This window comes from Lactuca virosa, chromosome 1, assembly GCF_052849685.1.
Source record: "Lactuca virosa cultivar CGN04683 chromosome 1, Lactuca_virosa_CGN04683_v6, whole genome shotgun sequence".
Lineage (NCBI taxonomy): Eukaryota > Viridiplantae > Streptophyta > Magnoliopsida > Asterales > Asteraceae > Lactuca > Lactuca virosa.
In genome coordinates this window covers 211,274,887-211,335,834 of record NC_136426.1, presented here as the reverse complement: position 1 = coordinate 211,335,834, position 60,948 = coordinate 211,274,887, and the positions used below count along the sequence as shown (strand labels likewise).

The following is a 60,948-nucleotide window of genomic DNA, read 5'->3' as shown; positions in this document are numbered from 1 at the left end:
TAGTAATTAGCCTTAAGTTTATTGTTAGCTTAATTCATTTACAGGGAGATGCAGGAGATTGAATAAACATTCTTACGCTTAGTTTTGCAGAACAAGTGAATGTGAAGTTTTTATGTCAAAAGATTTATATAGGCGTATGTTTGTAAGTAGATGAATATCCTTTAAATAAATTCAAGAGGCCTCCAATGAAAGTTGGATATCCTCGTTATCATGCACCCAAGAATTTTGCTCAGTAGGTGACTCCTATTACAACATGCAGAAGTTGTTACTTGTTCATTTATTAATTTATTTTCAAGGAAGTAAATTATTATACCAACACAAAGGGTAACATTCCGCTTTCCAGTATTTATTTTTTTCATACAAAAGAAATTAATATCTATTAGTAAATTTCGAGAACAAGATCAGTTTATTAAGACAATCAAATCTGTTATGCAATAGGTTGTTTGATGGAGGAGATAAATATGTATAAACAGAATACATCAAACCCAGTATTATATAGCTTTTGAGCATGAAAACTTGGAAGATCCAACTCTTTGGGACAGCAAAACACTAAAACAAAAAGCACCTTCATTCTCATTACATGACAAAAATGCACACCTAAAAAAATACTTGCTTAGAATAGCAGAGCTGTAGATATGAGCAAAGGTCGGTGAACCAAAAGTGTACGTCTTTCGAGTGACAAAGCGTAGCCTTCACTGCCACCTGGCAACATATTTATTCATGTGAAAACATATTCGAAATAAGCTTGTCACATTTAATTTGTTTGTTCTTATTTTGATGCGAAGGAAAAAGTACCTTAAGGGCCATCCTCCACTACGTTAGACTTCCTTTGAGAGAGAGCTCTAAAGTGCACTTGCTCATCTGTTGAAAAAGAATAGATTAAAGATTTGTAACTAATTGCAAAAAAATCAAAACAAGAATTATTTATCATCAAAACTTTATCCTTTTATTTACTATCAGCTCTAGATAAACCGTAATACATAAAAATGATATCTACCTTTAAAGAGGGTTCCATCTCCACACATACCCAGATCCATGTATGGAGCTAGAATTCGCCATTTGCTTAAGATGTATTCTCCTGTTGTTGTTTGAAATGCAGTGAGATCTCCACCAATGATGTGATTCCATGACTTGTAATAACCCAATGCATCTTCTTCTACATCCTTACTTTCATTATCATAAACAAAACTCACCCCACACTCCTTAGCAACTGCATTACCAATAACATCTGGATTCTCCCTAATGGTAACAGTAATAGTAACGTGATCACCACATTCCATCTCATTCATCCCAAACATCCAATGGCTTAACAACATCAAACTCTTTCCACCGACATCAAGTACACTGCCAACATAATGTTGGTATATCCAGGTGAGATTCTTTGTTATATTAGTAATTTTCATCAATGGCACCTCAAGATGAACATCATCGGTAAATGGAGATGTCACCATACAGCAGCAATTTAATCCTGTGAGATTTTTTGGAGATGATGGGATGGTAAATGATATCGATGACCCCATGCTTCTATCTGTAATCCAATTCGGCATCTCTTTACCCCAATAAATTGTGCTGAATATTCCAAATTCATAATACATCTGCCAAAATACAACCACCTTCATTAATTATACATACATACATATTCACACAAACACATATAGTTAACTACAGCGAACCTGGATTTCAGATTCCTCTCTTCTATCATCAAGATAAGCTCCCACGCGCATTCCAATAAGGAGGTCTAGGTTAGTCCACCCCAAACAATGTAATACCTTTTCCTCAACATCTGCCATTGGTTGGATTTTGACAATGCCTTCAAATTCAAAAGACGAAGTTGAAAACATCTCGGAGCCGAATATGAACATGAGTGGGGACATTTGTGGATCAAATACAACTTTTCGTAGCAAACGATTACAACTAGAGCCAAAATATAGACTTAGATACTTTAATGTAGGAGGAGGATTCTCTATTGTTGTCAGCATATTACAATTTGACATGCCAAGTATCTGAAGCCTAGGAAGGCTTCTCACACAAAAGGGCAGGGAAACAATAGGATTTTCATCTAGATGTAACTCCTTTAACATGGTTAGGCAACTGAAGTCCACGGGAAAAGATTCAGTGGACAAATTATTATTCTCAAGTGACAGGCTTACTAAATATCTTGGTAACGAAATTGCAAAGAACTTTGAATAACTTGGCATAGCCCCCACTATGGTGGAGGAAGACGTTATTGAGTTTATGCCAATATTGTTATCCTTGATTCGAGATTCACCAAGACCACATCCTTCTAGCAACAATGTTTTAACCTTCTTTAACATGCCTATGATTCTTGGAAGTTTTCCAAGCTTGTTGCAGTAGCTTAGATCAGCATGGACAAGTTCAGCACATACCTCAATTGACTCACAAACCTCAAGCAAACTGGTGCAACCATTAAGTATTAACCTCTCTAGTTTAGGGAGGTGGTCAAAGCCACCAAGACTGCGAAGTTGTTCACAGAAACTTAAATTAAGAATCTTCAACGATCCAAGCAACCTTTTATCATCCGAGCATGATCCAATCAATTTCTGAAATTGAGATAAATTAGAATAGTAATGAATTTTATCAACTCAACATAAAAGAGTGATGATAAGTTACCTTGAGTCGCTTATGAAGTCGCTGTGGATAGCTATAAAAAATCCCAAATGATTCAATATTGCTATGTGACATGTCAAGAGCAACTACATTCTCCATTGGTAAGTCTGAGGGTATAGACTTCCAAGGGAACCCATGCATACACAACCATCTTAATTCTTTTGGAAATTTCTCGTAGGAGCCATTGGTCTGCACATAATTAAGTTGTAGTAGCATTAGCCTATCCATCATACTTAATGCATCCGTTTTCAACTCAAGTGATCCACGTATCTTCTTGTTCTCAAGAATTTTCATGTCAAGGGTGAGGCCTAGAACATTTTTCGTACTCTAAGAAGAAAGGGGATGAAAAAAATATTTTAAAATGTTAAGACATGTATGTAGAAATATAAACTGCTTTAACCAAGTACACATAGGTCCCTTACCTTTTCTTGTTTTAACACTCTAAAGGACTCATGACCCCATAATCGACTTCGTTCCCATGGACGGTTAAGTGATTCTTCACGTACCACAAATCTTCCCATCTCTTGAACCAACTGATGCATCGTCATTTCATTATACCATCCAATACTAAGAAGGCATTTATCGATAAGATTCGTGATCCCAGTTTTTGTTTCTATATCGCACGCCTCTAATATTGTTACAGTATCATTTCTATCCATTCCAACAAAAAAACAAGAAATATGCTTAAACAAGTCCTTGTCATTTTCTGATGACAACGAGTCAAAGCTCATTCTCAAGACATTATTTATAGGGGAATTATTTTCTTTCTTTAGTGTGTCTATGTACCCCTCCCAATAAGTTACATCTCGATTATGTAGAGACCTACCCAAAACTTTAAGAGCCATTGGATGTCCGCCACAATACTTCACAAGTTTTTCTGACACCTCTTCATAACCTGCCTTGGGATTGTTGCACATGAATGCATGAAAACACAAAAGTTTTCGTGCTTCAATAGTAGATAAGCCACTAAGCTTGTGCTCTGCATAGTTGGGTTTAATGTTCGTTTTGAATGGTAAACTACTCTGTGTCAACCATGCATCTTTTGTTGTTATTAGAATTTTGCTTCCTGGGTGAAAACCTTTGCTTCCAAGTAACGCATCTAGATGATTGATACTACCAATATCATCAAGAACTAGAAACACCTTTTTACGGGCTAATGCATTCTCAATCATTGAGGTGTATATAGAAACATCATGAACTTGAACTGAACTTGGTTTGGAGATGTCATTGTAGAGTTGTTTTTGTACATCAATCGTCCCATTATATTTTGTATCACATCGCCTATTGACATCTGCAATGAAGCTGCTGTTGTCAAATTCATGAGAATGTAGCACATAGACATATTTCGCTAAAGACGTCTTCCCGATCCCACCCATACCCAAAATAGTGAGTATGTCTGTCGTATGGGATGTTGCATCTTTCAACCACGAAGTGACAAGTTTAATGGAGTTTTCCATCCCAATAAGTTGTGGTAGTGGAAACCTTGACGATACACATAATCTCCGGTAGATGTCCTTGACAATTTCATCAATTAACTCCACCTCTTGCCTGGAATTTGATTTTAGTACGAACAACAAAGATAATCAAAACAATAAACATGTCATAGTGGATATTTAATTTTTTCAATGATCCAAATCAAAATTATATCATATTAAGCCATTAAATAATAAAAAAAATTTAGATCATAATTATTATCATATTTTCACTTTTTTTAACCATATAATCATCTAATGTGCAAGGTCATGTAATCATCTAATGTGCAAGGTCATAATTATATTCTATAATAAAACCAGAGGCACCAATGTAATACAAGATTTCATTAATGGACCACCAAAGTTCATTGTGTTACTACAAAACCATAGTAATTAAATCCCAATGTGGTTTTGCATAAATCTGGAGAAAATGTCAGTGAACAGTTATAAGTTAACCTTTAATACTTACACAAGTAAAAGCATTAAAATATGATAATAAAAGATGATATAATTTCAAGGTAGAATGATATACAAAAATATTACATGCGTTACAACTGTTCAATAGTTGGTTTATTAATTGAAAGCATATAAAATCATTAAAATGATTTATCTACATGAACTAATTTGTGATAAAATAATAAATGCATAGCAAATGTATTAAAATTACCAGGATGGTTTAACCAGCCTATACAAATTAATTTGTGATATCACATAATTGCAAAAACTAGATTCAATTTAAAGCATATCTTTTTGTCCAATTTTAATGCATCAAAAAATATGCCTATTTGATGTATACGAAGTGACGTATTGAAATGCATACGGAAAAGATGATATTGAATTTTAATATGCTAATTAAAAAATATTAAAGGAGTATGGAAATATGATTAAGAAAGTGGTTACCTGCTGTTTGCATCCTTCCCTTTTAAGTCAGCAACTTCTCTAAGCGCTTTATTCCAAAGCTCTATCTTTTGAGACCATTGATTTCTTTTATTTGAATTTGTCTCTGCCTCCATCTTCTGTCTATGCTTAGCCATTGCATCTCCGAAGCTACTTTGTTGCTTCCTGACACTGGTGGGCTCAACATGATAAAAGATGGGGATGATAATATGATTGGATTTCATATGTTGTTCAAGGATCAACACCAGTTCATCAAGACACCATGTGGAAGTAGCATAATTTTTGGACAACACGATAACAGAAGCCCTAGATGCTTTAATGGCATATTCCAATTCTGGTTTCAGATCTTCCCCTGTTTCTATCTCTTCATCATCCAAGAAGGTAGTGATATTGGCATGCATGAGTGCATTGTAAAGGTGATTAGTGAAACTATGACGAGTGTCAACACCTCTGAAACTTAAAAATACGTCATATCTATGAGCTTGAGTTGATGAAGAAGATGAAGATCCTTCACAAAGTTCAGAGAGAACAACCATTATTATCTATGACTGTTGGTTTGAAGCTTGTATTCTGAAGCTTTTGAATCCCAGGATTTCCTCAATTGTATCTCTACAAAAAATCAAAAATTTTAATACCTTATGTAACTTAAGTCTCATCAAGGAATATAACCTCAACAATAAAACCTTATAATCATTAAAATAAATTTTGTAAATGACTAAAAAACAATACATATGCACCTGACAGTCCTGACTTTTCCATGTGAATTAATATGCCTCAGAAATAACCAGCATATATACAGCTATGTATTGATATAGAATCATCAAATTGAACCAATATATTTAAGTAACCTACAAAACCTGTACTTTGATCTGATTAATCCACCACGGACATCCCTAATATTGTCTAAATAATTTCCATCTAAAGTTAAGTTAAACAATCCTCAAACAAATCAACACCAAATACCATTCTAGAAACAACTACAAGATCCACTATTACATCCTAGGAAGGGAATTGCAAAAACGTATTGGAAATTTCCAAATTTCACTAGATAAGAACAAACAATTAAAAGATCCAATAGCAAGAAAGATATAAGTTTCTTGACATGGTTGTTTGTAGATCCCCGCTTCAAACCTTTTGATTACAAAGTTTGTACTACATGCAAGTAACAATGTGACGACTTTGCTTTGTAATGCCCCTCGAACATGACTTCAAGTTAACCAAACCTTACTTTTAATTACAACATCCACATGAAAATACTATCAAAGGGATGGATATAATCCAAGAGTTATTGCAGATGAGAAAGTGGCCAAGAGTTATTGCATTTAAAAGTAGATATAATCCCTGGTCCATCCAAGAAAACTAAAAGCAGAACTAGAACAATGAGTGTTCAGCTAGGCCAAGTTTTCCCTTCGGGCTGCAACAATGAGCATGTCAAAGAGGGCTAATTATGTTACAAAGGTGACTCAACTGACAAGTGATGTAGGCTTTGCCCGACATTATAGGTGTTAAATATAAGGTTAATATCATCAAAGACCGTATAATTTGGGTTTTTTCCGGATTAAACCTCAACATTATTTTTTCCTAAAAATGACCTTGTTTTTTTTCTTCTTTTTTTTTCATTTTTTCGGATTTGGCCTTTTTATCAGGTTTACTGGTAAGTAATCTTCCGGTTTTAGACAATTTTTACAGAAAAACCCTCAGATTTTTCCTTCATTTCGGAAACAACCTTCCCATTTGACACGATAAAGTTAAGGTTTAATCCGGGTTCCGGAAAAATGAAAGTTCTTTTTTAAGATAAAAAATGGAAAAATTAACCCTTAAACTAAGCAGAAGATTATTCGGAAAATATGGAAAATGCAAGGTCTTTTTAAAGGAAAAAATAAAGTAAAGGTGTAATCTGAATAACCCAAAGTATAAGGTCTTTTATATATTAACCCTTAAATTTACAAAAAAATCCATTATCAATTTGTAAATAAACGGCATATAATCCTAATTTTTTATTCATGGAATATAACACCTAAAAGCACTCCACAAGAACCGATACTTCTTAAAATCTGGCTTCAACAAGTCGGCAAGTTCACCACGTTTAGGTTACTGTTCAGGACTTTAGGTTCAAAAAGAATCATATGTAGAGAATCGTGTTTGTATTTGGAAGATGTAGATGAATTAAGAAAGTACATGTTGCACTCTGTACTACCCTGACTGAAATACAAAACTGAAAAAAGTAACAGAATTAATTGAAATTTCAATCCCATGTTATGAACAAACACATGATTAGATATGCGATTTATGGTTAATAAAAGATAAAACTGTCTAACATGTGAAACTAACTGAAAGGGCCTTCACATTTACCTGCCAAGCTACAGAACAACAACGAGACCTGAAGCAGCGAGAATAGCGGATAACTTTGAAAAATGCAGAGTGAACGGCGCAAAGCCCCCCCGGTAAACGGCAAGTCAACGAGGAAGGAAGGGAGACGGCAAGGAGTTGAGACAGAATGTGTGGTTTTCCTTTTGCCTTAGCTATTGAGTGGAGGCTTTCACGATATTTCCTCTTTGAATTCTTCTTCTACAAAAATGATGTTAAATTTTCTAGAGAAAATACGGAAATGGTCCTTGTGGTTGTTAAAAGATTGCTGTTTTAGTCTAAAATATATATTTTTTAGACAAAATTTCAAAAGTGATCCTAATATATATATATATATATATATATATATATTAAAGTTGTGCGACTCTTAGGAATAGTAAAGTTCCTAAGAGGTTGGCATAAATGATCCTCTATTTATATATGATTGTTCAAATTCGTCTCTAAGGTCATTTTATGTCAATATCCATATTGTTTGTGGATACGTGTTGGGAACAGTTCTGGTTTCCGGGTCATTTTATCCCCAGACCCATCGGTTAATCGGTCCTTCCAGTTTCTTCCTTCCACTGCTTCTTATCCAAATCTTATGTTCTCTTTCTTCCTTCCTCCGTTTTCATTCATCGCCACCGCCACCCAATCCATCGCTAACCTTCTGTTCCTCAGGTTACCACAGCTTGATCGGTTTACCCTCCCGGTTAGTTTAACCCTCCACCATCTATATTCGTCTTCTACCTTCGCCCTTACACTTTCTAGATGCTCTTGTGTAACAATCAACTCGAACTCCAGCCTCCAGGTCTTTTGGTTTCTGTAGTCCTGAGCGGCATATAAGGTTTAAAATTAATTATCTAAATTAATCGATTGATTAGTCATTTAAACATTTAAGATTAATTATTTAATCAATTAATTAATTAATCATTTAAACCAATTATAGATTTAATATTTATCTTTTAATTAATCATTTAATTAGATTAATTATTAGATCCATAAGGATAATATTAATCTCATAATTAATCGTTATCTTCCATAAGATTATCTCATAATATTTATGGTTTTTATCTAGTCATATAAGATAAGCAAAAAAACGAATTTTGGCTGAAATCAAAATAGATAATTACCATCTTAATAACCACACAAATCAGTTTAGTCATCCGAAATTTTTGATTTGAGCTAAGTTCATGTCGTGATAGATGCACTGTCACGTCGTGAAAACAGTTTTTGTGAAAACAATTTGGTCAATTCAACAAATGTGCTTTCAATGTTAGACACACCAAGTAGCTTTGATACTACTGATAGGTTTATTAGGTTACAACGATATGCATAATGAGGAAAAGCACTTAACAATTAAGAAGGGCACATGTAACCTAAAATGATCTATGTATTACATTTTGAAGGCATCATACTTTTAATAACAAAACTAACATGAACCCTATAAATTTCGAATATAAGAAATCAAGGTTAACGGTTTACATACCTTTGATTTTACCTATTAAAGCAGTTACCCTTATCAGCTTCAAGAGGCTTCCAAAAACCCTAACCACCCCCCCCCCTAAAACCGTTCACCCTATAAAACCCTCTTGAAATGTCTTTTCTTGCTCAATTATGAAGAATTACAATTCACCCCTTGCACCTTTAATTAATTCCAATTAATCCCGAATTAATTCCAAATTAAGTATGATTAATAATTAACTAATTCTAATTGATGTCATATTAATTTATTAATCATATAAATTAACAAATCAATTATTTTAACAATTGATCTCATATTAATTTATTAATCACATAATAAATTAACAAATCAACTATCTATTTGCAATTAATATATTAATCATATAATATATTAACAAATCATTTCCTTATAATTTCCAATCAGTTTATTAATCATACAATAATCGAATAAATCACCCACTCCCTACAAATGTCATTCTAATCAAGTTCCAGTTATCAAGGCAACCTAAAAGGGACTTTTCTTACAATTACAAGAATGTACCAATTTAGTTGTTAACTCAGACACCTTAATCCAACAGTTTTAGTCCAAGATCTGGACTATTTTCTCTTGTAGTGGGCGTGTGGCGCCCTTAGAAGAGCGTAGGGCGCCTGTTGACCCAAAATTGAATTTATGTTGACTTTTTTCCTAAGCTTGACTTTGGGGACAAATTTTAGGGTTTTAGGTCACAAGATGAGGTTTTACCTTTAATTTCATGTTTAGGTAGTTGTTGTACCAGCCTTCGCATTTCGTGAGCTATGGCTACTGCCTGACTATCTCTGAAGTGAGTCTTCTCATTATATTTTAGGATACTAGGTGTCATCGTATACTTGTTATCTGTGTGACTCTTGCATGAGTGTTTATTGGGTGAGGCTCGTTTTATATGTTTGTCGGGTAAGTCCCATTTGTAAGTTTATTGGGCAAAGCCCATTATGGTTTGTGGTATCTTGAAGAACTCACTAAGCTTTGTGATGAGTCATGAATTTAATCAAGTAGTGATTTCATAATGTAAATGAACGCAGAAGGTAAATAAATATGTTTAAGCTTTTGATTGCCTGGTTATAGTGAGGTTACACAATACAAAGAGTGAGTTCTGAGAAAGTGTTCTGAAAGCGTACCCGATAGCCTATACTTCAATACTATATATAGTACCCTCAACAGACACAAAAAGTATAGAAAGACTTCGACATTCAAAGTATTACAAACAAACATGCTCTCTAAAATACATAGATATATCAAAGGTGTGTAACCTTCGATATAGACTACAAGACACTATTCAACATTAAGTACAAATGACTTGGATAGAGAATATCTTCACAACTTCTTATTCTCTACATCCCCCTCCCTCCTCTTTATGAAGAATATTCAAGTCTTTGAACAATTGGTAATGTCATCACTGCATCCATCAGTGTCTTCCTAATCTCTAAATACCAACAGACTACCTTTCTTATTTCCTGCCTATCACCATCACTATTCTTCTTGCACTTTGCAACTCTAAGAAAATGATGCATCAATTTTTTTGTAGAATACATGTATTTCAAATCCGTATAAAATAAGTGTTTTTTTTGTTTTCCCTTCACCTTCTTCCCTTGAAAGACAACACCCAAAGGCTTCAAAATAATTTCACCATCATCATACTACTCAAGATCCACAACGTCCAAAATAGCATTTGGATTCTTCCTATGTTTTTTGTAGGCTTTAGCAATCTCGACGTCAATTAGCCCAAGGTGTGTAAGGTAAAAATCAATGAAGTTCTTGATATATGTATATCCCACAACATAAGATCTCTTATCAGTCACTTGCTTATCATCGAGATATTTGATAAGATATGCTAATGTGATAAAATCATTCAAATATATCAAAGAGAAATCAAAGATGGTGAACACACAAAGACTGTTATATGCTCTAATCACCTTGTATCGGTAGTTCTGAAGGAGATTCTCAAACATATCATCCTTCAATATTGATACCATCTTCACAATCTTTTTCAAGGGTCAAATCTCCTCCCCTTTCTTTCCAAGCACTACATGAAACCTTATCTTGAAGTATTTGAATGCTTCATATTCATGGAAATTATCAGAAAAATTGAATTGTACAATTGTGAAAATCATACGGTTGAAAGTAAAATCAAGTTGTTGCATTGGTGAATTTTCAATTGTGTAGCTTTCAATCTGCATTTTCTCGAATGCATCTGCTTCACCAAAAGACACAGTTTTAGCGGTTTCATAATTTTGTGTATTATTTACTTCCCCTTGTTCATCCTAAGAGGATCATTTTCACTTTTCCTCAAGAAGCTATTCAGTTATTTCAGCTTCTATATCTCTAGTTCTTTTAACTTATTCTTTTCTTCATCAGACAACACAACCCCCTTGCATTTGTATTTCCTTGCTTCCGTTCTTGTTGTTCGCTTGACTGTCGAAGACTCACCCTCATGAATTCTTAAGCTCTTCTTTGAATGAAGCTTAGACACGTCTACTTCGACATTTGGAGTGACAACTGAACTTGAAGTTATAGTTGTTTCTATTGTTTAAACTTGTTTTCTTGGAATAGGAATAGGTATTTGATGAGAGAAGACCTTCCCAAAAAATTTTCCTTTATCTTCTTCTCCTAATTTTGACGAACCACCCTTATCTCTCCCTTGTGACACTTGTGAAGCATGTGGAGCATTCGTTGGCAGTCACAACACCAGATCAAGAATAGGTGCAAGTTGGGATTCGGAAGAAGCTTTCATCGAAGACACGACCTTTGAGATTTACACCATCGAAGATGATTAATGGTTTGCATACTTTGATATTTCTTCTTGAAAAATATTAAGAGAAGTTTCAATACCTTTACACTGCTTCATCTTTGTCATCCTTCTTCTCTAGTTCAACTTTATAATCGACATTAAAAGCTTGAATATCTTTGACTAACGTTCTGGTAGCTGAAAGCAGGAAATCGACATTCTTTTGTGCAACCATAAATAATCCATCAATATTTTTCACTTTTGACGTAATAAGATCATGAACTTGTTGAACTTTTAGTTCAATGGACTCCTTGAAGGTCGATAATCTCTTCTCTATCAATTCATATCTCTCCCTTGCCATATTTTGAACCTTTGTAACATGGAACTTGAAAGACTTCAAAATAGTATCAACCCTCTCCTAATTATAAGTCACAACACCCTTGAACATTCCCTTGATCTTCGACTCTTGAGAACCTAATAGAAGCCATTTCTTCTTTGCTAACAGTGGAAGAATTATTGGCTAAAGAATCAATAAGAAACTACAAGATCATGTTCATATTGTAGTTCAGAATTTTATACTGCTTTACAGACATGATAGCTTTATTTGCAACATCCTCCTCATAAGGATCAAATCTAGGAGCTCCAAAATCAAACATTTCTTCATCATCATTCATGACATGGTCAATGCAAGGATCAATTGATTGGGAAGAAAACAAGGATGTAATTGGTTGATTAAGAATTCTAGCAAAAAGTTGGTGAATGTGTAGGAATAGATGTGGATTGAACTAAGGATGTTTTAAGTGGTGAATTAGATGGTGGTAGGAGAACTGTTAAAATTTTAGGAACAATAGTCACACCAATATTGACATTTGAGTCCACACTAGATGCTTTCTCAAGGATCTAGATTCCTAGTCTCCTCCTTATTGGAATCAACATTCGAAACCTCTGGTGGAATAACAGTAGTCGACTCAGGAACGGATGTTGAAGGTTTTTCAATATTCATTATCACATTAGATATGTTCATAGGGACATCCAAATTACGTGTCTCCTCTGCACGAGATTCGACATTGGGACACACCCGCCTCTATGTTCGTGGCTGGTTGGTGGTACCAGCCCACGACTGCCCATGATTGGTCCCATGTCTTTGCTTCTAGGAATAGGTTGGTCTTCATAAGAATAAACATTACTCATGTACGAGTTGTACATCCCATTGTTGGACCCTGTCAATTCTTGCTCTATTTTCTCCAAACGATTCATTGATTGTTTCTAAGCTACTCCAAATCTACTTTCAAATTGTTCATATTATTTACTCTGCTTGAATACACCTTGGGTTCCATGGACATGACAAAAAAAATGAACAGTAGCACATGAACGGTAATTCCGATGAATAGCATTGTTGTCGGAATCATTATTCCGATGAATAGTGTTGCTGCCAGTATCGTTGCTCTGATACCAATTTGGTATAAAAATTTGAGAATCAAAATACACTTAGCTTAATGCTTCCTAATAAACAATAGGGCTTGTAATTCGAGATACAAGAGATCTCCACAAGAACAAAACATCACAACTTGTCTGCCTCCAAGGGCCAGCTCCCACCCCTATTTACAATTAACCCTATCTATTAAACTAGGAAACTACCAAACAAATCCCAGAATCTATAAACACCAAATAACAACTATAAGTAAATAAGATAAATTAAATTATTCTGCGCCCCCTTGAGTTTTCTTCCTGCGCCGAAGTATACATTATCCTACCTTCCTATCTGGTTCATATCAAATATATACAAATAAATAAAAATGTATTTGCATGTTTCCCCTTTTAGAAGATAGACCACTCATCTATCAAAGTATTATATACATATGGTTGAATGATTATAATTAGAACAAGTGTGTGTATAATAGTATTGTTGTACAAACTGTTGTCGGTTTAAGGGCTAAATGCAAGAAATATCAATCTACTTTGTATTTTTCTTTGTTATAGAAATGCACTTTGATTATATCCCTGTTAAAGCATAAATAATGGAACATGCAATCAACACAAAGGATTAGTCAACTTAATGATCAATACCACGTCCGGGAAAAAAGAGGAATTTTTGTGTGTTTAGATCCTTACAGAAAGGGTACCATAGTAACAGAGGAGGAGGAAAACAGTGTTGAGATATATATATATATATATATATATATATATATATATATATATATAGAGAGAGAGAGAGAGAGAGAAGGGGGAGGGGGAATGGGAGAGGGGGAGAGGGAGAGGGGGGAGAGAGAGAGAGAGAGAGAGATGACTTATTCATGATTTATAATAATACTAGGCGAATGTCCGCGCGCTGCGCAGAAATACTTATATAGTTGAAAAACTTTATATATATATATATATATATATATATATATATATATATATATATATATATATATATATATATATATATATATATAACAATAACGTTGTTGTTAAATTTGATATAATAATTGATATATTAAATTGATATAATATATTGATTATTTTGAATTATATGATAATATATACATCTATTATAACTGCATAATCTCAACCGTTTGAATGATTTCTACCTGCGAGTAACTCATGAATAAAATTAAATATAATATATGATTTAATGTTATTTATAGTTGTTGTTATTGTTAATTAATTTGTTAAAATTTATTTGCTTAACGTTTTAATTTCTGTCATTATAATTATTTAAAACATCAAACATTATTTTTTGATTTTAAAGGTAACAGTATAATCATTTATATAGAGTTATTTTTAACTATTGTTATTGTAAGTTATTTTAAGCTACTTATTTGAAAACTTTTAACGATTGTAAAAATATCTTTAGAAAATATGTTAGTTAAATTGAGATTATAATTTAGTTTTTGCATTTAACACTACAATTTATCACTTTTAACTATTCATAAAATATTCATTGGGTTATTTAAGTGGAACTGAAATTCATATTTAAGTTGACACTATAATGTTATATTTAAATTAACAATTTAAGTATTTTGTCCAAACTGTTCAAAAGTTGTAGCTTTAAACTCTTAATGATTTATATACAACAACATAATAAATCTAATAAATTAAGTATAATATGTTAAAAGTTAAAGACATAACTTTATAAGTAAAAGTAAAGATATTATTTTAATATTGAAATTTAGTTTATTTATGATTACACTTTAGGTTTGATATTTATTTAACCTTATTAACCAACTTATAATCATTATTAGTAAGACACTACAATTCATCACTTTTAACTATTTACAAAATATTTTTTGGTTTGTTTAAATTAAAATTTATATTTAAGTTGATCCTGTAATATTATATTTAAATTTATAATTTAAGTATTTTATACAAATTGATCAAAAAATGTAGCTTTAAAATGATGATGATTAAACCCAAGAATATATTAAAACTAATAAATTAAGTATAATATGTTAAAAGTTTAAAAAAAATAAATTTATAAGTAGAAGTAAATATATTCTTTTAATACTGAAATTTAGTTTATATATAATTACACTTTAGGTTTGAATTTATTTAATCTTATTAACCAACTTATAATCATTAAAGAAATTGAAAAGTCATGAGAGTTTCAAATGAATGTGGCGAAAGGAAAAATGCATGGGAGTTTAAATGAATATGGTTAAAGAAAAAATGCTTCCTTTATAAGCATATCAGGCAAATGCCCACGCGTTGCGCATAAACATCTATATAGTTGAAATCTTTACAAATATATGTTTTTTTAAATATAACAATAACATTGTTGATAAATTTAATATAATAATTTGTATACTAAAATGATATAAAATATTGAATATTTTGAATTATATGATAATATATACATCTATTATAACAGCATAATCTCAATCGTTTGAATGACTTCTACCCGCGAGTTACTCATGAATAAAATTAAATATAATATATGGTTTAATGTTATTTATAGTTGTTTTTATTGTTAATTAATTTTTTAAAATTTATTTGCTTAGCGTTTTAGTTTCTATCATAATTATTATTTAAACCATCAAACATTGTTTTTTTTTTATTTTAAAGGTAGCAATATATCATTTATATAGAGTTATTTTAAGCTACTTATTTTTAAATTTTTAGCGATTATAAAAATATCTTTAGAAAATATTTTAGTTAAATTGATATTACAATTTAGTTTTTGCATTTAGCACTACAATTTATCATTTTTAACTATTCACAAAATATGCATTGGGTTTTTTAAGTGGAACTGAAATTTATATTTAAGTTCACATTGTAATGTTATATTTAAATTAACAATTTAAGTAGTTTGTCTAAAATGCTCAACAGTTGTAGCTTTAAACTTATAATGGTTTATATACAACAACATATTAAATCTAATAAATTAAGTATATAATATGTTTAAATTGACCCTATAATGTTATATTTAAATTAATAATTTAAGTATTTTATACAAATTATTCAAAAGTTGTAGCTTTAAAATGATAATTGTTTACATCCAGCAATATATTGAAACTAATAAATTAAGTATAATATGTTAAAAGTTAAAAAACATAACTTTATAAGTAGAAGTAAATGTATTCTTTTAATATTGAAATTTAGTTTATATATGATTAGACTTTAGGTTTGATATTTATTTAACGTTGTTAACAGATATAGATAGATACTAAAAGAACCACAAAAAATTATAATTAATTGCATTCAACAAATAATGACAACCACTGCAACTCTTCATTTTTCTTCCGGAACAATTTTTTCGCCCACGTCTGCAACTCTTCTTCTTCACCTTCATATTTCAAAACATATCCCTCATAACTGTCTCTTTTACTGAACAAACATTAATTGCATTATTTACTTCAAGTGCATTAACAATTGTATCCGAGTTTGGCAGCATATAGTGAGGATTTTATGTGACCCGTGATGTATTTTGAAGAAACCCGGTAACTGTTGAACTAAGATCTGTTTATTAACACAAAAGTATAACTTATATGATCAAAATTTTGTTGTAAAAACGTTGGGTTTTTTGGTGAATGAAATCAATTTGTCTAAATAACATATAAAGAAGGCTACTTAAGCTCGCAAAGCTGTCGGGTGAGCCACAAGTGCAAATCTGTTAGGTGACAAAGTTTAGCCTTCACTTCCAGTTGGTTTGTGTGCATTTTTTATTTATGCGATGAGAAAAGAGTTTTAGGGATAAAAAAGTACCTAAATTAGGGGCCATCCTCCTGTATGCAAGACTTACTATGAGACAAGAGCTTTGAAGTACAACTTATCTGATGAAAAGAAATAGATTAAAAATGATTGCAGAAAATTAAAACATCAATCCTTTATAAGTAAAACACTACCATTTAGTTATTATCAGCTTTATATTAGAAGTAGTACATAAGAATGACATCTTACCTTTGAAATTGGCGCCTACTTCACATAGATAACCGTAACTTAGTTGATCCATTTCAAGGTTAGGCAGCAGAATTCGCCATTTGCTTAGGATGTATTCTCCAGTGGTTAATTGAAATCCAATGAGATCTCCACCTATTATATGATTCCATGACTTGTAATAACCCAACACATCTTCTTCTTTTTCTTCTCCATCATCATACACAAAACTCACCCCACACTCCTTTGTATAAGCAAAATCATATGGTCTCTCCCTCAGGAGAGTAATATTAACATGGTCACCACATACCATCTCATTCATCCCAAACATCCAATGGCTTAATGTCAAAAACTTCCCATCTATATTGACTTTTTCAATGTAATGGTCGTATATCCAGGTGAGGTTCTTTGTTATATTACTAATTTTGATCAGAGGAAAATAAAAGAACTTATAATAAGGAAATGGAGATGCCAGCACACAACAAAAATTTAATCCTATGAGGCTGTTAGGAGATGATGGGATTGTAAATGATATTGATGGCTCCGTGCTTTTATCCATAATCCAATTTGGCATCTCTTCGCCTTCATAAATTGTGCTGAATATTCCAAATTCATAATACATCTGCCAAAATACAACCACCTTCATTAATCACCACATTAATTATATATACATACATATTCACACAAAGACAAATAGTTAACTAGACCAAACCTGGATTTCAGACTCCTTTGATGCTGCATTAGCAATAGAAGTTGTGACGAGTCTTCTGTTAAGGAAGTCTACTTTAGTCCAGCCTAGACAATGTAATAACTTTTCCTCAACACCTGACATTGGTTGGATTTTCAGCATACCTTCAAATTCAGACGATGAAGGCGCCATCATCCTCCATCCTACTGAGAGCTTGAGTGGGGACATTTGTGGATCAAATACAACTTTTCGTAGCAAATGCTTATTAGGTTCAGAATAGAGGTTCATAACTGTTAGCGTATGTGGAGGATGCTCAACTGATGTCAGCATATTACAATCTCTCAAACTAAGTGTCTCAAGCCTAGGAAGGGTTCTCACACAACTGGGCATGGAAACAATAGGATTTTCGTCTTGATATAATTCCTTTAACATGGTTAGGCAACTCAAGTCCAAAGGAAAAGATTCAGTGGATAAATTATTATTCTTAAGTGACAAGCTTACTAAAAATCTCGGTAAAGAAATCGCAGAGAACTTTGAATAACTTGGCATAGCCGGGAGAATAGTGGAGGAACAGGTTGTTGTGTTTATGTGAATATTGTTAGCCTTGACTATTTCTGATGATTTCTTATCCGTAACCTTTATTCGAGATTCACCGAGATAACAACCATTTAGAAGTAGTGTTTTAACTTTCTTTAGTTTGCCTAAGCTTCTTGGAAGTTTTTCAAGCTTGCCGCAGTAGCTTAGATCGATGTGGACAAGTTCAAAACACTGCTCAATTGATTCACAAACCTTAAGCAAAACAATGCAACCTTTAAGTATCAACCTCTCGAGTTTAGGGAGGTGGTCAAAGCCACCAAGACTACGAAGTTGTTCACAGAAACTTAAATTAAGAATCTTCAACGATCCAAGCAACCTTTTGTCTTTTGAGCATGATCCAGTTAATTGCTGAAACTGAGATACGTTAGAAAAGTAATGAACTTTATCAACTCGACCTAGAAGAGTAATAAATGAAGATAAGTTACCTTTAGCCTCTTAAGAAGTCGTTGTGGATAGCTACAAGAAATCTCAAATGATTCAATCCTGCTATATGACATGTCAAGAGCAACTAGATTCTCCAAAGGCAAGTTTAAAGGTACATACTTCAAAGGGAACCCATGCATACACAACCATATTAGTTTTTTTGGAAAATCCTTGCAAGAGCCGGTTATTTGCACATAATTAAGTTGAAGAAGCATCAGCCTATCCATCTTACTTAATGCATCTATTGTCAACTCAGCTGATCCATGTAATTGCTCTTTCTCAAGCATCCTCATGTCAAGAGTGAGGCCTAGAACATTTTCCGTACCCTATGAAGAAAGGGGATGCAAAAATACTTTTAAAATGTTAGATATGTATACAAAAATATAAAATGCTTTAAAGCAGTATACATAGCATCTTACTTTTTCGTCTTTCAACACTTTGAATGACTCATGACCCCATATTCGACTTCGTTCCCATGGCTTGTAAAGTGATTCTTCACGTACCACAAATCTTCCCATCTCTTGAACCAACTGATGCATCGTTAATTCTTTATTCCATATGTTACTAAGAAGACCTCTGTCAATAAGATTTGTGATCCCTGATCTTGTCTCTATATCACATGCCTCTAATATTGTTACACTAAAGTGTAACATCCCGTTTAAAGTAGAATAATTAAATAATAAATCTGGAACCCCGATATATGATTTTACTATTATTATATAGCCAAAATCAAATAATAATTAATGGGATGTTAGTTTCAAGAGTTAAAGTGTAATTTCGGGATTTATTTTTGTAAATGATTTTAGAATTCAGGGGTGTTTTGGTATCATTTGGACTTATATTAAAAAGATTCTGGGGGCCAGGACTAAATGGTAAGTCCTGGACCTAACTTAAAAAGAGTTTTGTATAGGAAGGGCCATTTGGTAAGATTTTGGATTTTAATTGTAAATATTTTCAGGAGGAGGGATTTAAATGGTAATTTGGGGATTTGTTTTGAAAAGAATAATACAAGGAGGGACTATTTGTGTTATTATGGGAAAGAGCTTAAGGAACCGGGTATATAGTCTCATAACCATCTAACCCTAACCCTAAATGCTCCTCAACACTCCAGCCGTCACCCACCATATACCCCCCCCCCTCCGACCGGCGCCGCCTCGACGTTATTCCGATCAGCTAGCGAGTACCGGACCTCCATCGTTCCTCTTCTCTAGCTTCCCCATCACCGCATCTCTTCTAAAGTCACCTTACATCGCCGCCATGGCGAGCGCCGTTGCTGCTGCCCTTCGACGACGAGCGTTGCTGCCGGATTCTCACCTCCAACCGCTGTCGCACCACTTCTGCTGAAGACGGAGTGCCGTCGCCGCTCCAATCGGCGACAAGGGCCACCGGATTTCCTCTTTCCGAATCAACTGCCATCTTCTTCATCTCTTTCCGGAATTGTATCCGCTTCTATCACGATTTCGGAGCCTTCTCAGCCGCCTCCTTACCAGCCGACGACCGGAGCTGCCACCCTCGTTGTAGAGGCCGTAACTACCAACCTTTGTCGTCGCGTCGCCGCTACGACTGTTTTATCCGTCCGGTCGTCAATCGCCGATGCTGCTGCCTCAAGGGTTCCGTTTGGGTGCATGTTCAGTAGTGAGAAGTTGTGTGCGTGTGATGCTGGACAGAAATCGAGGAAAGGAACCACCATGGCCGCCAGCCATGGTGGCCGTCGCCTGTTGCGATTATTCCGTCACCACCAGCCACCGTGGGAGGTGGCTGTGTGTGTATGTTTTGCTATGCATTTAGGTGTGTGTATTAGTGTGAGTGTGTGCGTATTATCGGGTTGTACATTGTAACATGTAACTAGAAAGTGAAATAATGGAAGAGAAAAACCCTAACCACCACCGTGAGGTGGTGGCTGCCGCCACTGGCCGCCGTGTCAGGTGGCGGTGTACTTTGCATTGTGGTATTGATTCGTTGGGATGCTTGAAACCCTAATGGGATTAATGAAACTCTAGTGGGCTTAATGGGGCCCACTAAAGCCCTAATTGACCTAATAAAATCTTAATGGGCCCAATGAGGCCCAAAGTGACCTAAAAGCCCAACCGGTTAACTAATGGGCTAGTATTGGGTAGGAAACCCTAATTTGGATTTGGAAAATCCTAATGGCTTAAAACCTTAATTTTGAAAATTAATCGGGACACACACGAGATTATTTAATAACTGAAATATTAAATAATAATCACTGGCAAACTAACTTAAGGCAATAATGGACTTAATGGATTAAGTCCTTAATGGGTTAAGTAAGAAACACTTAACCCTAATCATCATTTCATGTGAAAGCCCTAATCTCTCGCGGGCTTTAAATTGGGCCTTCCTATTGGGCTTTGGCGATTGGACTATAGGTGGGCCATCCAAGAACAAGTTAATGGACCAAAGTAATTAGATGGGCTTTAGGATAAGGCCTATGTAAGGACTTGGGCCCAATTTGGAAAGTTGGGTCGTATGTTGGGCTTTGGCCCATGATTGACTTTTGGGCTTTTGTAGTGTGAGTTGGACCTTGGGCTTGTAACCCAATTATTAAGTGGGTGTTGTTTGATGTTGACAGTTCGGGAATCTGTCAACCAGCAGCTGGAGTGGTATCAACGGGACTTCAGCAGTGTCAGGTGAGTTATCCTCACAATACTAAGGGGTCTAAGGCACCAAGGCCGGCCCATTGGATATGTTATCCTAGCAGTGTTAGATGTTGAGTATGAGTTAGTGTTGCATGATAGTGGTTATGCCAGTTAGGTAGACCTGTAGGACTACCTATGATGTTATATGATTATTGCATGCTCAGTAGTTATGTTATGTGTTTGTTATATGGGATGGGTTGAGGTTGTACTGCTTCGAGCGGTAGCCAACAAACCCTAGGAGCATTCCAGTTACGGGCTAAGGGTGACTCGTACTGTGGGCTCGTGGGTGTTACAGTCTGTAGGGCTGTGGACCTGTTATGTGTTGTTCTGTTCAGTTTGTTATGATATGTTTATGTGGACTGTATGTGTATCGGTATTTTGGGGGTAACTCACTAAGCTTTCGGGCTTACAGTTCCAGTTTATTGTTTCAGGTGCATCAGGGGATCATGCCAGGGCAAAGGCGTGATCGTACAGCTCCTCACTTTTTATGACTATGTTTCTGGGATACTCTGATATTATACATTTTGAAAACAATTTTGTAATAATTAATGGTTTTTGGGGTGTTTAAAAAGTTTTAAATTGGCTTGAATTTTTGGGTGTTACAAGTTGGTATCAGAGCCTTGGTTTGAGTGAATTGGAGGAACACTCGTGCGACTCCAGTCTCAAATCAAGGAAAAAATTTTCAAAATGATTTTTAAATGGTTTTCAAAATAAGTAAAGGATGATGCAGGGTGTACGATCAGCCGGAGCCAGTAAGTAGACCCCAAAATACCATACAAGTTATTTGATTATGAGATATGTTAGAACAGCATGTTAGTACTAGGCTAGGGATCTTCAGGAATTGCATGATAGAATTGCCTGATTAAATGATGCCTGCTAGCCTAGGGTTTCCTTTATATGAGATGGACATCATTACTGTAGTTGTTTAGTGTATGCATCACGGTTATACATAATTAAGATCTTATAGCCTGAGAATGTTTGATTCGGCCTTATGTTCTGTTCTTGTTTGATTGGGAGCTTAGGGTAGGATTGGATATTCGAAAGTCTATAGGGTCCAGCGTTATGTATGGCTAGCATACACTAGTGTTGCAGGGTTGGTGGAAGTTTCATGGATGGGTGGGTTGTGTGAGGCCGGGAGGCCAGTTATGAGATATTTAGCATTCCTCTAGGAGTGAGGATTGAGCGCTCGCCATGTTGTGTATTCAGTTAGGGCGTTGTGGTGATACTTGAGACAAATATGGGTAGGTGTGGAAGGTAGTAGGGGCCCATACTACTGAAAGCACAGGACCCATACGCATAGCAAGGAAGTCACAACCCCTAGGGTTGGGTTGGGAGTTGGTTCGTCTCTATATGAGTTATCAGTGATCCTTCTGGTGTTTTACCAGAATGGTGGTTACGAGACGTCTTGAGATCGGATTCGGGTTAGGATCGAGAGCTGGCAGCCAGGATAGGCCAGTATTGTCAGAGGACCGTGTTAGTGAGATCATCCAGGAGGAGGTGATCGGGGTTGTCCAGGAACCGTTTCCGGAGGTGTTCGGGTCTATTAAGACCGCCTTAGTTGAGTATTTCGACGAGCGCTATGCAGCCATTGCTGAGACGGCTGCCGTAGCAGCTCCAGTAGCTGTAACGACGGCAGGGGTAGTAATTGGTCGAGCTTTCCAGTACTGGGACTTGTTACTGGGGTATATTCTGATGAGCAGAGGGCTACAGTTACTTGGGATCAGGGAGATGTTCTGTACTTGTTACATTCCGCAGGTTAAGCGGGAGAGTCTAGCACATTAGTTTCTAGACTTGAGGCTTCGGGGGTTTGCTCGAGGCCGGAATGTGAGTCGCGGGGACTCCGGAAAGGAGTAATGATTATGTTCAGCTAGAGTTATGCAGCTGGAATTAGAATGGTTAATTGATAGGATTGGAATGTTGTCTTCCAGGGCAAGGATTGTGCCCTTTCAGTTTACGAGCTCGAAGGATTGAGCAGGCTTGTGACCCAGGATCAGGTTGTATTCCAGTTCGGGTCAGTTAGTCGCAGGGGTTGGCGACGGTATTTCAGCGCTGGTAAGCGCAGGTGGGTCGATGTGGCATGAGTATCTCATAAGGCATACGCGATTACCGTTCCGACCCGTAGGGGCTGGGATCGGATTTTCCTTGGATCTCTGGTATCGGGCGGTAAGGATTGATTGTGCGATCTATTGCACTCACAGGATTAGAGACTAAATTTTGGGAGTAGTTTGTAGCCCGGTTAGGGCAGAGGTTGCTTCAGATACATCAGTTCCGCTATGGACGATTGAGTTGGTAAGTGAGTCAGGGTTCGAGACCCTGAATTATATGATTTCTAAAGCCGAGAGCAGGAGATTTGTTGGAGCACTTGGGAAGAAGGGTATCATAGGGGAGGTTTGCGGACAGAGTTCCATAGGATGGTTATTCGACATTGTCAGGATTCAGTGGTGTTAGCAATCGTTATTGATTGGCGTATGAGAACGCCAAGGGAAATAGCTTATTGCTGAAGTATTAGTAAAGCATCTATCTTTGGACTTCAAGATTCTGAGTGTGGGATAATTCGAGCATTAGGGACTGTTGGTTCCCTGGGATTTAGGAAGGGTTCATCTAGCGAATAGGAGCGTGTGATCATTTGGGGTTGGCTAGTAAAGGAGTACTAGTTGGAAAGGTCTGGTTATCATTAGATCGATCATTGGAAAGTAAGAAGGATTGGGAATTCTCAAATTTCCATGTATTGTGAAGACTTAGTTGAATCTAAGTGGGGGAGAATCGTCCCGGAATGCAGAAGCTGGATCGGTTTTGAAAGTGGGATAAGTTTCGCATCGTTGTTAAAAAGGAAGACAACCCAAGTGGCTGATTGGTTTGAATTTTGTGTGAGTTGGGAGTTCGGTAAAACTCCCCAGCATGTGAATCGCGTCTTCTTGGTGCTTGATAAGCAGAATTTGGGAATTTTTAGGTTGGGCGTCAGCCATTAAAGGTTCTGTCTATTGCTATTCAGATTATGGTTCCAGAATGGTCGGTCATGCATTAATCGGTGAACCTCTCAGGGAGCGGGGGATTCTATGAAGGAATTCAAGAGGCGACAGTTGAGAAGCTAGGAGTGTGTCACCAATTCCCTTATGCAGTGTGCTTACATTTCCTAAGTCTTTGGGGTATGTTTCCCCTCAATAGTGGAATGGACTTTTGATTCATATCGGACTCGGATTTCGGTAACCTTCGGGATAATTGTGGAAGCATTCTCGGACTAGTTGGTATTGGTAGAATCGGATCAGTCTCGATCCAGTATGGGCTTTGTGGCGGGTGAATGTGGAGTTAGGAATTCCCAGTTATGTACATGGTAGTGATTTTTCATGTGTAACGACGGGTATTCAAGGTGGAAATAGGGTTGGTTCGGCTTACGTGCTTGATCAGGTTTGGGATGTAGTTTGCAATTGGATTCAGAGTTCGGCTATCATGTTATTCTAGGGTCGTGTGTAACCAAGGTTGCAGGGTTTTGCTTGGGTAAGCAACTTTTTCTATAGGTGGATCGTGCATAGTGGGATTTCAGCATTGTGGTGCAGGTTTGTGTTTTAAAGGATGTTGGTTAGGCCTTTTCTTTTGGATAAGGTTGATCGTTTATCAGGAGCATTCCAGTCATGAGCTGAGGGCCAGGTGGGGCATACCAGACTCATGTTGTGGGATCAGAGGCAATCCATACCTATGCTGAGGACCTCGTAGGGGTATTCCAGTCATAGGCTGTGGGCCTAGTGATCTTAGTAGTTCACTCATCTGTTGGAGCGCTTTTGGAATGGACACATTGTTGAGGTTCGAGCGAGCCGTAATCGGCTGCGAGGAATCAAAAGATTTAGTACGAAATACAAGGATAGGCCCCTAAACTTCAAGTTGTGAGTTTAGACCGGAATTCGTATATAGTGGTATTCTGATCTAGGGTATTCCATCCCGAGGATGACCGGACCCTATGATTGATTGGACCTGATGTGTTTGGTATGCCAACCCGAAGGTTGATTGGGCCAAACATGTGTATGATACGAGGGTACACCATCCTGAGGATGACTGGACTCGTCGTAGGCATGCCTGGTACTCCAACCCGAGGCTAATTGGGCCATGTATGAGTATTTGTGCTTATGAGCCGGTTATTATATGTATGTGGTTCGGGAATGAAAGGAAACATTGTCTTGTTGATCTAAAAAGGGTTCATCTCCCAGTTTACATCTTGTTGTTCATTATATCAGTAGGAATTGGCTATCAAGACGGATTTCACTTGAAGGAGTACCTAGTCTCTTGTCAAGAAGAGAATTACAGGTAGCAGTGTGGGATTGTGATTCTGTTTTCGGGTGGGAAACTCAGGGTTTTAGCGGTTGAGTCGCTAGTTGGGAGATAAGAGCAATGAACTCGACAATGATCCAGTGTGGGCGGTCTGTCAAGAAGCCAGACCATGTCGAGACTTCAGAATTCGGATTAAGTAAATGTGATTATATTGTAAGGGATTTGTTTATTTTCAGGTTTTCGAACCCTGCGTAGGTTGGTTACGGTTGTCTTGGAAAGGCTAGGGTTATACTCGGGATTGTAGTTCAAGTTGTTGGCGTGTAAGGAATGAGAAGAAACGATTTCGAGAACGAAATCAAATTTTAAGTGGGGGAGAGTTGTAACATCCCGTTTAAAGTAGAATAATTAAATAATAAATTTGGAACCCCGATATATGATTTTATTATTATTATATAGCCAAAATCAAATAATAATTAATGGGATGTTAGTTTCAAGGGTTAAAGTGTAATTTCGGGATTTATTTTTGTAAATGATTTTAGAATTCAGGGGTGTTTTGGTATCATTTGGACTTATATTAAAAAGATTCTGGGGGCCAGGGACTAAATGGTAAGTCCTGGACCTAACTTGAAAAGAGTTTTGTATCGGAAGGGCCATTTGGTAAGATTTTGGATTTTAATTGTAAATATTTTAAGGAGGAGGGATTTAAATGGTAATTTGGGGATTTGTTCTGAAAAGAATAATACAAGGAGGGACTATTTGTGTTATTATGGGAAAGAGCTTAAGGAACCGGGTATATAGTCTCATAACCATCTAACCCTAACCCTAAATGCTCCTCAACACTCCAGCCGTCACCCACCTTATACCCCCCCCTCCGACCGGCGCCGCCTCGACGTCATTCCGATCAGCTAGCGAGTACCGGACCTCCATCGTTCCTCTTCTCTAGCTTCCCCATCACCGCATCTCTTCTAAAGTCACCTTACACCGCCGCCATGGCGAGCGTCGCTACTGCTGCCCTTCGACGACGAGCGTTGCTGCCGGATTCTCACCTCCAACCGATGTCGCACCACTTCTGCTGAAGACGGAGTGCTGTCGCCGCTCCAATCGGCGACAAGGGCCACCGGATTTCCTCTTTCCGAATCAACTGCCATCTTCTTCATTTCTTTCCGGCTTTGTATCCGCTTCTATCACGATTTCGGAGCCTTCTCAGCCGCCTCCTTACCAGCCGACGACCGGAGCCGCCACCCTCGTTGTAGAGGCCGTAACTACCAGCCTTTGTCGTCGCGTCGCCGCTGCGGCTGTTTTATTCGTCCGGTCGTCAATCGCCGATGCTGCTGCCTCAAGGGTTCCGTTTGGGTGCATGTTCAGTAGTGAGAAGTTGTGTGCGTGTGATGCTGGACGGAAATCGAGGAAAGGAACCACCATGTCCGCCAGCCATGGTGGCCGCCGCCTGTTGCCATTATTCCGTCACTACCAGCCACCGTGGGAGGTGGCTGTGTGTGTATGTTTTGCTATGCATTTAGGTGTGTGTATTAGTGTGAGTGTGTGCGTATTATCAGGTTGTACATTGTAACATGTAACTAGAAAGTGAAATAATGGAAGAGAAAAACCCTAACCACCACCGTGAGGTGGTGGCTGCCGCCACTGGCCGCCGTGTCGGGTGGCGGTGTACTTTGCATTGTGGTATTGATTCGTTGAGATGCATGAAACCCTAATGGGCTTAATGAAACTCTAGTGGGCTTAATGGGGCCCAATAAAGCCCTAATTGACCTAATAAAATCTTAATGGGCCCAATGAGGCCCAAAGTGACCTAAAAGCCCAACCGGTTAACTAATGAGCTAGTATTGGGTAGGAAACCCTAATTTGGATTTGGAAAATCCTAATGGCTTAAAACCTTAATTTTGAAAATTAATCGGGACACACACGAGATTATTTAATAACTGAAATATTAAATAATAATCACTGGCAAACTAACTTAAGGCAATAATGGACTTAATGGATTAAGTCCTTAATGGGTTAAGTAAGAAACACTTAACCCTAATCATCATTTCATGTGAAAGCCCTAATCTCTCGCGGGCTTTAAATTGAGCCTTCCTATTGGGCTTTGGCGATTGGACTATAGGTGGGCCATCCAAGAACAAGTTAATGGACCAAAGTAATTAGATGGGCTTTAGGATAAGGCCCATGTAAGGACTTGGGCCCAATTTGGAAAGTTGGGCTGTATGTTGGGCTTTGGCCCATGATTGACTTTTGGGCTTTTGTAGTGTGAGTTGGACCTTGGGCTTGTAACCCAATTATTAATTGGGTGTTGTTTGATGTTGACAGTTCGGGAATCTGTCAACCAGCAGCTGGAGTGGTATCAACGGGACTTCAGCAGTGCCATGTGAGTTATCCTCACAATACTAAGGGGTCTAAGGCACCAAGGCCGGCCCATTGGATATGTTATCCTAGCAGTGTTAGATGTTGAGTATGAGTTAGTGTTGCATGATAGTGGTTATGCTAGTTAGGTAGACCTGTAGGACTACATGTGATGTTATATGATTATTGCATGCTCAGTAGTTATGTTATGTGTTTGTTATATGGGATGGGTTGAGGTTGTACTGCTTCGAGCGGTAGCCAACAAACCCTAGGAGCATTCCAGTTACGGGAAGGGAGACTCGTACTGTGGGCTCATGGGTGTTACAGTCTGTAGGGCCGTGGACCCTTATGTGCTGTTTTGTTCAGTTTGTTATGATATGTTTATGTGGACTGTATGTGTATTGGTATTTTGGGGGTAACTCACTAAGCTTTCGGGCTTACAGTTTCAGTTTATTGTTTCAGGTGCATCAGGGGATCGTGCCAGGGCAAAGGCGTGATCGTACAGCTCCTCACTTTTTATGACTATGTTTCTGGGATACTCTGATATTATACATTTTGAAAACAAGTTTGTAATAATTAATGGTTTTTGGGGTGTTTAAAAAGTTTTAAATTGGCTTGAATTTTTGGGTGTTACATAAGGTCTATATCCATTCCAACAAAAATACAGGCAATATGCTTAAATAACTCCTTGTCATTATTTGATGGCAAAGAGTCAAAACTCATTCTCAAGACCGTATTTATAGGGGAATCATTTTCTTTCTTTAGTCGGTCTATGTACCCCTCCCAATAAGTTACATCTCGATCATGTAGAGACCTTCCTAAAATTTTAAGCGCCATTGGATGTCCTTCACAATAATTCACCAGCTTTCCTGACACCTCTTCATAACCTGCCTTGGGATCGTTACACATGAATGCATGAAAACACAAAAGCTTTTGTGATTTAGTCTTAAATAAGCCCTTAAGCGTGTACGTTGTATGCTTGTGTTTAACATTCTTTTTGAATAGTGCACAACTCTTAGTCAACCATGCGTCCCTTGTTGTTATTATGATTTTGGATCCCGGATGAAGACCTTTACTTCCAAGTAACACATCTAACTGATCGACACTACCAATATCGTCAAGAACTAGAAACACCTTTTTACATGCTAATGCATTCTCTATCATTGAGGTGTATATAGAACCATCAAGAACTTGAACTGAACTTGGTTTTGAAATGTCATTATAGAGTTGTCTTTATACATCAAGCATCCTATTTGATTTTTCATCAAATTTCCTACCGATATCTTCAATGAAGCTGCATGTGTCAAATTCATACGAATGTAATGCATAGACATATTTGGTTAAAGATGTCTTCCCGATCCCACCCATACCGAGAACAGTGAGTATATCTGTTGTATGTGATGATGTATCTTTCAACCATGAATTGACGAATTTAATGGAATCTTCCATCCCAATAAGTTGTGGTAGTGGAAACCTTGAAGATATGTGTAATCTACGGAAGATGTCCTTGACAATTTCATCAATAAACTCCACCTCTAGCCTGGAATTTGATTTTAGTAAGAACAAGAAAACATAATCTAAACAACTAACATGTCATATCGGAGATTTAATTTTTCCAATGATCCAAATAAAAATTATATCACATTAAGCTATTATATAATTAATTTTTTCGTATCATAACTATTATTGTATTTGCACTTCTAACCATGTAAGCATCTAATTAATGTGCAAGGTCATAATTATCATCTATAATAAATATCGATGTAGTTTTGCATGAATCTGAACAAAATCTTGGTGAATAATGATAAGTTAACCTTTAATACTTACAACTAAAAGCATTGTAATATCACAATAAAAGATGATATAGTTTGAAGGTAGAATGATATAAAAAATAGTACATGCATTACGACCGTTCAAATTTTTGGTGAATAATGATAAGTTAACATTTAATACTTATAACTAAAAGCATTGTAATATCACAATAAAAGATGATATAGTTTGAAGGTAGAATGATATAAAAAATAGTACATGCATTACGACCGTTCAAATTTTGGTTTATTAGTTAAAAGCATATAGATTCATTGAAATGATTTATCCACATGAACTAATCTATGATAAGATAAAAAAAATGTATAGCAAAAATGTTCAAGTTAGCATGATGGTTTAACTGGCCAATATGAAATAATTTTTGAGATCACATAATTGCAAAAGTTGGACTCAATTTCAAGCATATCTTTCTCCAAATCTAAATTCATAAAAAATATGCCTATTTGATAGATAGGAAGACATGTATTGAAATGCATAAGGAGAAGATTATGCTGAATTTGAATGTGCTAATTAAACAATATGAAATGAGAATGGAAATATGGGTAACAAAGTGGGTACCTGTCTTTAACATCATTCCCTTTTAAATCAGCAACTTCTGTAAGCGCTTTATTCCAACTGTCCATCTTTTGAGCCAACTTACTTCTTTTATTTGCATCTGTCTCTGCCTCCATCCTCTGTCTATGTTTTGCCATTGCATCTCCAAAGCTACTTTTTTCCTTCCTGACATAGGTGGGCTCAACATGATAAAAGATTGGTATAACAATATGGTTGCATGTCTTATGTTGCTCAAGGATCAACACCAGTTCATCAAGACACCATGTCGAAGTAGCATAATTTTTTGACAACACAATAACAGAAGCCCTGGATGCTCTAATAGCGCTCTCCAATTCTGGTTTCAGATCTTCCTCGGTTTCAATCTCTTCATCATCCAAGAAGGTAGTGACATTGGTATGAATGAGGGCATTATAAAGGTGATTAGTGAAACCATGACGAGTGTCAGCACCTCTGAAATTTAAAAATACATCATATCCATGAGCTTGATTTGATGAAGAAGATGAAGATCCTTTACAAAGTTCAGACAGAACAACCATTATGAGGTATGGGTTGACGACCCTTCACTCTTCCCACGATTTTGTATATCTCAATTAGCTATTGAATCCCACACTTTCCTCAATTGTGTCTCTGGAAAAAAAATCCACATTATTAATACCTTATGAAAACTTAAGTCTCATCAAAAAATATATCAACAATAATACCTTATAATCTTCAAAATTAAAAATTTTAAATGACTAAAACATATACATATGCACCTCCAACTTTTCCATACAGATCAGTATGCTTGAAATAACCAATATATTTAATTAACCTACAAAACCTTTACTATAAGCTGATTAACCCACTACAGATATCCCTAATTTTGCCAAAACAATTTCCTTTTAAAGTTAAGTTAAACAATCCTCAAACAAATCAACACCAAAAAAAACCATTCTACAAACTAATTCAGAATCCAGTATTACATCTTAAGAAAGGAATTGCAGAAACGTATTTGCACCTCCAACTTTTCCATACAGATCAGTATGCTTGAAATAACCAATATATTTAATTAACATACAAAACCTTTACTATAAGCTGATTAACCCACTACAGATATCCCTAATTTTGCCAAAACAATTTCCTTTTAAAGTTAAGTTAAACAATCCTCAAACAAATCAACACCAAAAAAACCATTCTACAAACTAACTCAGGATCCAGTATTACATCTTAAGAAAGGAATTGCAGAAACGTATTTGCACCTCCAACTTTTCCATACAGACCAGTATGCTTGAAATAACCAATATATTTAATTAACATACAAAACCTTTACTATAAGCTGATTAACCCACTACAGATATCCCTAATTTTGCCAAAACAATTTCCTTTTAAAGTTAAGTTAAACAATCCTCAAACAAATCAACACCAAAAAAACCATTCTACAAACTAATTCAGGATCCAGTATTACATCTTAAGAAAGGAATTGCAGAAACGTATTTGCACCTCCAACTTTTCCATACAGACCAGTATGCTTGAAATAACCAATATATTTAATTAACCTACAAAACCTTTACTATAAGCTGATTAACCCACTACAGATATCCCTAATTTTGCCAAAACAATTTCCTTTTAAAGTTAAGTTAAACAATCCTCAAACAAATCAACACCAAAAAAACCATTCTACAAACTAATTCAGGATCCAGTATTACATCTTAAGAAAGGAATTGCAGAAACGTATTGGCAATTCCCAAATTTCACTAGATGTTGTTAGACTATCAATTATATTAGGCTAAGTTTAGGGTACTTAAGTGTAATCAAACACTATATATATTGTACCCTATACTGTTTTTTATATCGAGAATCAATTACAATCTTCTCCATCTATACTCTAATATTTGGTTCTATATGGTATCAGAGCATGGTCTCTAATCCATTTGTCTGCCACAACTCAAAGTCATTCCCAAAATTGCTTTTTCAGCGATTCGAGCATCTTCCAGAATCAGAGACTTGGACACCCTCATCAACGAGTCTTTAATTCTATTGTTAATGCTCGTTCTTTACCGGTTTCCACAAAACATTTTTTTTGTAGTTCGTGTCGGTTGGGAAAATCTTCCAAACTACCTTTGCATGATTCAAATTTTCGTAGCAATAATATTTTGGATTTGGTTTATTGTGATGTTTGGGGGCTGCACCACAACTATCTTTTGATGGATTTCGTTTCTTTTTGCTTTGTGTTGATCATTATTCCCGCTACATGTGGATTTTTTCATTAGCTCAAAAATCTGATGTGTATTCCACATTCAAAAATTTTGTCACAATGGTTGAACGATAGTTTGACGCTAAACTCAAAGTTGTTCAAACTGATTGGGGGTGGGGGGGTAGGATTTATGTTTACAAAACCCCTTTCAACGCAAAGATTTATGTTTTTACGATCAAAGCTTCAGGTCGTTTCCCGTCCTTAGCTTGCGGGGGAATATTAGACTATCAATTATATTTAGGCTAAGTTTAGGGTACTTAAGTGTAATATCAAACTCTATATATATTGTATCCTATACTGTATTTTATATCGAGAATCAATTAAAATCTTCTCTATCTATACTCTGATATTTGGTTCTATAGATATGAACAAACGATTAAAAGATCCAAACGCAAGAAAGAATTAGTTTCTTGACGTGGTTGTTTATAGATCCCTGATATTGGCAAGAACAATCTTTTCAAATTTGAATTTATCCATCCAAATGATATGAATATTAAACTAGAGTCACAACTCTTCAAAGGTTTTGATTACAGCTCAGCAAGTTCACCACGAATTTTAGATTATTAAAATCGCATATTAAAACATGTTTGTTTATGGGTGTTTAGCCAACTGTTAAGATTCAAAAATACTCATGTAAAAATTCGTGTTTGTGAATTGGAAAATAGAGAGGAATTAAGGAAGTACATATTTGACTCTGTAGAACCATAAGTGATATACAAAAATCAACAAAAGTAATTGAAATAATTGAAATCACAATCACCTTTTATTAATGAACAACCAAATGATTATTATCTGATTTTATGATTGATAAGATAAATGGCGACCGCGAAGGATGACAGGTGAAAAGTACAGCGCGGGCGGAGGTGAGCCGGCCAGTAAATGGCGAGTGTCAAGGATGAAGGAAGGTAGACGAAAGATTAGAGACGAAATTTGATTGAGTAAAACAGAATCAGAGAAGAAAGGAATAGCCATTGCACCGAATACTTCATGCTTTATTAAAGGTCCAGAAATAAAAGTCAACGACCAATTTGCACATTGTTTATTAAAAATAAATAAATAAATAAGAACCGAAAGAAAAAGAAGAATTAGTCTTGCGGAAAAGTAAAACCGTAGTTCCCTACTTTAAACTAATTATAATAATAGTATGTGTTTGGATTGATGAATTGTTTTATGGGATTTTGTATATGTTTTGAATTTAGAAGGATTAAAAATCCATTCTTTTATAATCTTACTAGGTGTGAGACCCGTGTATTACACGAGTTGATTTAAATAAAGATTAAACATTAAAGTGTAAACATAAAATATTTTTAATGTAAAACTTTAAAATAAGAAAGAAAGAAACGTATTTATTACATTTTAATATCATATATATGATATTTAATACTTTACATATATAAGTATAGGGATAATTTTATATATGCCAAAACTGAAACAAACCAAAAATTGACAAGTGGATAATATTTATTTCAAAAATACTACAAAATGACAAGTGTCAAAACTAATGAGAGATTGATATGTGGCAAAAAAAACCTTCATTTATTAAGGAGGATTTTGTTTGGAATGTATTTATCCTAAATAACATAAATATTTTTTAGTTTTCTTACGTATCTATTTATTTTATGAAGACAAAATAACACAAATGGCCCATGTGTTTTGTAAAAAGTCACTACTATTTAAGTCTTTAACCTTTTTTTCTTGAGGAGGATTATCTTTATGGTCTCAATTTATTGTATACTCTCTCGTTAGTCCCAAACCCATGATTTGGTACCGGCTCTATTGCATGTTGCACATTTTTTACCACGTACTTATATGAAGAAAGCAATTCTTCAAAATCAGATCTTATAAGATGGAGAATGGCAGCGGGAAAGAGAAATTGAAGGATAAGAAATTAAATATCCTCCTACTTTTTGTTTCTATTTGTCTTCTTACCCATTTAAGATGATGACAACTGTACAAATTTAACATCTAAATCAAATTTAAATTAAATTAAATAACACTTGTCACCATCTAAAATATGTAGAAAGATAATAGAAACAAAAAGTAGAAGGATATTTAATTTCTTTTGAAGGATAGAGAAATCAATGAATGAAGAAAGACAACGGACCTAAATAAGCTTCTTCCATTAATTTCAATGATGATACTTACAGAGCCAATAGGGAATGATGCTTAGATAAATGGGTGGAGGTTTATTTATTTATTTATTTGTTTTAATTAAAGTTATTTTAAGAAAAATATATAAAATACATTAAAAAGAGTTTAAAAGTCATTTCTATATTGGTCAGAGACCAACCATGTATAAAATAGAAACCATAATGACCATTCGTGTAACAAAAACAAATATTAGGGTCGAAACATACAAATTTGGGAAACTACGTAATTTTGTCCAAAATTAATAATATAGTTAAATACATTTTGGTCCCTGTGTGTATCCGTCCTAATTTTTACTTTTTTTTTTCATTTTTAGTAAGATAGAATACCGCAATTTCATTAAACATAATATCCAAAAACCATTTGTTCAATAATTCAAATCTCAAAATCGGAGTGGAACATAATAAACGTGAAATCCCAAAATATGAAAGTTGTCGAAGAGTGTGTATAGTCATGCATTTGCATTCCCACGATCAAACGAAGTGCCTGAAACATTTAATCCACAACTGTAAGCCAAAGTTTAGTGAGTTCCCAAAGTATCACATACAGTACAAATTACTAATCATAGCATTAATGACCTATGTTGGCCAATGACCAATTTCAGCCCATGGCCTGTTTTAGCCCATAGCCTGTTTCAGCCTACGACATGTTTTAACCAATGGCGTGTTTCGTCCCATGACCTATTTCAGCCAACAAGCATGCAGTCATACAAACAACAAGAAAGTCTGAACCCAAATGTTTGAGCGAGCTTTGTCATGTCTGCTCCTGATAGGGTAAGGGTCCTTGATGATTTCCCTAGCTCCTTACTCCTCGTCTGTTTCCTTATCGAAGTCCTCCTTATGAATCCCTTCTTGTTCTTCCTTGACTCCTCTGTTGGTTGTTGTAGTAGAGTAGCTACATCTATCTATGTTGTTTGTGCGAGAATGGGAGTATCTAAAGAATCTATGAGATTAAATAAAATATTCCTAATAAAATTTTATGGTGTGATCCTTATCGGGTCCTCCTATAATCACAGAGTGTATACAAGTTATATATAACTCAGCTCTAATAGACCTTCGAATAAGTGATCATACTCTATATCCACATCCAAACAAGGAAAATGAAGTAAAGCGAAACCACAAATTCTAAGTCTATAAGATCTTAATTATATATAACCCTAGGAGCATACACTCCATAGTTATAGAACTACCAGTAAGGGTCTTTTAGTTTTCACATAAGTTAGTTATAGTACTTCAAAATACTCCTATAGTATTTTACATTTATGTTCGATTCTAATGTTCCTTTGCATGTAGGGTTGGTCAGTTTTAGACTTGTTGCAACACCACTATCACTCCCAAGCACATGTTGGTCGTATCTCAAATAAATATAGTTGATCAGGCTATATTTATCCCAGTTATGATTACATAATTGTCTAGGTTTGACTGTAGTGTCTAACATCTAAATACTTTTGTTTTGTTTTTCTTGTGATACTTGTTCTAGTATATATATATATATATATATATATATATATATATATATATATATATATATGTATGTATACTTTTATAAAAATATTGTTATATTTTAAAAGTATAACTCTTGGTCAGAGTGCTTTTATCCCATTGAGTTTATAGTTATATATGCTTTATGGGTTGATATACTTAGTTCACTATAAACAATACTCTGATACCAATCTGTCACACCCCCAAACCGGAACAGCGACGTTTGGGGGCGGAGGACGTCATGTACAGTATCACAACAAATGTATAATAGTAATCAAAGTAACAACATCCATTATATTAATAACATAGTATTTACATTGTGTTCAAAACATTGCTTGTTTAACATTAAAACTATAGCAAAATATATGACGTGATGCTACTATGCTCCGTCTTCGTAACGCCTAAGAAGGTACCTGTCTATTAATTTTTCTGAGAATACAAGTGGTTTGAAAAAGTGTCAACATTAAAGTTGGTGAGTTCATAAGCATTTTTGTTATATAAAGTATACTAGGCGAATGTCCGCGCGTTGCGCAAAAGCATCTATATAACTTAAATCTTTACAAATATATGTATTTTAAATATAGCTATAATGTTGTTGTTAAATTTGATATAATATTTCATATACTAAGTTGATATCATATATTGATTATTTTGAATTATATGATAATATATACATCTATTAAAACTGCATAATCTCAATCTTTTGAATGACCTCTACCTGCGAGTTAGTCATAAATAAAATTAAATATAATATATGGTTTAATGTTATTTATAGTTGTTGTTATTGATAATTAATTTTTTTAAATTTATTTGTTTAACATGTTAATTTCTATCATTGTAATTATTTAAAACATCAAACAATTTTTTATTTATTTTTTATTTTAAAGGTAACAATATAATCATTTATATAGAGTTATTTTTAACTGTTGTTATTGTAAGTTATTTTAAGCTACTTATTTAAAAACTTTTAACGGTTATAAAAATATCTTTAGGAAATATTTTAGTTAAATTGATATTACAATTTAGTTTTTGCATTTAGAACTACAATTTATCACTTTTAACTATTCACAAAATATTCTTTAGGTTTTTTAAGTGGAAGAGAAATTTATATTGAAGTTGACCCTCAAATGTTATATGTAAATTAACAATTGAAGTATTTTGTCCAAACTGTTCAAAAGTTTTAGCTTTAAACTGATAATGGTTTACATACAACAACATATTAAATCTAATAAATTAAGTATAATATGTTAAAAGTGAAAGACATAACTTTATTAGTAGAAGTAAAAATATTATTTTAATAGTGAAATTTCGTTTATTTATGATTACAGTTAGGGATGGCAAAAAAACCCGAACCCGACGGGAAAACCCGATTCCCAAAGAATTCAGGGCGGGTTGGGGCGAGCTTATCGGGTTTCGGGTCGGATTTCGGGTCGTTATCGGGTACTTTTTTCGGGTTCGGGTCAGGGAGTGGGGATGTCTGCCCCGACCCGACCCGCCCCGAATATATATATATATATATATATATATATATATATATATATATATATATATATATATATATATATATATATATATATACTATTAAATTTCAGCCCTTCAAACCTCTAACCCTAAAATCACGCATCCTTTTCTCTTCCATTCCAATTTCTAGCTGACAACAAAAATTGACATAATCAAATTTTCATATGTATTCTCTCCTCTCGATCGGAATAAAGTGGAGTTGTCGACCCCTCGGAAGTCTCATCTGCCTCGTTCGTTTTCATCTGTGGAAGGCAGGACCGTAGGAACCAGAAATAGCAAGCAGCGAGCCGGCGACCTGCAATCTAAATCGAGTTCTGATCGATGCTAGCCATCTACCTTGTTCGTTTTCATCTGCTCACCACCAGCGATAACGACCTGTTGATTCTAGTTCTAATCTAGTCGACAGCCATCCAGGTAAGATTACGTTTTTTTTAGTTCGTTTTCTGATTAATTTGATTAATTTGAGTTCTGATCTAGTCGATGGTGTACCAGTTTTGATGAATATGATTCAACTCGTCTATTTTTTTCCTGTTATAGGCATAACATATCTTCGATGTTGTCCCAGTTTTGGGCATCAGATGACACACCTGTGAAGGTGTTAAGAGTATTATAAACTTAACATTTGACAAAATATTATCTACTGTTCTTAAGGTCACTTCAAACAATAGTGTTGGTGGTATGGATTGAATCCACCAAACGTTGTTGGTTCTTCTTCAACACATTGATCTTTATCTCCTAAGTTTTAAAAAACATATTCGGATCTGGATAAAGATGAAAAAGATCAGGAAAATGTTGCTTACGTTTAGAGAATCCCTTTTTAGATTGATTTAGTTGACTTTTATGCAAACTCCTTCATCACATATATAAAATTATACTTTCATGCCTTAAAATAATGCTTTTGTGTGAAATATATGTTCGAAATTTATTTGATGTATATGTAACATTTTTCTTGATATGTGTTTACAAGTAATTATTTTCCATAATATTTGTTTGATTGCACTTGCTATAGTATTTATTTGTAAAAGTGGCAAGTGTGTTTTGTTTAAAAAGTAACGTTTAATAAGTTGAAATACTTGAACTAGATAATGATACTTGATCATCTGTAGTGTTTGTTGACTTATATTGACATAAATTGGAAAATTGGTGGAAATAGCAACGCACTTTATTCTCGTTAAAGATATGGTTGTATTTGATTCACACCTTTCAAACTGTTGTATTTGATTTCTGTTATGCTGAATTGAATTTTGTTTTCTGATGTGTCTGAGTTCTGATTTTGTGAAGAATCTGATTTCAAATTTGATCTGATTTGAACTTAACAAACTGTTGTATCTGATTTCTGATATTACATTGGTTGTTATTTATCAGGGGATATGAATTCAAACAGTCAAATTCCTGCTCCAACTGAAAGTACTCAAGAGGTGGGAGGTTCATGTTATAATCAAGTAAATATTGATTTTGTGGATCAAAAAGGTGGGATGTAGAAGAGGTTGCTTGATTTTAGTTTGACTCTGTAGATCAACAAGGTGGGGTGTAGAAGAGGTTGCTTGATTTTGAGGTTGATTTTGTAGATCAACAAGGTGGGATGTAGAAGAGGTTGCTTAATTTTGAGTTTGTTTTAATGTTTAAATGTAATGTACTATTGCGATGAATTTAGTTTATCATATTTGGTTCAATTATGTTAAGAACTTATTTGGTATTTTAAGCCTTTGTAAGGTTTTAATTTCTTATTGTTCTATTGTAGTTTTTTCCATTTTCGGGTTTCGGGTTCGGGTTTTCGGGTCTATATCGGGTTTTAGGTTCGGGTTCGGGATCGGGGAAATTATCTGTCCCGACGGGGTGCCCCGATAAGAAACCCGTCGGGTATCGGGTCGGGGTAGGGGCCAAATTTAACTATCAGGTTCGCGGATGGGATATGCTGACCCGCCCCGAACCCGCCCCGTTGGCATTCCTAATTACACTTTATGTTTGATACTTATTTAACATTATTAACCAACTTATAAGCATTATTAGAAAGACACTGCAATTGATCACTTTTAACTATTTACAAAATATTCTTTGGGTTGTTTAAGTTGAACTAAAATTTATATTTAAGCTGATCCTGTAAGGTTATATTTAAATTAACAATTTAAGTATTTTATACAAATTTTTCAAAAGTTGTAGCTTTAAAATGATAATGGTTTATATACAACAACATATTAGACCTAATAAATTAAGTATAATATGTTAAAAGTTAAAAACATAACTCTATAAGTAGAAGAAAATATATTCTTTTAATATTGAAATTTAGTTTATATATGATTACACTTTAGGTTTGATATTTATTTAACATTATTAACTAACTTATAATCATTATTAGAAAGAAACTGAAAAGTCATAGGAGTTTCAAATGAATGTGGTGAAAGGAAAAATGAATGAGAGTTTCAAATAAATGTGGTGAAAGGAAAAATGCTTCCTTTATAAGTATACTAGGCGAAGCCCGTGCGTTGCGCAGAAATACCTATATAGTTGAAATCTTTACAAATATATATATTCTTAAATATAAAAATAATGTTGTTGTTTAGGGCTGTTCAATATTCGGATAAAACCGAATTATCCAATTGGACAATTTGGATTGGACTATTTGGTTCGGATATTCAGATTTTTGGATTGGTTTTCAACAAAGCCGAATTATTATTTTGGATTTCGGATTGGTTTTGGTTTATAAAATAAGAACCGAATAGTCCAAAAAAACCGAATAAACATTTATTATTTATCTATTTATAATATATATCTATAGTTATTTATTAATTTTGTAATTTATTTTTTCAAATAGGTTCAAAACGTTTGACCCGATAAAAAAAACATTAATATGCATTTTCTCTCAAAAGTTTTGTATCTATAAAATATTTAACTATAATATATCTTCTAATTTGTTGTTTATAAATTTCAAATCACAACAAAATTATTTGTTTTTGCTTCTTGTATAAAGTTGGGTAATATTATAATTATATGTCGTTTTAAAATGTTTCGGTTTTGAAAACCGAATTATAAAAACCGATCCAACCGAATTGTAATTGGATCGGATCGGATCAGATTTGAATTTAGTTTGGACAAATTGGATCCATGTTTTAGAAACCGAAATCAATTTGGATTTACTTGATTGGATCGGATCAAACCGATCCATCCAAACGAACACCCCTATTGTTGTTAAATTTGATATAATAATTCGTATACGAAAATTTTATAATATATTGATTATTTTGAATTATATTATAATATATAAATATATTAAACTAATACTCTCAATCGTTTGAATGACCTCTACCCGCGAGTTACTCATATATGAAAATAAAAAATAATATATGGTTTAATGTTATTTGTTATTGTTAATTATTTTTTTTAATTTATTTGTTTAACGTTTTAATTTCTATCATTGTAATTATTTAAAACATCAAAAATTGTTTTTTGTTTTTAAGATAACAATATAATCGTCTATATAAAGTTAGTTTTAACTATGGTTATTGTAAGTTATTTTAAGCTACTTATTTGAAAATTTAGATGATTATAAAATATCTTTAGGAAATATTTTAGTTAAATTGAGATTACAATATAGTTTTTGCGTTTAGCACTACAATTTATCACTTTTAACTATTCACAAAATATTATTTGGGTTTTCTAAATGAAACTGAAATTTATATTTAAGTTGGCCATGTAATGTTATATTTAAATTAACAATTTAAGTATTTTATCCAAGCTGTTAAAAAGTTGTAACTTTAAACTGATAATGGTTTACATATAACAACATATTAAATCTAATAAATTAAGTATAATATGTTAAGTTAAAGACATAACTTTATAAGTAGAACTAAAGATATTATTTTAATATTAAAATTTATTTTATTTATGATTACACTTTAGGTTTGATATTTATTTAACTTTATTAACCAACTTATAATCATTATTAGAAAGACACGACAATTTGTTACTTTTAACTATTTACAAAATATTCTTTGCGTTGTATAAGTTGAACTAAAATTTATATATAAGTTGACCATGTAATGTTATATTTAAATTAACAATTTAAGTATTTTATCCAAATTGTTCAAAAGTTGTAGCTTTAAAATGATAATGGTTTACATACAACAACATTTTAAAATTAATAAATAAAGTATAATATGTTAAAAATTAAAGACATAACTTTATAAATAAAAGTAAAGATATTATTTTAATATTAAAATTTAGTTTATATATGATTACACTTTAGGTTTGATGTTTATTTAACATTATTAACCAACTTATAATCATTATTAGAAAGAAATTGAAAAGTCATGGGAGTTTCAAATGAATATGGTGTCTTGAGAGTTTCAAACGCATGAGGTTCAAGGAAAAATGCTAGCTTTATAAAATATATATAGATATATAGATATAGATATATAGATATATAGATATAGATATATAGATAATGATAATGAAATGATAATGATTCTTTGTTCTTTGAAAATGTTTCTGTGTTCCTCTAGAAAATCCTATATTTTCTTAATAAGAAAGGTGACCATACTAGTTTGTAAATAAGTGTTGAACTTTTTATAAATATGTTCCTAGTTACACCTGTTCTACGGTAAAGTACCGTTTTCGGTAAGTAATCGTAATTATTTTCAGAAAATTGAATTGTCAACTGTTTGTTTGTAAAATAATGTTGTTAATCCTGGAGAATCCTATATTTTCCATAATACCGAATTGTAGTTTTAAACGCTCCAAAACCGGAAAGTACAAGTATAATTGTCATACTTTATTTAATGATATGTAGTTTTATTCGTAAGTAAAACTAACTGAAGATGTATTTGCCCTGAAAACTAGAAGTGATGTTAATACCCCTTGCTACTGTTTAAAAGAAGTATATTACTACGTAAATGTGTCGTTGTTTTCTCCATGGGAGTTCTTATAACCATACTAATATGACGGATATGCCTGAGGCAACGTTCTTCGGTCGTCGGAATTGTTAAAGACATTTGTCACCACAGGCCTTCCGGCCTAACTGTAGCGAACAGTTCAGGTGCGGGATTGTCAGTCCCGTATAGATCTATACATAAACTCACGCTCTCCCTCCAGGAGACTCTGGTTAATAAGTCAGGTCTTCCGATGGTACTTAGGTAAGTACGCGAAGATGTGTCTCACAAATTTATTGCTTCAACGAGTTCACGAGTAATACAGTGAAAAACCTTTTTAGTAAATAAAAATGTAATTTTTTTTATACATGTTTATGATGATAAATTTTGAGAACTGCCCTTAAATTATACCTATTATAATTTATATGTTTGTTTTCATAACGTTTTTCCTACTTAGTAAAATAGTCTGTAATTTCCATAAACTATACCTATTATAGTTTATATGCGTATAAATTATCTAATAAAACCTTTGGTATTTTAACAACTTTAAAAGTTTATCATTTTCGGGTAAAGTGTTTATAAAGTATAAGAGAACGTAATAAATGATTTATATTTTTAAACACAATATTTCTTGTGTTTTACTTGTATCCCCCCCCCCCCCCTAAAACATAGAAAAAGTTTGGAAAAGTGTAGGGGTAAGAACTCACCTTATGTGTGTTTTTTACTAGATATCGAGATGAAAGCGGTGACTTCGAGCTAGAATACGGGAAGGATGTCGTAATCCTAATGGTTTTATATACATATTAATGTGTCAATATTTGATGAAACAAGAACTTATGTGTTGTATAATTATAAAACAAGTGAATAATACTTACCAAATATTATAACTATGATAGAGGAAAGATGGGCTCCTGGAGTTGTTTGATCTTAAGTATGAAGGAAATGGTTTTGGTATTTGAGGGAGAACTAATAGTGATTTCGTTTGCCGGAGGAAAAAATGGCAAAAGATCCTAATATTGATTCTTAAATAGGAAGGAAAGGATAAGAGGTTGATAGGATGGTTACGTTGGTAATAGGAATTTATCACATTGGGAAAATGAATATGCCAAATATCTAGATATTATGGGTGGTTTCGACCATAAAGTGACTCAAAAAGGGAGATTTCGGTGCACTAGGCGGGTCCTTTCGCATGCAGTTTTCGGTGCTGACCGAAAGTTGTTTGCAGTCCGAAGTGGTCTAGGTCATCGCCTGATCTCGGTCTTGACCGAAATCCGATTTTGGTCCGGGGAGATGGGGTCCTTGCGAGTTTTCGGTGGAGTGGTTTGCCATGCGAGATTTCCTGTTTTAAATAAAAAGATGGTTTTTGACTTTTAAATGCATTTTATTCCCTTATTAAAACACATATTTAACTATGAATTTTTTATTAAATCAAATGGTTTTTAATTATTTAACCCTTGTTCGACTTAGTTGACTATTTTCATTTTTTTTTGTTTTTTTGTTTTTTGGGTTTGACTTTCATTGACTTTTATTAACTGAAAAAAAACGGGTTGTTACACAACATGTGGGGATAGACGAGAAGGGGTAGATTGTCTTATAGATATGATATATCTATGTTGATGATAAGAGTTGGTTTTGTAGGTTTGAGTATTCATTTATTATCATTAAAACATTGTGGGAGTGAAAGCTTGATGTATCTCACCAGGTTGGGAAAACTTGACCCACTCATTTTATATGCATCACGGGTAGCGGTGTTAAGACTGTTGGAGACTTGAATAGGATGCAAAGTGATTACAGAGAAGACATCAATAGTGTTCATGACCCTTAGGGCTTTATGCTGTAACATTTGTTGTGTATCGATTATGAAATCTTTAGAGTTTTTATTATTTTGAGACAATCATTTGTACTCAAAATGATTTAATGTACTGGGATTTTTTACAAATAAAGATACTATGAATTCTAAAAGCATAAAGAACTTTTTTTCGGTTCTAGAAAAGACGGGATGTCACAAATACAGATGATGAATATAGCAGCACATAAATAAAATCTCTAGGAGGATGAAGAAAAATTTATTGGGTGCCAAAGGTTACAGAAATTTTTGAACCAAAAAAGATATTGTATTCGATACAATCGACAAAGCAATACAATTTTATGGAGAATGTGCAAGAAAAGAAGGTTTTGATACTTATGCTAAAATACAAGTATGTTATGTGTAACAGAGCACGTCAACAAATAAGTGCAATGTTGACACATTAGAAGGAAACAAAGGGAAGCAAAAAAGGAAACGCCCAGGAAAAATGACATCTTGTACAACAAAAAATGGTTTCAAACTTAAATATGGTGGTAAAGGATATTTCGTCAATAGCTTTGATAAAGAGCACAATCATCTGTTGTATAATAAAGCAAGCTTGCACATGTCTCATTTTGTTAGACAACTATAGATTTTTCCGACAAAGCACTTATCCATCAGTTAAATACGTCTAACTTTGGAGCCACCAAAACACATGTTATGGTTACTGATTTAAGAGGTGGATATGATATGCAAGGACCTAAAAAAATTGATTACAAAAAGTTCGCAATAGACTTGAATTGTTATATTAGGGATAGTGATGCAAACATGGTTGTAAACCTTCTCACACTACAAACTAAGAATGTACCAACATTCTCATTTCATTACTTAGCAGAAGATAATCGGCTAAGGGGTTTATTTTGGGTGGATGGAATAGCAAAACATGATTACAAGGAATTCTCGGATGTCATGTCATTTAATGCTACGTACAAGACAAACAAGTGAGGTTGGACGAAATAATTTTAAATGTATTTTAATTAATATTATGTACATTATATATTGACAAACAATTGTTTTTTATTGGTATAATATGACTTTTGTCCCATTCACTAGTATCGACAACCATAAAAGATGCATAACCTTTGGTGGGGGTTTGATTGTGCAAGAGACTATAAAGTACTATACTTGGCTTCTTAAATATTTTTGCTTCAACATTTGGTAAGTTACCAATTGTAGTTGTAACTGATCAACACGCGGCTATGGCTAAATTTGTGGAAAACGTGTGACAACAAACGAAACATCGTCTTTGTGTATGGCATAGTGGCAAGAAATTAACAGAGAAGGTATGATGATTGTAATTGATGTGACATCCGTGCATTGATACATTTTTTGCTATATTTTTAGTATACGGAATGTTTAATTGTATTTTTCTTGTTTTATGTTTCGGAAAAAATAATATACAAAACATATTTTAGGAAACATTTGCAATCTCTTATATGGAATTCTTGTATTGGTCCTGATATTTTTGAGCAAAGTTGGTCATCTCTAATAGATGAATTTCACTTACAAGATAACAAATGGCTTAAAGAGATGTATAGAATACGAAGTCGTTGGTATGAGGATGCAATTATTGCAATTATGGTCTCAGATGAACCTTTATCCCCAAAGAACCAAAGAGTAACCCTTTATTGCATGTAACCAAGTATATTTAGAATATAAAAATAGATACAATATGTTTAATACTTAGGTATTTAATTGAAAAATGCTATATTTTTTTCAAATTAATAAAAATAATTAATGAAATTGTCACAACTAACAAATTAGGGTTAAGATGTTGATCCTTGTACAAGAAAATCTCCTTGTGTAATCTGGTAACATTTCATTTAGTGAAATTCAAACTTCAATTCTATTAAGATTCTACTTCCATACATTGATATTTAGCTCAAAACAACCTCATATAAACCTGAAACTCGATCCAATAAGCCAAATCCAGTCATTTTTGGGCCTTAGCCCAAGAATTTTCGACCCAAATCCCTTATTGGACCAAGACATCCTTATTGGGCCTTATTGGGCAGATAACTACTCATTTGGTCTTTTGGGTCGAAAACCCCTCTTTGGGCCCTAATGGGCCGAAAACTATTATTTAACATTGTTTTGGGCCTTATTGGGCCGTGAAATTTATTCTTGGACCCTAATAGGCTTAGTTGGGCCGATAATTAACATTTTTGGGCCCCTCTAACCAAAAACCATTTATTAAGCTTTTATGGGCCGAGAACCCTTATTGGGCCAAACCAAAAAAATTGGACTACTCCTTTTGGGCCACTCTTTTGGGCCAATGACCCCTCTTGGGTCGGTTAGCCCATTAAAAAAAAGTTGAATTAATCTATGCATGCCACCTCAATAATACACCACAAATAACATAGTTATATCCTACATACATCCATGCAAATGATCATTTGTCCAACATATATCCAAGCCACCACCCTTTCCCTCCTCCCCCCTTAAACTCGGCCACTCTCTCCCTCTCCACTCTCATTCACACTTCATCTCCAATTCACTTTTCCTCTCAACACTTAAGAAATCCTCCCATCCTCCTTCCCTCAAAATTGTGATTTGTGTGTGGGTGTTTCAAGAAGTTCTCTTCAAGCCTTCATAACTTGGTAAGTTCCCATCAAACTCAAGATGTTCCATTTACAAATTATACTAAGATAATCCTTCTTACAACTCCATTTTCTTGAATATGGAGCTTAGAACAACCACCATTTCGAGATCCCTTCCAAGCTCAAGCTAGGATTCGAAAATTCTTCATCTTCTTCATCTACATCTTGAAAACCCCAAGATGAGCTTCATACCCAACTATTTTTCATGTTTTCATACTCTTTGGGGGGGGGGGGGGAATACAAGTCAAAGTTTCAGTTAACCATTGGATAATTGCATGGACCATTGTGTTGTGTGTTTAGCTTTTGGGTTTTTACTTGAACATGAAGTTTATCACATAGATCTTCATAAAAATCATGGGATAAGTGTTGTTAAGATATATATTGCTTGAAAACTGTAAATATGGGGTTATACACTCCAAAAGTAGCAAAAATGATACTTCTGTACAAGCATGTATAACATAAATCCAATCCCCAGCCTTCCACAGAAAAGTTATAGTCCATTTACGGACTATTTTGACCACCTTGAATGTAATATTTTTCAAAACTATTTAACATACAAATAGTTCAGGTTTATACCTTTCTAATGACTACTCTCACGCATTCATACGATTTTTCAACAATTTTTGGCGATTTTTACAAAACTGTCTATCATTTCAAGAATAATCTCGCACCAGTCTGTGAATATGAACATTTTCACACTGGTTTTAGGCCATTAAAAATTATGAGAAAAATCGTGAACAAAGTGGACTCAATTTCCAAACTCCCAGAGTTTACGGATCCAAATTTCGACTTACGATGATTTTTCTATAACTTTTCTAAAACCAGGGACAGAAAGTCAAAAACTAGAAAATTGTTTTAACATACTAAAAGTGCTTATACTTGTGTTGAGATGTAAGTTTAAAGGTTGTAATGTTTTGAAAAAACCTAGACATGATAACTTGCATATGCATATATATATTTGATTATATCAATAGTTTTCAATCACACTAGATGCAATCAAGTCGTTTTACAAGTAAAACGGAGTTATAGTTTACGTAAATCTGTTAAGGCTCTTGTGACACTCTCCTTTAGTCGTACCTACCTAGCGTACGCGGTAAGTCCTGTTAGTTATAACCACAGTCTCTTGGAGGGAGAGCGAGGTAATTGTGTATAGATCTATATGGGGTTGATACCCCCACACTTGAGCTGTTCGCTACAGCTAGACTAGGCCAGTCTAGGGCGACAAGTATCTTAAAGAAAACGACGTCTGGAAAACGTCAAGCCAGGCGCTCTCATCATTAGTATGGTTATAGCGACTCACATAGGGATTAACAACACTATTTTGGTTTACAGGAAGCTTTATTTCATTAGTTTTATTAAAAGAAATGGAACTGTATACTAATGTCTGTACACTATTCATTTTCATCATGGTCTGAGGGTTTAAAACTACAGTTCTCTATTAAGAAAATATTGGATTATTTAGATATATTCATTATTTCTCTACAAGGAAAAGACACAAAGGGATTACTTACGATTTCAGTCCACTCATTTTAAAGAAAATATAGGATTTTCTGGGAACGTACGCTTTATACTTACAAACATAGGAAAACAAAGAACTTACATGCAATTATACACGGTTTTGGAACGAGACTCACAAACTACTTTTTTTTATAGAAAATATTGGATTTTCTGGAGTTTTACAACTATTATAAGAAAAGATATTACAAAGTTTTTCCTACAAACATGCTTATGAACTCACCAACATTCTATGTTGACGCTTTTCAAAATGACTTGTATTCTCAGGAACTCAGTGAACAGGTACTCGAGCCTTGGATCTGAATTATTTTACTACCTTTTGAGCAATCCTACTTATTGTTATTTTTGTGTAATTCATAAACAAGTACAATTTGTAAAACATTGAATGTTGGTATATTGTAATGTATGATGGTTGGTTGGTATCTTTCATTCATATTCAATTGTTATGATACTACACAATGACGTCAACCGCCCCCGGACGTTTCCGTCGTCTTGGTTCGGGGGTGTGACAGAAATCATGGTTACTTAAATATCAAGAAATATAATCGAACTATGTACATTTTTTTTAATATTTTGAAATTTCTGGAAAATTACAAAAGTTGTGATTCTTTATTTGGAAGAATAATAAAATAAAGAGTAAGTTATATGATGTCTATAACGAATTGTGTTAAAAATTATTTAAAAAGATTATTACAATGATAGTTAATTCTTTAAAATTAAACAACTACTAGAAATAATGAATATATTCTCACTCTTGTTATATAATTTTTCTAATTAATAATTTGTTACAAAATGTTTTAGATTATTAGTAAATAGCAAATTTGGTTAGGTGCTAGTCCAAATGCAAAAGAGGATCGACCATTCTATAAAATCTAACACTTGAAGATTCAAATTTAACCATAATCAAAATTGACCATGCCAAAACCCCCCAAAGGAACGTGGATGGCACCCAAGAGTGAGAATTCTTTTGGAGTGTGCTTATCTGACTTCACTTATCACTCTTTTGAGCATGGAATCTATTCGATCTTTGAGAATTAGGAGTTGCTAGAAGAAGTAGGTTAAAGGCTTAACCAATTGTTGACTTTCATGAATTATGATGACACATGCACAAAGCAAAACAACTAGAACCATCGAAAAAGACATACAAAAAGTAATATAATTAGAACGAGTCCATGTCCTAGCTTTCTAAGTGAGACAAGAAAAAAACTTTTTACCCCCTCAAGATGAATCCCAGTCTCAATGCAAGAAATGCCAAAACATCCTACTAACAAATGGGACCTTGTTAACATTTATCTTGAATCCTTGTCTATTTCATTGATAATACAAGTATATATACAATTGTGATACATTATTCTCGATATAGGATATGTATGATATATTTCATTGATAATACAAGTATATATACAATTGTGATACATTATTCTCGATATAGGATATGTATGATATGTTTACTAACTAATATCACAGAATACTAGGAAACATAATCTTGCTGTGAGGATAACATACTCTCGGCTAATATATCCCTGCAGTCGAACCAGGAGGAGCACGGACGTTGAGGCTGTTTTTGAAGTCATCGAATCAAATAGCACGAGAGGTAGACCTTTTGTCACACCCCCGAACCAGACGGCGCAAACGTCCGGGGGCTTGTGCATGACTTCATCTTGAAATTGATGGGTTTGAACCATAAGAACATTCCTATGTGCACATACAAACCCTAATGCTTGGATCTAGGTTTCTCTAATGAACATGATTTTCATCCAAGACTTGCAAACCCTAGATCTATGATATATAATTCGAAATTAACATTACAAAGTAGATCTAGATGATTACCTCTTCTTGAAAGCTTGAATCTTGTTATCCTTGGAGCTTAGAGTCACAATTGTCACTCCTCTAATGGCTTACAAACACCAAGAAGCAAGAGGATGATATGGAGAGAGGTTGAGGACACAAAATCGGCTCTAGGAACTCCTTAGGGTTTCTGGTAGCCGATTTCTGTAGCCCTGGGTCCTTTAAATACTAGAGCTGCTAGGGTTACAACCTGAAACCCTAATTGGATTACTTAGGCCTTAAGCAGTCCAAGGATCCTTCTAGATTAGGGCTTGGACGAATTCAAGGAGTCCATACACCTTAATTTCGTCCACCCTATGATCCATTAGGATCCATAGCCCAAAACCAACTATCACACAATTGACAGTTCTAGTCCCCTTTATTTAATTAATCTCTTTTAGCCACATAATTAATTCTTGTCTAATATTAATTAAACTATATGATTTCTCCTTTAATATATTAATCATATAATATATTAATAAACCATAATAACCTCTTTATATATATAAATCATCCTATCATGTTGCTTTGGTGAAGGCAACCCAAAAGGACCATGCACAACTGGGTCAAGTACTTACCAAATATAGTTACGGGCTTAGACACTAATCCAACAATCTCCCACTTGGATAAGTCTAGTAACTATAATGTAAGCATATTCCGATTAGCAATCGTAGCTCCCAAATACGTTGTCGAACTCTGATCTTATCAATACCCTGTCCTTTAGATAAGGGATCGTATAGTCCTCTGTTCTAGATATCATGCGGACAATTACATGGAACATAGTTATACTTATTGTCCAGAAGTTTTTTTCTCGATCTCTGATTTATTTGACATAGAACTTAATTGAACACATCAATTCAGTCTTGACCGGGCCCGACACATAAGTCAAATCAAATCATCGAGGGGCCCTAATATCGCTTTTACCCTCTTAGGATAAAAGGAACAGATAAACTTCGACCTATATGCATTTACTATTCACTACTCAAATCATACACAACAATGTGTCAAGTTACTGATGCGTTTTCGCATTATCAATGCACAACCAATCAGCAAACAATAAACCATATATCTAGGTTTTAAGACCATATGATATTATCGTCTTGCGATCACTCGTGATAAATTCCATGAAGTGATTCCAGCAAACGTGGGTTTATTCCAATGCTTAAAACTTGTTCATAAGCACTCATGAACGTTGTAGCAAAGCTTTGCTATGTCTAATACCTTTCAGACAATCTACACACCTATTCATGACAGTCTTCATTCATACCTACTTCCAACATATAAACGACTGTGGACCGTTCGAATAATTCGATTATTCTTAAATAACTCAATTATTCAGGAAGTCAAAACATGCAAAGTGAAACAATAGTTAAACAATTAACATAAGACCGTAACTTTACTTATAAATAATACTCCTTTATTTAATCATCGAATGTCAATTACATTTATCTATTACACGTTTCTAAACTATCTAATCTAAACTAATATCGTCCTTCAGCCCAATGCTCCTAGCATGCTGCAAGTGCTTAACCCTACTCAGTCCCTTCGTAAGCGGATCTGCTGGGTTATCCTCTGATGATACCCTCTTCACAACGAGGAGTCCTTCTTCTACCCGATGTCGAATAAAGTGATTTTTCTGTCGATATGTCAAGATCTACCATGATCCCTCAGTTCCTTGGTCAAGGAAACCGCTCCTTCATTATCACAGAAAATTTCCATGGGCTCCTTTATGGCAGGCACAACTCCAAGGTCTCCAATGAAGTTCTTCAACGATATCGCCTCCTTTGACGCTTCGCTCGCTGCAATATACTCTGATTCACACGTTGAATCAGCTACTGTCTCTTGCTTGGAACTTTTCCAAGTCACTGCTCCTCCATTAAGGGTAAAGACCCAGCCCGACTGCGAACGGCAGTTGTCTCTATCGGTCTGAAAACTGGCGTCACTATACCCTCGCACCTTTAACTCATCACTCCCACCGAGGACTAGAAACCATTCGTTGGTCCTCCGAAGGTACTTAAGAATGTTTTTGACTGCGGTCCAATGCGCTTTGCCAGGGTTCCCTTGATATCTACTGACCATGCTCAAAGCGAAGGCCACATCAGGGCGAGTACAAGTCATAACATACATAATCGAGCCGACTGCGGAAGCGTATGGTACTCGGCTCATTTCTGCTATCTCAACTTCGGTACGCGGGCATTGAGTCTTACTCAACTTGGCATTACTTTGGATCGGTAACTCTCCCTTCTTTGAATTCTCCATACTAAAACGTTTTAGTACTTTATCTAAGTAAGTATTCTGACTAAGCCCTATGAGTCTCTTACTTCTGTCTCTCACTATCCTTATTCCAAAGATATAGGAAGCCTCTCCGAGGTCCTTCATAGCGAAGCACTTCCTGAGCCAGGACTTAACCTCCTGCAGTGTCGGGATGTCGTTTCCTATGAGTAGTATGTCATCGACATACAATACGAGGAAGCTAACTATACTCCCATTGGCTTTGACATATACACACGATTCATCTTCGCTTCGTATAAACCCAAACTCTTTGACTTTCTCATTGATGCAAAGATTCCATCTGCGAGACGCTTGCTTAAGTCCATAAATGGACTTCTCAAGCTTACACACTCTATTGGGATGCTTTGCATTGAAAAAACCCTCTGGCTGAGCCATGTAAACATCCTCAGCCAACTTCCCATTAAGGAAAGCGGTTTTGACATCCATTTTCCATATTTCATAATCATGAAATGCAGCAATGGCCAGCATCACCCTAATAGACTTTATTTTGGCAACTGGCGAGAAGGTTTCATCATAGTTAACTCCGGGAGTTTGAGTGAAACCCTTCGCAACCAATCGCGCCTTATATGTGTGCACATTCCCATCCACGTCGGTCTTCTTCTTGAAGATCCACTTGCACCCGACCGTCTTACGTCCGGGTACATGGTCAACCAAATTCCAAACTTGGTTGTCATACATGGTGTGACAACCCGAAATTTCTAACTTGTACACTTATTCAATTCAATCAAAGTTAGACTCGTTTTGCTATCTTTTAGCACTGTTTAGCGTCTATTTGAGTGTTCTAAACCTAGTACAATCAAGGTAGGAGCCTAGAAATGAGTTAACTCGAGTCGTAGAAAGCAGATTTGGGCCAAACACTCCAACATGTGGAGTGTGCGGCCGCACACATGAGTGTGCGACCGCATACCCATTCCAGCCACACACTCCCACCTATATATATGACCCTTAGTCATTTTTGAACACTTTTTCACTTCTTCAAAGCTAGAACTCGAAAATCCTCTCAAGTATCATCCAACTTTTCACTCCAATCTTCAATCAAGTAAGTGATTCATCCTTTGATTAGCTAATACATGACCTTAACTAGCCTTCCCCTTTGATTTGATCCATGAAAACACCTTTTTGGTGTTAGATCTTCAAAAACACCAAATACACCAAGAACACCTACTAAACTTTTTGGAATAGCTTGATATAAGCTAGGGACCCTTGAAGTTATACACTTGCAATGGCTTGATATAAGCTAGGGACCCTTGAAGTTATGCATGAAAAACGCCATTTCTCAAGATCTTCAAGTGTGTACGGCCGCACACACCATGTGTACGGCCGCACACACCATGTACATCCATACACACCCCTTTTTAGGTCCAAAAAATGCCAATGAACTCCATATAAGGCTAAAGCATGAAGTAAGAAACCTTCCTAGATGAGTCCTAAAGCCTTAAAATACGTTTTGGCACATCTCATAGGGAGTGTGCGGCCGCACACACACCCTGGCCGCACACACACAAATATTGTGTATTTTGACCATACACTCCCTTGTATAGCCATATACCCCTTATATACAATCATATATGGTTGTAACACTTCAATATAAGTGTTTACTAGTCCCTAAGGTGGTTCGAAGTCAATAATTAGTTGTTATAAGCACTAATTGTATTTATATATGTGTAATTATATGTTAAATAGGATTCGTTTGTGCTCAAGACTCCAATTGACACCCAACAATCCTATATCGATCTTTCATTCGAGTTACTCACTACAGGTGAGTTCATACCCCCTTAATCAACCTTTTAACTGATTTTAAATGCTTTATGGGGGGGGGGGGAATACAAGTTGAATCATTATAGTTATTAGATCAATCACATGTGATTAATAACTATCAAACAAATGGAATTGCTATACTTTTAACTGTTTTATCAAACAAACTATTTTAAAATGATTATCAAACTCTTTTACATGCTAAAACCTTTTGTCAAGCTTTATTAAATGCCAAATCTTTTCTTTTAAACTCTTTTAAACTTATATATATTGTCAAAACAATATCTAATACGTATATAGTTATATAAGTAAGGTTTGAAGGACTTAGGACTGATAACTCACTTTATTTCCTGTTCCTTGTTTGGTTGTGGACTTAGAGTACCCGGTTGTTTGTCCGAGTGTCGTTTGATCCTTAGTGATATATTATGTATATATGTGTAGATATAAAAGCTTTTACCTCAGTTTCAACATCTTTGGGTAAGCAACGTGTATAAACTTACCAAGTCATTCAAACAACTTTACTAGTAAACTATAATAGGTATAGTTTAGAGATATACTACTTACTATTTCCAGTACAACGAAACATACAAAGAGTCAGTTCATACATGAGTAAATACATACTATACATATACAATAGAACATACTATGAAGAGAAACTAAGGAAACTTACACGATACTATACATGAGATCATACTATACAAACATTAGAATACGATAACTAGAATGTGAAATATTATTTCCGGATACAACAACACATTGTTGTATCATATTGTAACCAGAGTCTCCTGGAGGGAGAGCGGGCATCGTGTGTATAGATCTATACGGGACAGACACTCCCACACCCCGACTGCTAGCTACAGTCCCAGCCGATAAGGCCAAGGGGTGACAAAATGTCACCTTACTATTTTATGACCCCGGAAGGTCACCAGTTATTCAGCAGTCAATCAGCATGGTTACAAACGAGTTCACTTCTAAACCTTTAATTAACCAGCTAGGAATTAAAGACAATAAGACTTCCTGAGGGGTATAGTACATTTAATACAACCTGGAGTCTTTATTTTATTACTTTAAAATCAGTGGTATCACTACTGAGATGAAATCATTGTTTTTCCTATCACATTATTGTGGGATTTTCTCACATAAAGGGTAACGTAAACTATATTCTTATAACAATAGCTTCACTTGGGAAAACTCACTCATTTTACAAAAGAACAAACATACAAACTGTTGGGTCTTGGTAGAAGACTACATTTTAGTAGAAAATATGGGATTTTCTAGGAAGTACAAACATTTACAAACATTTACAAACATTTACAAATACTTACATTACACTGATACAAACATTTTATTCAAACAATGACACTAAAATACTTATGAACGCACCAGCTTTAAAGCTGATAAACTCTTTCAAAATAACTTGTATTCTCAGCTCATCAGTAGACAGGTACCGATACCAGCTTTTGAGAAGATGGAGCACATTCAAGACTCATCTTTTATTTTGATTCGTATTTTTGGTGTCTTATAAACTATACAGAACACACTTGTATTAAAGTATATTATTAATGCAATGGATGATGTTGTTTGCTTGTTTACTATTATGCTTTGTTGTGATACTGTACATAAAGTCCTCCACCCCAGAACGTTTCCGTCGTTCCGGTTTTGGGGTGTGACACACGGACTGAATCTCGCTGTCCATTGCCTCTTTCCATTTCGCAGACTCCAGGCCTACCATGGCTTCCTTATAGCTATTAGGTTCGTCCAAATTCACTAGTGTACTATCGCTAATGAACGTATCCCCTTCCATAGTAATATGAAAACCATAAAACTGGGGTTGAACCCTAACTCTTTCGGAACGTCTAAGAGGTAAGGACTCGTCAATCGGTTCAACCAGAGTTTCCTCCTCGGGTTGAGCGCCAGCGTTAGAGGTTCCTTCATCGCTTGGCTCTTGAATCTCTTCAAGATCTATAACGCCCCATTTCTGCTATGTGATTTAAATATAGTATTTTCCTTCCTTAAGAGGAACTCGGCGAGTCAGTAGCCCGACTCGTCGAGTAGAGACGGGATTTGCACGCGTTTTTAGTTGGCGACTCGACGAGTCCATATTCCAGACTCGGCGAGTCCGCTTGTCCGGATGAAACCCTAAATCCCAGGGTTTGTACCCTATTTAAACGTCATTATAGCCTCCCACCCCAACCTCCAGCACCTTTAGAGCATTTCTCTATAAAACCCTAGTCCCCATTGTTGAGCTTGAGCGTTTTGTGATAACTTGGGAGTTGTAGAAGAGAAGGAAGGAAAAAAGATCAATAGAAGAGAAAGGAGATCCAAGAACTAGCTTCCATCTGCTTCATATTCTGGTAATAAAGTTATTACCTTGTTTATTCTTCCATTAAACCCTCTTTTATGCTTGTTTATGTCTCTTTTGGAGATTTATATGATTTAAACTCGATATTTGAGCTCTCCTTAGGATGGAGACCATAGATCTGGATGTTATTGAGCTCTACGAACTCTATGTAGCTACCTTTATGCAAATATAGCCTTGTTCCAAACCCTAAGTGCTTAGTGTGGGATGATTTTGGTGTTTTAGCCCCATTCTCGTGTGCATGCACGTAAAGTTGGAAACTTTACGTGAAAAACCAGCCCTAGAAGCCCATATCTATGAATTGGATGCAATGAAGTTGACTAGAATCGACTGTATAGTAATGGCATGCAGGAGACTCGGCGAGTCCATATTCCGGACTCGGCGAGTCCAAGGCAATCTTCTTGTCTCAAGAACAGACTCGACGAGTTGTTCATACAACTCGGCGAGTCATAGACTGGACGTGTTCATATGATGAAGGAGAACTCGACGAGTTGTTCATACAACTCGGCGAGTCGGATGAAGTTAGATTGGACGTTAGTATGGAAGAAGAAATCGTCGAGTTGTTGCCAAACTCGACGAGTTGAAGCAAGTAGAGGATTAGAAAAGGTGTTAGGGACTCGGCGAGTTGGCGGCCCAACTCGGCGAGTCCGGTCAACTGAAAGTTGACTTTGACCAGGAAGTTGACTTTGACCAGGGGTAAAATACTCATTTTACCCTGAGAACAGTTATCAGTATTTGATTTAGTGTTTATGGGATTGTAGCCGGGGAGTTCCGGAGCAGCAGTCTGCCAGTTTCAGATTTAGCATCTCAGCAGCCAGCGTTATGAGGTGAGTTTTCCTTCCAGTAGGAACGGGTCTACGACCACAATGCCGGCCCATTTAGTTAGCAGTAGTACCGGACTTCGGTCCGATGTAGTAGTTCAATGTGCTTGATGTCTTTGTGATTCAAGCATGTGTTTGTGTTATGTGTTCCGGACTTCGGTCCGATGCAGTATGCAATTTATGTGTTATGTTAGTAGATATGATTATGCTATGCTATGTTCAGTCAGTTTCCGGACTTCGGTCCGATGCAGAGGGCAAGGCCCTGGTTAGTTCTAGACTTCGGTCCGATGTAGTTTCCGGACTTCCGTCCGATGCAGAGGGCAAGGCCCTGGTTAGTTCCGGACTTTGGTCCAATGCAGAGGGCAAGGCCCTGGTTAGTTTCCGGACTTCGGTCCGATGCAGTTTCCGGACTTCGGTCCGATGCAGTTTCCGGACTTCGGTCTGATGCAGTGGGAAAGGCCCAATATGTGCTTTATATGTTGTTTTATGGTATGTGGTAGTTTGGGGGATCTCACAAAGCTTTGTGCTTACAGTTTCAGTTTTGGTTTTAGGTACTTCTTTTAGCGGGGGGAAGAGCTCGGGATGATGGCATGGCACACACCACAGTTATAGTTTTATCCTGGGAGTTTTGTTCAGATATTTTGATATGATATTGACTTCAGTTTTGATTTGATACATTTACTATGGCATTTTGAGACTTACGATTCATGGTTTTATTATATAATATTTGATGTTGTGGTTTTTTAGTAATATTAAAACACAAATTTTTGGGTTGTATTTTTGGGATGTTACAAGTTGGTATCAGAGCCTTGGTTTGAGGGATTCAGGGACACTTTTGGGTATGACTGGACTCAAACTAAGGAAATGGTAAAAGGTTTTCAAACGAAAAATGTTTTCGAAAGAATTTTTGAAAAAGAAACTTAAAAAGAGAAGAGTTTTGAGAAAGGGAAAAGGGTGTGGTGCATGCGATCAACCGAGCTCAAGTAACTACTCCCAAATTACCCATACAAGTTTATGTTATAATTATCAGTTTCAGTTTCAGTAGAACAACATGCTAGAATAGGACTAAGGATCTAGGAGGATGCCTTATGTGCCTGTTATATGTGTTTCAGCTTTATGAGAATTGCATGCTAGTATTGAGTAGACAGCAGTAGGATAGCCTGTTTAGGTTATGCCTGATAGTATGAGCTTAGCATTGTATGCTAGTAAAGTTTCTCGTTATGAGGATAGATTTGCTTGAGTAGTTTCCTGTGTCTGAATGCTGCTTGCTTCGTACTTTGTGGGACTCTGAGTGATGGGAGTTAGCCATTAGGTGAATACGTCACGTCACATGTGATCAGGGTTGAATAATCTCAGAGTACTGGATTTGGCCCTATTGCGCAGCTCTTGTCTGAGTCTAACCGTTGTAGGGATGAGTCTTTTACTCGAAGGACTATCTGAGCCTCGTCACATGTGATGGTATTCATGTGATGGCTAATTGGCATTACAGGGAGGTCTTCAGCAGCTGAGGACTGGTTTGGGTGGAGTCAGAGATTTCCCTAGGGCAAGCCTAGGATGAGACTAGCAGAGACCAGTAGCAATAGAAGTGACTTGGTGGAGTCGAGGCAGTTCTTGAGGCAAGTACGGATAGATGTGGAAGGTAGTATGGGCCCGTACTACTGAAAGCAGAGGATCCGTACTTGAATCAAGGAAGGCTGAGATGAGACTAGGAAACTTGTAGTAGTAGCGATCCCTCGAGATATATCAGTGTTTCTTACATTTATCATGATGTATTTTCAGAATGGTGGTTTTACGCCCTAGGCCAGCTGTCGGCAGTTCAGGAGCCGGCGAGGGATCAGGATCAGGCTCGGGGGCCGAGCATCTAGATGAGCAGACCAGAGAGTTCCTCACCTCAGAGGTTACTCGCACCATATTTGAGCAGACTCCTGTGATCTTCGGTTCGATCAAGGAGGGTATTCTAGAGATGATGGACGAGAGGTTGAGCACATTCTGTGCTGAGGTGGCGGCCATGATGGGGTCGCGCACACTCACCTTCAGGGAGTTCCGGGCTTGTGGAGCTCCAGACTACCATGGGGCGCGGGACCCTATAGTGAGTACTAGGTGGTTGGCAGATGTTGCCAATGCATTCCGCACCAGCAGATGTCCCGAGGGGGACAAGGTCAGACTAGCATCCTGTCTTCTAAAGGACAGGGCACGAGATTGGTGGGAGGAGATCGGCATGTTATCGGGGATGACGCAGTACTTGATGCGATGACTTGGGCTGATTTTACTACCAGGTTCAGAGCCGAGTTTGCACCGGTTATTGAGGTGCAGCAGTTAGCCAGGGAGTTTCAGGATCTCACCCAGATTACAGAGACAGTGGCGGAGATTACCGCCAAGTTCAAGGAGAGGGCTCTTCTCGTTCCTCAGTACGCAGCTGATGAGGAAATGAAGAAGGCCCATTCGCTGCAGTTATTTGATGAGCAATTTTCTGTGGACTTGGTTCCTATTCCCCTGCGAGGGAATAAGGTTATAGTGGGTATGGATTGGCTGAGCCCCAATGGGGAAGTGATTGATTGTGAGCTGCAGTTAGTGAGGGTTCGCACTCCCAGTGGGGGAGAGTTAGTGATTCAGGGCGAGAGGCCACAGCGCGGACCAGTCCTTTGTTCAGCAGCGAGGGCGAGACGCTACGTTCAGCAGGGTTGCGCAGGGTACATTGCCTATGTTATAGATGCCCGGGAGAAGGGTAAGGCGACAGTTGATGACGTACCAGTAGTGCGAGAGTATCCATACGTATTCCCGGGGGACTTACCTGGGATACCTCCGGAAAGACAGGTCGAGTTTCGGATTGACCTGGCAGGGCCGGTCCTGAAAAATGAAATATTTTTAAAGGCCTAGGACGAACAAGAAAAAAAGGGCCCTTATCTTTATTATAATTTTGTATTTTAAAATAAAAATATATAATGAAAAAAATTAGGCCCTGTGCAGCTGCCCACTTTGCCCCCCCTCTAAGCCCCCCATGTGACCTGGTTCCTGGTGCGGCTCCGATAGCCAAGGCACCATATCGGTTGGCTCCTGCAGAGATGCAGAAGTTATCTACACAGCTGCAGGAGCTGCTAGACAAGGGTTTCATCAGGCCGAGTAGTTCACCATGGGGAGCCCCGATCCTATTCGTAAGGAAGAAGGATGGGTCGCACCGTATGTACATAGATTACCGGGTACTGAATAAGGTAACGGTGAAGAACTGTTACCCACTCCCGAGGATAGATGACTTGTTTGACCAGCTTCAGGGAGCATCTTGGTTCTGCAAGATTGATCTGCGGTCAGGATATCACCAGATGCGGGTCAAGGAGGAGGATATGTAGAAGACCGCTTTTAGGACCCGCTATGGTCATTATGAGTTTGTGGTGATGCCGT

At 35.6% G+C, this 60,948-nt stretch overlaps 3 protein-coding genes across 5 annotated transcripts; all 3 read right to left on the bottom strand.

Moving 5' to 3' along the window:
* Positions 1-387: 387 nt before the first annotated feature.
* On the bottom strand, positions 388-7,538 carry LOC145164537 (disease resistance protein RUN1-like). Of its 2 annotated transcripts, none has more exons than XM_079083249.1 (8): positions 7,350-7,538; positions 5,001-5,606; positions 3,051-4,176; positions 2,632-2,955; positions 1,674-2,561; positions 998-1,595; positions 796-861; positions 388-702 (listed from the first exon to the last, which is right to left on the bottom strand). In XM_079083249.1, the coding sequence occupies exons 2-7, from the start codon at positions 5,531-5,533 to the stop codon at positions 797-799; spliced, it is 3,534 nt and encodes a 1,177-aa protein (XP_078939375.1). In that variant the 5' UTR covers positions 5,534-5,606; positions 7,350-7,538; the 3' UTR covers positions 388-702; position 796. The 2 variants fall into 2 exon arrangements, with proteins under 2 accessions (XP_078939375.1, XP_078939378.1); XM_079083252.1 differs by having other exon boundaries at positions 2,632-2,817.
* Positions 7,539-16,892: 9,354 nt separating this feature from the next.
* Positions 16,893-20,060, bottom strand: LOC145127069 (disease resistance-like protein DSC1). The gene is made up of 5 exons (XM_079062319.1): positions 19,879-20,060; positions 19,055-19,274; positions 18,638-18,961; positions 17,640-18,566; positions 16,893-17,549 (listed from the first exon to the last, which is right to left on the bottom strand). Exons 1-5 carry the CDS (start codon positions 20,058-20,060, stop codon positions 16,893-16,895), a joined length of 2,310 nt encoding a protein of 769 aa, XP_078918445.1.
* An 8,486-nt stretch (positions 20,061-28,546) lies between these two features.
* Positions 28,547-33,469, bottom strand: LOC145108535 (toll/interleukin-1 receptor-like protein). Of its 2 annotated transcripts, XR_013708371.1 has the most exons (4): positions 33,283-33,469; positions 30,823-30,916; positions 30,293-30,739; positions 28,547-29,447 (listed from the first exon to the last, which is right to left on the bottom strand). XR_013708371.1 is itself a non-coding variant. In XM_079045576.1 (3 exons), the coding sequence occupies exons 2-3, from the start codon at positions 30,823-30,825 to the stop codon at positions 29,141-29,143; spliced, it is 840 nt and encodes a 279-aa protein (XP_078901702.1). In that variant the 5' UTR covers positions 30,826-30,916; positions 33,283-33,469; the 3' UTR covers positions 28,547-29,140. The 2 variants fall into 2 exon arrangements, 1 of the variants encoding a protein (XP_078901702.1); XM_079045576.1 differs by having other exon boundaries at positions 30,293-30,916.
* Between the last annotated feature and the right edge of the window lie 27,479 nt (positions 33,470-60,948).

Coding starts and splice junctions, on each gene's coding strand:
- LOC145164537 (XM_079083249.1), bottom strand. CDS start 5,533: ATGGTTGTTCTCTCTGAACTTTGTGAAGGATCTTCATCTTCTTCATCA. Junction 4,177..5,000: donor GGGAAGGATGCAAACAGCAG/GTAACCACTTTC, acceptor ATCAAATTCCAG/GCAAGAGGTGGAGTTAATTG. Junction 2,956..3,050: donor GAGTGTTAAAACAAGAAAAG/GTAAGGGACCTA, acceptor CTTTCTTCTTAG/AGTACGAAAAATGTTCTAGG.
- LOC145127069 (XM_079062319.1), bottom strand. CDS start 20,060: ATGAAGAAGATGGCAGTTGATTCGGAAAGAGGAAATCCGGTGGCCCTT. Junction 19,275..19,878: donor CGCCATGGCGGCGATGTAAG/GTGACTTTAGAA, acceptor GTTACACTTTAG/TGTAACAATATTAGAGGCAT. Junction 18,567..18,637: donor GACTTCTTAAGAGGCTAAAG/GTAACTTATCTT, acceptor AACGTATCTCAG/TTTCAGCAATTAACTGGATC.
- LOC145108535 (XM_079045576.1), bottom strand. CDS start 30,825: ATGGTTGTTCTGTCTGAACTTTGTAAAGGATCTTCATCTTCTTCATCA. Junction 29,448..30,292: donor GGGAATGATGTTAAAGACAG/GTACCCACTTTG, acceptor ATCAAATTCCAG/GCTAGAGGTGGAGTTTATTG.